This window comes from Orycteropus afer, unplaced genomic scaffold, assembly GCF_000298275.1.
Source record: "Orycteropus afer afer isolate SDZICR_OR568_19922 unplaced genomic scaffold, OryAfe1.0 scaffold00068, whole genome shotgun sequence".
Taxonomy (NCBI): Eukaryota; Metazoa; Chordata; class Mammalia; order Tubulidentata; family Orycteropodidae; genus Orycteropus; species Orycteropus afer.
In genome coordinates, this window is record NW_006921655.1 from 1452586 (window position 1) to 1524674 (window position 72089).

A 72089-nucleotide genomic window follows, 5' to 3' on the forward strand; every position below is an offset into this window, starting at 1 on the left:
GGCTTGAAGGGTAACTAGAGGCTTTAGTCTTAGGGGTCCTACCAGGTTCTATGAGACAAGTAAACTTGATCTTTTTAGAGTTTTGTTTCATATTGTTCTCCCACTTTATCCAGGATCTTCTGCACTGATCCCTTTCTGAGTGGTTGACAGCGGTAGCTGGGCACCATCTAGTTCTTCTACTATCATGTGACTCTTGCATTAAAAAGGAGATAAACACTGCTAAACATCATGAAGATATATATAAAGATTGACATTAATAAATTAATTTAGGGAGAACTGACTCTTCATGATGTTAAATCTTCTTATACAGGAACATAGTTTGTCTTCATTTGTTCAAATCTTCCTTTATGTCCTTCAGTAGTGTTTTACACTTTATATAACAACAAAAGAGAATACCATGGAGGAAAAAAATATTTCTTTTCTATCTGGTTGTTATTTTTATATATATATATATATATATATATATATATATATATATGAAATTTATTTACATATATTAATTTTATACCTTCCTACTTACTGTCCATGGTTGGGCAATCCTACTTCTGTAGTGATACTGCCTCGGAAACCCAAGGAGGGGTCGCTATGAGTCGGGGCCGACTCGACGGCACATAACAACAACAACCTATTGTCCATAGTATTTCAGTTGATGTTCTAATTTTCCTAATATATAAACGTTTTATCTACATAAGGTAAAAGATTTACTCCATCCTTTCTAATTTTTATAACTCTGATTTCTTTCTCTAGTTTATTCATGGTGGTTAGCACCTCCAGTACAATACTACATAACAGTGGTGATAGTAGACATCTTTGTTTTGTTCAACTTTAGTGGGAATGTTTTCAATGTTTAGTTTTAAGCAAAATGCTGAATAACAATCTTTTAAATAACAATTCTCTAATGTTTATCTAAATGAGACATAGATTATCCAATAGTACCAATATATTTGGTTTGATATATAAAAGATGTATTACCAGTAAATCTTAATTATTTCTTTCAACTTACTTTATAGTATCTGCAAAGCTGACTCGACGAGAGCTTTTCCTATTTCTCACAGCATTGGATTCCTAAGGGCAAAGAATATGCAGTATGATTCTTAATGAAACCACTGTGAATTAGGTTTAACTGTGAACAGAGATCAGGTCTTGATTAATTCTGAATTAATTTGATATGTGATTCTCCAAAATAGCCCAATGTTGAAGAACATAGCAAGCAATATGATTTTCAGTGTGAGTGATAATAAGCATACTGACACAAACAACACACATTGTTTCACATCAAGAAAGGTGATTACTCTTCTTACCTTTCTCACTCCTTTTAAATGAGTGGTTATTTTGCTATGAAGTTAAAGTAAGGCTGAAGACAAAGCAAGTGATATGCTCCTATTATGGTACTGTGGTGTAGTGAATTACTTAGTTTGGGTCTTCTAGCCGTGTTCTTTGTAATTCCCATCAGATTTCTGGGTGGAACCATGCAAATATAAGGTGCTGTTTGTGATCCACCAAGGGGATTGGATAGCTTCTAGTAACATAAATTAGGTACACAGCACTCCTGTAGAGGTCAAACTGTGCAAATACAGTATAACACCTTAATGTGGGGATTGGTCAGTTTTATCATTCCACTAGGCTTAAAATGAGCACTCCCAGAGGCAGAAGGGGGGATGGATATCACTACCATCAAGATAGAGATCAGCCACAAGTGGAGCATGTCTTTGGACCCAAGATCCTTGCACCGGACTTCCTTGGCAAAGAGACAGTAGCAGCAAAGGCAGCAGAACCAAGAGATTGGTACAAGACAGAGCTGTGGGCATCTTGGCTTGGCCCACAGAGCAAGAAAGCCGAGTGCCTTTGGACAGGAAGCTTGCTGGCAGAGTAAGATGCACACACTGGCAGAGCAAAAATGATGTTTATAACACTTGCCTGAGCAGGCCAGAGGCCAGGCCAAGAGGCCAAGGGCCAAAGAGAGGCAAGTTTTTGGGGATGGCAGAGAGGAAGCTGTCCTGATCAAAGAATTGTATCCTGAGGGTTGCTGATCCTGAAATGTAACTTGTTACTTCCCTAATGAGCTCTAGTAGTGCACTTGATTGCTAACCAGAAGGCTGGCGGTTCAAACCCACCAGCCACTCCTTGGAAGGAAGGTTGGGCAATCTACTTCCGTAGTGATACTGCCTCGGAAACCCAAGGAGGGGTCTCTATGAGTCGAGACTGACTCGACGGCACATAACAACAACAACTTCCCTAATAAGCCTTATAATCATGGGTATTGCCTGTGAGTTCTGTGTGGCCACTGCAATGAATTATCAAACCCAGCAGAGAAGTAGAGGGTTAGAGAGTGCCACAGGAATGACAGTTTGTGTAAGAATTGGTTAAAAAAAAAGTTGGAGGGTGGCAGCATGTCTGACCTCATAGGAATCAGCCTTAGGCTGATGCTGCTGATGGCAACTTTCTCTTCCCCCTTTCATGAAGTTAGAGGATGCTGCCCCAATGCCCTTTTTACAGGTACTTTTACTATAATATACTATTTTTATTTTCTCTCCCCATCTTTCTCCTTAATAAAAGCAAACATTTCTACTCATATAGTTAGCAAACACAAACAGACAAAAGAAACAAAATTGAATATTTTACTAGGCTATTACTGATTAATTCTGAATATCTGAACATAATTTTTATTATAATAAAGAATCAAGAATAGTTATTCTCTTTACAAAGGACCTCTTTAAAGTTCTGAAGAGCAAGGATGTCCCTTTAAAGATTAAGGTACACCTAACCCAAGCCATGGTATTTTCAATCACCTCATATGGATGTGAAAGCTGGACAATGAATGATTAAGGAAGACTAAGAAGAGCTGATGCTTATAAGTTGTGGTGTTGGTGAAGAATACTGAAAGTCCCAGGGACTACCAGAAGAACAAACAAATATGTCCTGGAAGAGGTGCAGCCAGAATGCTCCTTGGAAGCAAGAATGGTCAGACTGTCTCACCCACTTTGGTCATGTTGTCAGAAGTGACTATTCTCCGGGGAAGGATATCATGCTTGGTAAAGTGGAGGATCATCGAAAAAGGGGAAGGCCATCAACGAGATTGACTGACACAGTGGCTGCAACTATGGGCTCAGGTATAACAAGGATTGTGTGGCTGGCACAGGACTGGGCAGTGTTTTGTTCTGTTGTACACAGAGTTGCAATGAGTCAGTGCCAACTCAACAGCAACTAACAACAACAATTACATCCAGCAGTATATGGGGTTAAGGCCCTAGCAGACATTGTAAGTAAACTTGAGCCTAATAAGACAATGATAATACTGATGTAGTAAATACTAGGGCTAACAGAAATTAATATTTTTCTTACTAAAAAAAGACAAACTCTGTGGTATATTAGAGCACTAAGCTACAAAATTCAGAGCTCCAGTTTGTGGTCTGCCATCAACTAGCTGTGAGGACTTAGACAAAACACTTAACCTCTTTGGATCTCATATTTCTCAACTAGAAAATGAAGGATTCAAGATTACTGGTGAGGTGAATCTGTCATTTATTCACTCAACATTCATTCAGTTAAAAACATACACACACACTAGGCTCTATCCAATGTGATGGAAAGATAATGGTAAATGATACACTACTCTAGTGGGGATTAGATTAACAGCAAGTTAGACATTAAAAAAAATTCACACAAATATAAAATATAAGTGTGAAAAGTGCTTTGAAGGAGAGCTACATAAAAGATCTAATTTAGCTTAGGAATCAGGGAAGATTTCTTTGAGGCCGTATATTTAAATTGAGATCTGAAGGATTAGTTAGAAGTCAGCCAGATGAAGAATTTGTTAAGGGAAAGCTTTCTAAACCCAATGTGTACACTGGCCCTGAAGCAGGAAAAAGCTTGATGCATACGAGAAATAAAAAGATTAGAGGGGCCAAAGTAGAGTAAGTACTCAGAATTATATGGTCTCCAAAACTACATGCATTTCATTAATCAACAAAATATACTGAAAGCCAACTATGCACCCGGTAATTAAATACAAAAACACATGATAAAGTTCCAGTCTATGGTAGTTCAGTTTGTGTGTCAACTTGGCTGGGCCTGGTTGAGTGGTTGGGCAGCTGGATGTAGTATTCATCATGATGAGACTGGTAATCAACTCCATGGTAGAATCTACTGTGAGCAGCTGAGTAGCTGCCTTAGGGCTGTGGTCTGCATCCTGTATATAAGGAGAAGCCTGGGGAACAGTCTCTAACTTATGGTACACTTGAACCCTGCATGTAGCCATGTTGTTGTTCAGCAGCCTGCCATGCTCTGCAAACCTTGGGACTTTCAATGGACTTGAATTAATGGCCTGCCATGTAGTTTGGTAACATCAGGACTGTGCCATTTTATTTGTCAACCTTGGGCTTGTTAGCCTCAGCAGCCAGTAGCTGCCTGAGTGAAGAGATGCCTCTAGCTTCAGTGAGCTGGGAGCAAGAGGCAGAGCTGAAGTCAAAATCGAGGGGCTTTCACCCAGCCCCTAGAGCCTGGCACTTTGAACGTGGCCTTAAAGCCTCCAGATTGTGAGGGAATAAATTCCTGTTTGTTCAAGCCATCCCATTTGTGGTATATTTCTTGTCAGAGTGGCACTAGGTAAGCAGAACACAGTCCTCAAGGAGTTCAATTTAGCATGGACAGAAGTACAATAGGTGTTAAGAGATGACATTCTGAAAGAAGTGATATCAAAGTTGAATCTTGAAGGACAAGTAGAAATTAACTAAATAAAGAAGGGTTAGAGATTCATGATAGAGCAAATATGATAAAAAAGGGTGATTGTAGAATCTAGGTGATGAATATATGAGTTCAATGTAAAATTTACTTTTCTATAAGTTTGAAAAAATTTTTATAATGTATTTGATGAAGAATGAGGGACAGAGAGAATAGCATGTATAAATATTTGCAGGCTTAACAGCTCTCATATTATTTGGATAATAGTAAGCAATTCTAAACCACAGAATACATGTGTGAGAGAGGCAAGAAAAAAGACTGAAGAAGCAAACAGGGTTAACAATCATGAATCCCAAGCATGCTAGGGATTGAGGATTTTAACCTGAAAGACATTGGATGCTTACCTGCACATGTTCAATTGGGAATTACTTATGATGTTCTCTATTTATACAGTTAATAAAGTTCCTATTAAAAATATCACTGAAATAAATAAAACATTTGCAGTAGAGACTTACCTGAACTGTTTCATTCCCACCTCTGAGGTCCTGAAGAGGACTCCTTGGGGGTTTCAAAATCTAGAAGTAGAAGAATTATTCAAGAAAATCTGGCATTTCTATTGGTAATCAATTCAAGTTACACCATAAGTAGAAAGATAAGAGGTGCAAAAATTCTCATAGAAATTTCTAAAACTCCTCAAATTCGTACTGCTCTGTGCTACACCCTATGGCTAGTGACATTTTTTAAACACCCAGTCAGTAAGTTATACCTAAAACCATTCCTATCTTTGGATTTTCAGTTTCATAAGCCAATACACACATATTTTTTGCTTAAATCATTTTTAGTTAAAGATTTTTTTGTGTGTCTTGCAACAACTCTGAACAACATGTAAGTGTATTTTTAAACAACTTTACTGAGGTATAATTTACATACGTTAAAATTCACCCATTTCAAGTGAAAATCTAATGATTTTTCATTGTGGTGAAAATACAAATCACAAAACATGTGCCAAATCAACAATTTCTGTATGTACAATTCTCTGACATTGATTGCATTCTTCAAGTAGTAATAACCATTCTATCCTTTTCCAAATCATTCCACCACCATTAACAACTCAGTGCCACCCCATAAGCAAAAATTTTCCCCCTTTCCCCTTCCTTTCACTTCTGGTAATCACTAGTAATCTTTGGTATCTATATATTTGCTTATTTCATATAAGTGAGATAATACAGTGTTTATCCTTTTGTGACTGATGTTCCACTCAGCATGATGTTTTCAAGATTCACTCAATATTATAGCATATATGAGGACTTCATTTTTCTGTATGGCTGATTAGTATTCTATTATGTGTATATATATTTTATTTGTCCTTTCACCTGTGTATGGACATTTCAGTTGACGATACAATGGTTTTTCAAAAGATTTACAAAATTGTATAACCAGGTTAAATATTTGAGCCTTTATCCACAGAGAAATAGGAAGCCAGCGGAAGTGTGTGGGGAAGCTACAATCAAATTACTACAGTATATAGTCATCATTCAATAAAAGGTAACAGTTATTAGTTTAAAAAATGTTTCTTACTGAGGAATGACGTCTTCTAACAGTTCTCTCTATATTGTCACTGAAAGAGGAAAAAAACAAATATTTACCTACATATCAGAAAATGATGAAATTTTAAATAAAACTATCATCACAGCACCCCTATGTACTTTTAAATTGGCCAGCACTTCCATTTAGCACTCTGGGCTGCAATATTTATAAGATTTTAAATCCAGCATTTAAGAAGTCAGTGTTTTAAAACACATACTGTACATGTCTAAGTCTTAAACAACAGTGCAGTACAACATAATTTACCATATTTACAGAGATAATAGGGAGCTCTGGCGGCATAGTGCCTAAGGCACTTGACTGCTAACCAGAAGGTTGGTGGTTCAAACCCACCAGCCACTCTTCAGAAGGAAAATTGGGCAATCTACTTCTGTAATGATACTGCCTTGGAAACCATCCAAGGAGGGGTCGCTATGAGTTGGAGATGACTCAACGGCATATAACAACAACGACAACACAGAGATATAAAATAAATGGGCTCTAAATCAAGAGATGCTAGCTTTGGTTTTACTGCTGTGTGATTTTTAGACCAGGTTTTAAAATTTCAAAAGCCTATGGAGGCCAAGCAGATAATTTGGCAGAAAAAAAATAGGGAGTGTTGAGAATGTAGTGACCTGGAGAGTTGCTGCCTGGTCTAAAGGTCACACAGTCCACTCCAGTTAACTCTCCCCAGGTAAGAATATAAGCCCAATGTTGCCATGTTTGCTTTTCCAGAGGCTAAAAAATCTAATTATTATATAAAACCTTGAGAGTTTTAAATTCTGGCAACTAATTCAAAAATTGAAAGGAAAAAAATAAAAGATATTCTGAGGGGAAAAAAAAAAGTATGTCTGTAGGCTACAAACAGGCCACCAGTCTATGATGCCAACCGTAGACAACTCATTTCATCCCCGTGGGCCTCAATTTCCTCATCTTTAAATTGAACAGATGGGAGGTAGCCTCTAAAATGCCTCTTAGTTTGACACTAGATGAGTTTATACAAAGATAGAGTAAGGAAGGCTATGACTTTGTATTTCTTTCCCATGGAAAAGAGTGGAATATTTAGAAAATTTTCTGATAAAGAGTATGTATAACAGTTTTAGCCACACTGAATGAACTTACTTTTCTTCATTTGCGTCTGAACACACTCCATCCATTTTTGAAGAAAAATCTTTTCTGTAACAAATACACAATATTAGAAAAGGTAAAAAATGAGGAACAGAAACCACAATCTGTAAAGAGCTTAAGAACACATTATCACTTCAGGGTTACAATCTGAGGGAAGACCCAAAAAAAGAAAGAAAAAAGTTATATATACTATGAGAATATAAAACATAAGAAAGTCTAATTATATTATACCTCTCAGTTATAATTAATATCTCTGAAAAATTCTCATATTTGAGATAATCAGTGACTTAAGCTTTGATTGAGATTATATGAATGTTACTTTTCCAAATAAGTATGTAAGAGTTATGGATTATAAAATAATCCAATTCTAAAATGGAAGTCAATTAGATATCAAAATAGTGGATTTATAATATATGCATTTTTACCTTATAAAAATTCAGTATAAGCATAAAAACCAACCAAACTTAATTCACTGCTGTTAAGTCAGATCCAACTCATAGTGACCCCCCTTGGGTTTCCCAGGCAGTATCACTACACAAGTAGATTGATCAATCTTCCTTCCAAGGAATGACTGGTGGGTTCAAACTGCCAGCCTTCTGGTTAGCAATCAAATGCCTTAGGTCCTATGCCACCAGAGCTCCTACTACAACCACGTAAGTATACAGAAAAAAAAAAGTCATAAAAATAACATTATAAATAGTGCAGCTGATTATTCTAGTCAATGAGTATTTGAAGTTTCCTCAGTTGGTCTCAGTTCCTATCTACTTCTCAAAGTATGAACATATCAATCATAGAGTATAAATCTATTTAAAGATATATATTTTTTATAACCTGGTCCTCTTGGTACTAAATGTTTCATCTATAATTTAACAAAAGAAAGAGGGAAATGTTCTAATGCAGGTTGGCAGATGAGGAGGTAAAAGACTAGCTGGATTTATTGAGAGACAGTATTATCAAAGTTCAGTGTAATACCTACGAGGAAAAACAAAAAAAAAACCAAACTCACTGCCATCGAGTCATTTCTGACTCATAGCAACCCATCATTGGGTTTCCAAGGCTGTAAATCTTTACGGAAGTAGACTGCTCAATCTTCCTTCCATGGAGCAGCTGGTGGGTTTGAACCACTGACCTTCTGGTTAGTGTAAGGCCACAGTAAGGAGAAGAGGACACACAAAAGTGAGGTTAAAGAGAAGTTTTTATTCTGGGTTTGCTTTGGCCTAACAGTTAGTAGTCAAGTCCCTTATCCATTACACCACCAGAAGACACTATTGTTCATGTATGGCTTGAACTTGGAAGTAGGGAGAGCTAGATGTACTATAGTCATCTTAGAATCATAGGGACTGTTGAATAATGTAGATTACTCAGAGGAAGAAGAGTGAGAACAGAAAAAGAGAAAATGAAATCCTGGTGCTGGTGACATTGTTGGAACACCTGGTCATTAAGTTGGACCTAAAGCCGTTCCTATCTTTGGGGTTTTCAGTTTCATAAGCCAACAAATTACAATATATAACAAAGCAAAACAATGTTTTAAAGGTAAAAGTTTAACTATACTCTGTTTTCATTTTAGGCATTGACTTTAGAACCTCACTCTTAGGTAAGATAAAATTCTATTAAAAAAAAAAAAAAAAAAAACCAGAATAGCTAGAGATTTTGACAACTATAGGACTCCTGGTGGCACAGTAGTTAAATGCTTAACTTAAACCTCTAATAACTAAAAGGTCAGTGGTTCATAGCCACCAGCCACATTGCAAGGAAATAGGTGTAGCAGTCTGCTTCTGTAAATATTACAGCCTTATAAACCCTGTAGGGCACTCTACTCTATCCTGCAGTGTTGCTATGAGTGGAAATTAACTTGAAGACAGTGGGTTTTAGTGAGTCTGACAACTGTGTTAGCATGGCCACCACAACAATAAATTAATAACATATTATGACATAAACTTTTAGAATCAATGTTCTTACTTTTAGTAATAAGTTTAGGTACCTAAAAGATATTTTATGTGCTTTCATCTTACATAACAAAAGCCAAATAGGGGCACAATGCTTCATAATGAACCTGAACTTCAAACTGAAATAAAAGGCTGCTTATTTGTATCCATAATCAACACCCATGGAAGCAGCAGTCAAGCTGCAAAAGACCTCTTTTAAGTGTTAACTGCTGCAAAAGACCTCTTCAAAGGAGCAAATATTTTATTTTGAAGACTATGGTGTCTTCACGCTCTGGTGGCATAGTGCCTAAGGCATCTGACTGCTAACCAGAAGGCTGGTGGTTCAAACCCACCAGCCACTCCTCGGAAGGAAAGCTGGGCAATCTACTTCCGCAGTGATACTGCTTTGGAAACCCAAGGAGAGGTCACTATGAATCAAACCCGACTTGACGGCACTGCGTTTGGTATTGGTCTTGGCATGGTGTGCCTAAACCAAGCCAGGTTATTTTCAAGCTCCTATATGTATGAAATCTGAACAATGAATAAGGAAGACCAAAGAAGAGTTGATGCCTTTGAATTGTGGTGTTGGCAAAGAATACTGAAAATACCAGGGACTGCCAGAAGAACAAAAAAATCTGTCCTGGAAGAAATGCAGCTGGAATGCTCCTTAGAAGTGAGAATGGCTAGACTTCATCTCACCTACCTTGGTCATGCTGTCAGAAGGGAGAAGATATCATGTTTGGTAAAGTCAGTAAAAAAGGGGAAGACCCTCAATTGGACGGATTCACACAGAGGCTACAACAATGGGTTCAAGCATAGCAAGACTGTGAGGACGGTGCAGTACAGGCAGTGTTTCATTCTCTTGTACATAGGGTTGCTAAGACTTGGAGCTGACTTGATGGCACCTAACAACAACAACAAAATGCAAATAAGATGGTTGTGGCCCACCAAAGGGATTAGACAGCTTACTGCTAATGCAAATAAGGTGTTGTAAAAATGGCATGGAGACCCTGGCATCTGATCTCCTCTAATTTCACAAGCAGGGCGGAGGATCAATCAACATCAACAGCCCAAAGCTGATTCCTATGAATGGAAGTCGGACATGCTGTCACCTCCAACCATTTTACCAATTCTGACACCAATCACCCCTCCCATGGCACTCTCCACTTCTCTGCTAGGTTTGATAATTTGTTACAATACCACACAGAACTCACAGACAATATTCACAATTATGGGGTTTATTAGGAGCTCTGGTAGCATAGTGCCTAAGGCACTTGACTGCTAACCAGAAGGCTGGCAGTTCAAACCCACCCAGCCACTCCTCAGAAGGAAGGTTGGGCAATCCTACTTCCATAGTGATACTGCCTCGGAAACTCAAGGAGGGGTCGCTATGAGTCGGGGCCGACTCAACGGCATATAACAACAACAACATGGGGTTTATTAGGGAAGTAATAGTCCCTAGATTCTAAGATGATTGTAGTACATCTAGCTCTCCCTACTTCCAGGTTCAAGGCATACATGAATAATAGTATCAGAAACACTCAGCATACAGTTCTTCAATCCAGGCAGACTCTCCTTAGCCATGACTGAAGGCAGGTCTCCCTCTGGTTCTCAGCCACTCAGTCTGGTCTCTGTCCTGCTCAGGCAAGTGTTACAAAGCTCTTTAAGGGCTACTAGGTGCCCAGAGAGACACCCCACTCCACCAATAACCCTCCTGCCCAAAGGCACTCAGCTTTCTCACTCCATGGGCCACTCTATCTTGTGCCAATCTCTTGGTTTTGCTACCTCTGTTGCCACCATTTCTCTGCCACAACTTCTTGCTAACTCTGGCGTCACAACTCTGTTGTCTCCCGGATCAAGGAGGTTCAGTGCAAGGATCTCTCATTCAAAGAACATGCTCCACTCCTAGCTCTTCTTTCTTAATGGTAGTGAGACCCCCCTTTTCTGCCTCTAGGATGGTTCATTTTAAACCTAGTGAGATGGCAAAACTGACCAATCCCCACATTAGGGTTCCATACATCTCATTTGCTTGGTCCTACCCCCACCAGAGTGCTATGAAACTTATTTATTTACTTTATTAACAAGCTATCCAATCCCCTTAGTGTGCCACAAGCACCTCACAACTGCATAGTTCTGCCCAGTCATCTGGTAGGAGTCACAAAGACCAAGACTAGAAAGTGCATATTAAGTAATTCTCTGCACTGGAGGTACATGGCACCTTTGTAGGGATGAGACCATGCAAATAAGGGGTATGGAACCCTAACAACAGCATTGGTCAGTTTTGCCATCCTGCTAGACTTAAAATGAGCAATCCCAGAGGCAGACAAGGAGGACTCTACTATCACCAAGAAAAAGAGCCAAGAGTGTAATGTGTCCTTTGGACCTGGGGTCCCTACACTGAGAACCTCCTAGACTCAGGAGACAGAGAGATCTATAACACCAGAGGTGCAAGAAGTACAGCAGAGAAATAGCAGAAGCAGAATCAGGAAACCAGCACAAGATGGCACAGTGGGCTTCCTGGCCCACAGAACAAGGCAGTTACAATGGGTATGCTTATCCTCAAAGTGAGAAAGCTGAGCACCTTTGGGCTGAGGCTTTCTTGTAAAGTGGGGTGCTTCTGGGCACTTATCAGTGGAAATAAAAAGCTTTGTAAACTTGCCTGAGCAGGGCAGAGGTCAGTATGGTCCAAGAGACTGAGGAGCAGGGAGAGGCCCACCTATGGGCATGACCAAGAAACTGTCCTAACCAAAGAACTATATCCTGAGTGCTTTGTAATCCTAAATTGTAGCCTGTTACTTCCCCAACCAACTCCATAATCATATTGTCTGTGAGTTCTGTGAGGCCATTGCAACAAATTATCGAACCAGGTAGAGAAGTAGAGTACCACAGGATGAACGGCTGGCATTCAAATTGGTAAAAAAAGTTGAGAGAGAAGGTATGTCTGACCTCTGCTTCACAGAGGCTAATGCTGATGCTGATTCTCTCCCCCTGGTAAAGTTAGGGGAGCTCTGGTAGCATAGTGCCTAAGGCATTTGACTGCTAACCAGAAGGCTAGCAGTTCGAACCCACCAGCCACTCCTCGGTAGGAAGGTTGGGCAATCTACTTCTGTAGTGATACTGCCTCAGAAATCCAAGGATGGCTCGCTATGAGTCAGATCCAACTTGACAGCAGTGGGTTCGTGATGTTAGCAGTTAGATGCCCCACCCACCATTTTTATATCCTCCCACTCCAATTTCCTCCTTCACAAAGGCAATGACTTTCACCTGATTATTTTTGTATTTATCTTATTAATCTAGATAACTTGTCTGTATGCTAGTTTTTGATTTTTCTAGTTTGAGGCATGAAACTATCTTCCCATCTTGGCAGATGAAAATTAAGCTCTCTTTTCCTGTGACAATCTCCATCACACAAAAGCAGACAAATACAGTATAAGAAAGGAGAGATTACAGGCCAATCTAACTCACTACCATACATATAAAAATTCTAAACAAAATATTAGCAAGGAGAATCCAGCAATTTGTAAAAATGTTAATATATTATGGTCAAGTTAATTTTATTCCAGAAATACAAAATTGATTTAACATTAGAAAATCAACCTTGTAATTTACCACATAGATAAAAAGGGGAAAATTATATGATTATCTCAATAGAGGAAAAAAACAGTTTGATACACTTTAATATCCACTTGTGTTTAAAAATTTTTTTTTTGTAAACTAGGAATATAAGGTAAATTTCTTAATCTAACAATATGAAAAAAAAAACAGCAAAAATTCAATTTAATGGTGAAACTTTGAAAACAATCCCTTTGACATCAGAAAAAAGGGATGACCACTATTTCCACTTCTATTAAATCCATTAAGTCTCAGTAATATATATATTACTAAAATATATATATATATATATCTCCCAATATATATCCCAAATTCATTCACTTCTTTCTTTAGCATCACCTTCAAACTTTAAACCACCATCATCTATCTCTCATGTATAATACTGCAATATTCTCCTCAGTGGTGTCCCTGCTTTCATTCTTATCCTCTATAATCATTTATCCATGTAGCACCCAGTTATCTTCTTAAGATATAAAATACATATAAAACATTCCCTTTAATGACTTCCTGTTGTACTGAGAATAAACACTTCACTAGGACCTAACAAAGGAGCCCTGGCAGCATAATAGTTAAGCACTCAGCTGCGAATGGAAAGGTCAGCAAGGTCCAGCCCTCCAGTGCCTGGACCTGGACATCTGTTCCCTGTAAAGATTACAACCTATGTAAGCCTATGGGACAGTTTTACTCTATCCTACAGGATCACTATGAATCTGAATTGATTCAACCACATATAACAACAGGACCTACAAAGCCGTATTAAGATTTGGTCCCTACTTGTCTCTCAGAATTCATCTAATACTATTCTCTTTCACTTATTATGTTCGCCACATCCAGCCTTTCTACTCATGCCCACACAATGCTCTTTCGGAGTCAACGCATTTATATTTGCTATTCTCTCTTGGCAAGAAAACAAGAAAGTACTCTTTGTAGTGCTGTGTTTTATCTCTCCTTTGTAACATCACCACAACAGCAAATAAAAAGTCTGTACATAAATTAATTATTCCTGTTATTTCCACAAACTACCCTTGCCCAACAGAAAATTCTATGAGAATAGGGCCAGTGTCCATATTTATTGCTATATTCTAAGAGCCAACCTAGCCCAGTGATTTATAAATAGTAGGAGCTTAATAAATATTTATTGAATGAGTAATTAAGAAACAAATATTACTTTTATGATTACAGATTTGCATAATTTTTCTCCTTTTCAAAATGGATCAATTCTCCATTTAGAAATATTTTCAAACTTACTAAACATATTTAAAATTCACAAAAAATATTAAATAATATCAACTCAAAATCACTTAAATGTTTCTGCTGTTTGAGATATTAAGCATCATTCCTGTCTAACCTGCAAACCAGCTGGTAAATAATTGATGAGATTCAAAGTTTACTGAAGTCTTCTTCCTTTTTTGAAATATTCTATTATGGTTGAACTCTTGATTACTGCAACACAGTTTGGTTCCAAAATTGTATGCCTGGCACCCAGAGGTAGGGCAGCAAACTCCCAGAAGTGTCCTGGGATATTTTCATTTTTTGAGAAAAACAGCAATTCTTGGCATCTGTCTGGCAGTGTATGAACTACTAGCTCAAAACAGTACCCGTTCATGTTACATTCATTTTGATGACATCATTAAGAAGCTGAAATTTTGGCACTGTTGTGATAGGTGGCAGTGCCCAATCTGATTCCAATGTTTCGGAAGGTATGTAGTGTCCAACAGGCACACATCCCTTTAGTAACTATGATTATATGAAAATGAAATTAAAACATTCTTTTTTTTTCAACATATGTATATTATTTTTCAAATGGCCACTACTGATTAGGACATAAATACATATTACATCTTTGGACTTAACTACTTAATAAACAGAACTGTTAGGTATTTCTTTTGGCCTGAGGGAGTCATGACTCATGAAAGTTTGGGAACTTTTAGTTCAAATAATACAGAGATCTGCAAACTACTACCACTGGGCCAAATCTGTCTTTGAGCTAAGATTAGTTTTCACATTTTTAACAGGCTGAAAAAAACAAACAGCAACAATGACAAAAAGAATATGTGACAGAGACCATATAGCAGCAAAGTCTGAAATATTTACTACCTGGCTTTTTGTTTGCCCATTCCTACCTTTAGACTACAATATCTAGAGGCAATATTATCCATAGTGTTCACTGATAGAGGCTCTAGATCTGTGCTGCCCAATAAGACCAAAAAAAAAAAAAAAAACAACAACCACTGCCTGAATGGAACTGAACTGAACTGAATGGAATAGAGTCCATTCCAACTAATAACAACCTCCATTGGACTTCCAATACTGTAAATCATTATGGAAGTAGATTACTTGATCTTCCTCCCATGGAACAGCTAGAGAGGGCTTCAACTGCCAACCTTCTGATTACCAGCCAAATGCCTTACCCACTATGGCACCAGAGCTCCTGTCCAGTAAGAAGTTGTTGTTGTTATAGCTATTTTAATTTAATTAAAATGCAATAAAATTTAAAATTTAGTTCCTTGGTCACAATAGCCATATTTCAAATACTGAAGTAGTGACGTGTGGTTAATGAGTACCATGTTGTAAAGTGAAGACATAAACTATTTCCATTATCATACAAAGTCCTATTGGACAGCACTGTCCTACTGTTAATATTTAGAGTCAGGATCTTCCATAGTCTGTATCTTTCTCTCCTATTTTAAATTTTATTTTGTTATTGAGAATATATTCAAAATACATACAGCAAAATATTCACCAATTCTACAGCTTCTACATGTACAATTTAATGATATTGATTATATTCTTCAAGTTATACAACGATTACTACCTTCCTTTTCTGAACTGTTCCTCCTTCATTAACATAAATTTACTACCCCCTTAAGAGCTCTGGTAACATAGTGCCTAAGGCACTTGACTGCTAACTAGGAGGCTGGCAGTTCAAACCCACCAGCCACTCCTCGGAAGGAAGTTTGGGCAATATACTTCCACAGTGATGTTGTTGTTGTTATGTGCCGTCGAGTCGGCCCCAACTCATAGTGACCCCTCCTTGGGTTTCCAAGGCAGTATCACTACAGAAGTAGGATTGCCTAACCTACACATAACAACAACAACAAGGTTGCACATAACAACAACAACAACAATGCTCCTATCTAGGAGCTCTGGGAGCGTAGTGCCTAAGCCTAAGGCACTTGACTGCTAACCAGAAGGCTGGCGGTTCAAACTCACCAGCCACTCCTCAGAAGAAAGGTTGGGCAATCTACTTCCATAGTGACACTGCCTAGGAAACCCAAGGAGGGGTTGCTATGAGTTGGGTACAACTTGAGGGCACATAACAACAACAAGATTTCTATCTAATCTTTCAAGCTGCTGCTGTCAATTTGATCCCTTATAGATAAATCTTAAGAGAGCATATGCTCAAGAAAGACATTTTTTACTAGTTAAGCTAAACTATTGTCTGGTTTTAAGAAGACTTCAGGGGATATTTTTGGTTTAAGTTTTAAACATTATCACAGGACAATAGCTTCAGGGGTGTTCATCCAACTGCATGGCTCCAGGAAATCTGTTCTGCATTTTCCCCTTTCTGATCATGATACTTCTTTTTTCCTTTTCTTTTCTTTTTTTAATGCATTTTATTGACGTATAATTTATATACAGTCAAATACACATAACTAAAGTGACATGGGTCAATGCATTTTTTTTTTTCAGTATTCCCTCTCATCCCTCCCACCCCTGGCAACCAACAAAGAACGTTTCCCTCCATATATAAACCTTTCCTGGACCCTCCACAACATGAATTAATACCATTTGTCCTTCTGTGATTGACTTATTTCACTCAGCATAATGTCCTCCAAGTTCATCCATGTTATGTGGTGTTTTACAGACTCTACATCATTCTTTAGTGCTGCATAGCATTCCACTGTGTGTATGTACCACAGTTTGGTCATCCACTCTTCCACTGATGGGCATGTAGGTTGTTTCCATCTTTTTGCTATTGCAAACAGTGCTGTGATGAACATGGGTGTGCATATATCTGTTCCTGTCCTGGCTCTCACTTCTCTGGGATATATACCTAGTAATGGGATTGCTGGGTCAAATGGTATCTCCAATTCCAGCTTTTTAAGGAATCACCATACTGCTTTCCATAGTGGTTGTTATCACTTCACAATCCCACCAGCAGTGTATGAGAGTCCCAATCTCTCCACATCCCTGCCAGCATTTGTTATTTTCTATCTCGTTGAACCTTGTCATCAGTGCTGGGGTGAGATGGTATCTCATTGTTGCTTTGATTTGCATCTCTGATAGCCAATGATCATGAGCATCTCATCATGTACTTCTGGCCACCTGAATATCCTCCTAGTGCAGTGTCTATTCGTGTCTTCCGCCAATTTTTCAACTGGATTGTTAATTCCCTTGCTGTTGAGGCATTGAAATTGTCTATACATCTTAAAGATAAGTCCCTTGCCAGATATGTAACTATCGACAAGTATGAATTTGTTGCTGTCATTTTTGTTATGTGCTTTTTTGTGGTGTTGATTTCTTTGTTCCATGTAATTTTCTGTGCTGAGCTCATTTTATTCATGAATCATGTTATCACGTCCTTCATTGCTATTGTTTTAGTATTTGCTAAATATTTGTGTGGGTCCTCTTTTTTATTTTGATGTGAAGGTTTATCATTTTTCTTTGAGGTTCCTTGTGATTTATAGTTTTCTTCCCAAGTTTAGGAGTCTGTTCTATCTTGTACTTGTTTTGACTTCCCTACCAATTAGAAGTTCTGTAACTACACAATCTTTTCCCTCCTTCTGGTTTGCAGTTGTCCTCATTTGTCAATTGATGTCTCTGGTTTCCTGTTTACAATCTTGTAGGCTTATTTGCTTTGGATACTTCCTTAGCTGGGTTGGTCTCAGGGTTATGTCACCATGTGTATTAATGGTCAGTTGTTGGTTGTTGTTGCTTCTCTGTCCAAAGGACTCCCATTAGCATCTCTTGAAAGGTTGGTCTGGTTAACAAAGTCCCTTAATTTCTGCTTATATGGAAATGTCCTAATTTCACTGTCATATTTGAGGGACAATTTTGCTGGGTACATAATTCTTGGTTGGAAATTTTTCTCTTTAATAGTTTCATATATACCATTCTACTGTCTTCTCGCCTTCATCTGTGGGAGTTGGGAAAGCCTCCAGCTTGATGCTTGATGTAAGAACTTGGGACTTGCCAACTTCTATAAATGTGTGAGCCATTTTCCTAAGATGTATTTCTCTCTCTCTCTCTCTCTAAGCTTACAGGTTTTGCTTCTCTAGAGAATCCAATCTAACACATTTAATACCTAGAGTGGTTCTAGAAAGACAAAATCATAAGGATGGGCTTCCTAAATTGGTTCTCCAATTTGATTAATCATAAAGGCACTGGTAATGCTGCCTCTATTAGTAAAGAGGGCCCTGCTAATCAGTGGTGTGAGGTGGCAACATTAATATGCAAACTAGTATCACCAATAGATCAAGTACTTTTGAGAAGTGAGGCTCTGAGTGATTGCATATTTGATACTTTTCTGCAATTGTGTCAGCATAAAGCTGGTTGGTTGGTCCTACTTACACTAGACAAAGGGGTGAAAGAGCAAGATGAGTTCAGGGCTGCTGAGTCACAGCTTAACTGCGCATAAAGACCTGAATGTTTCCAGTTGTGCTCTGCAAGAAAGCCTTATTTCTTCTAGTAACAGAGCTGAGATTGCCAAAAATCAAACCCAGAGTCTTGTTGTAAAGGCGGCTGAATTACAACACCAATTAAACTGCCAACCCAGAACAGTGTCTGAAGTTAAAGTGAGAGCATTGATTGGGAAAAAATGGGATCCTGAAACCTAGAATGGGGACATATAGGCAGATAGTCAGGAAGATTAGGCTATGGAGCCTGTAAATCCTATTGAATTCCTTCCATCTGAAAGGATTACTGTAATATCATTATCCCCTCCACCTCAGTTTGATGGGATTAACCCAACTGTTCCTGTTAGGTCATTGCCTGAGGCAGAGTCCATGGAAGACATTGCTGAATGTTCTCAGGAACTTCCCCAACCACCCATTGTTGCTGCTAGACCTATAACTAAAGTTAAGTCCAAGCGAGCCCCAAAAGGTGAAATACAAAGTGTGACTGAGGAAGTGGTATGCTACATACGAAAAGACCTACTTGATTTTGCTAATATGCACAGACAGAAACCTGGAGAATATGTATGGGAATGGCTACTGAGGGTGTGGGGATAATGGTGCAAGGAATGTAACATTGGATCAGTCTGAGTTTATTGATTTAGGCCCACTGAGTACGGATTCTTTATTCAATGTTTCAGCTCGAGAGGTTAGGAAAGGATCTAATAGTTTATTTGGTTGGCTTACTGAAGCATGGATTATGCAGTGGCCTACCTTAAGTCAAGTTGAAGTACCAGACCTACCTTGGTGTAATGTAGAAGAAGGTATCCAGAGGCTTAAGAAAATTGGTCTGTTAGAATGGATTTATCAGATTAGATCCCTAGAGCCAGAAATGGAGAGTCCAGAAAACACACCTTTCACCAGCATGGTGAGGAATAAATTTGTGAAAGGAGCCCCAGCATCCTTGAAGACTGCTGTGATTGCTATTTTATATAAGCAAGATTTGATAGTGGGAACTGCCCTAACTGAACTAAGACACTTACATATGATGGGGCTGACTGGACCCTGTGGTAGTGGGGCTAAGTGGCAGCAGTCGACAAAGGCAAGGTAGGTGTGGTCACCATAATGGACAGCAGAGTCGGAACAGTAATCAGAATACTCTGACTCGTGTGGAATTATGGCATCAGCTACTTGCGCATGGTGCTCCTAGTAGTGAAGTAGATGGCAAACTTACTAAATATTTACTTGATCTGTATAGAATTCTAGGTCACGTGAACAGCAGCCTAGATTGAATCACCAGAATACAGAGTCACAGCCTCCCAATCAATTTCCAGACTTGAGTCAGTTTACAGACTCACAACCCCTTGAATGAGGGGAAGCCAGGTCCCTTTCAGGAAGGACCCCACTACATTGCCAAAAACCTATAATGTCAATCTTTCTCCCACCCTTCCCCAAAGGCATCTGAGTCCTTTTACAAGAGTGACTGTTCACCAGGGAATAGGAAACAATCAAATTTTCAGGGATTACAGGACACTGGCTCTGAACTGACACTAATTCCAGGAGACCCAAAGTGTCATTGTGGCTCCCTAGTCAGAGTGGGGGCATATGGAGGTCAAGTTATTGATGGAGTCTTAGCTAAGGTGCATCTCACAGTGGATCCAGTGGGTCCTCAAACCCATCCTGTAGTGATTTCCCCAGTTCTAGAATGTATAATTGGAATAGATATACTGAGCAATTGGCAGAATTCCCATATTGGGTCCCTGACATATGGAATAAGGGCTATTATGGTAGAAAAAGCCAAGTGGAAGCCATTAGAACTGCCTCTACCTACAAAAATAGTAAACCAAAAGCAATACCGCATCCCTGGAAAGGTTGCAGAGATTACTGCCACCATCAAAGACTTGAAGGATGCAGGGTTGGTGATTCCCACCACATCCCCATTTAATTTGCCTATTTGGCCTGTGCAAAAAACAGATGGATCTTGGAGAATGACAGTAGATTATTGTAAACTTAACCAAGTGGTGACTCCAATTTCAGCTGCTGTTCCTGATTTGTTCCTGATGTGGTTTCATTACTTGAGCAAATTAGTACATCTCCTGGTACTTGGTATGCAGCTATTGATCTGGCCAATGCCTTTTTCTCAATACCAATTTCAAAGGACCGTCAGAAGCAGTTTGCCTTCAGCTGGAAAGGCCAACAATCTACTTTCACAGTGCTTCCTCAGGAGTATATCAATTCCCCAGGACTATGTCATAATTTAGTCCGTAGGGATCTTGATCGCCTTTCCCTTCCATAAGACATCACACTGGTCTATTATATTGATGACATTATGCTGATTGGCCCTAGTAAGGAAGAAGTATTGATGACTCTAGACTTATTGGTGAAACATATGCGTGTTAGAGGTTGGGAAATTAACCCAACAAAAATTCAGGCACCTTCCACCTCAGTGAAATTTCTAGGGGTCCAATGGTGTGGGGCATGTTGAGATATTCCTACGAAAGTAAAGAATAAGTTATTGTATCTGGCTTCCCCTACAACCAAAAAGGAGGCACAATGTCTGGTGGGCCTCTTTGGATTTTGGAGGCAACATATCCCTCATTTGGGTGGGTTGTTGTGGCCTATTTATCAAGTGACTCAAAAAGCTGCTCATTTTGAGTGGGGCCCAGAACAACAGAAGGCTCTGCAACAGGTTTAGGCTGCCATGCAGGCTGCTCTACCACTTGGGCCATATGATCTGGTTGATCCAAAGGTGCTTGAAGTGTCTGTAGTAGATAGAGATGCTGTTTGGAGTTTTTGGCAGGTCCCTATTGGTGAATTGCAATGCAGACCCTTGGGATTTTGGAGCAAAGCCTTGCCATCCTCTGCAGATAACTACTCTCCTTTTGAGAAATAGCTTTTGGATTGTTACTGGGCTTTAGTAGAGACTGAACGCCCAACCACGGGCCACCAAGTCACCATGAGGCCTAAGTTGCCCATCATGAACTGACCCACAGAGTCGTAAAGTTGGATGTGCACAGCAGCACTCCATCATTAAATGCAAATGGTATATCAGAGATCGGGCTTGAGCAGGACCTGAAGGCACAAGTAAGTTGCATGAGGACGTGGCCCAAATGCCTATGGTCTCCACTCCAGTCACATTACTTTCCCTCTCCCAGTCTGCACCTATGGCCTCATGGGGAGTTCCTTATGATCAGTTGACTGAGGAAGAGAAAACTCGTGTCTGGTTTACAGACAGTTCTGCGTGATATGCAGGCACCACTCGAAAGTGGATAGCAGCAGCACTGCAGCTGCTTTCTGGGACTTCCTTGAAGGACAGTGGTGAAGGGCAATCCTCCCAATGGGCAGAACTTTGAGCCTGAATATGGCTGTTCGGTTTGCGTGGAATAAGAAATGGCCAGATGTGCGATTGTATATGGATTCATGGGATGTGGCTAATGACTTGGCCGGATGGTCTGGGACTTGGAAGGAGCATGATTGGAAAATTGGTGACAAGGATGTATGGGGAAGAGGTATATGGATAGATCTCTCTGACTGGGCCAAAGGAGTGTATGTGTGTCTCATATGAATGTCCATCAAAAGGTGACTTCAGCAGAGGAGGACTTTAACAAGCAGTGGACAGGATGACAAGTTCAGTGGAAACCAGCCACCCTTTTTCCCCAGTTACTCCTGTCATTGCCCATTGCCCAATGGGCTCAGGAACAAAGTGGCCATGGTGACAGGGATGGAGGTAATGCATGGGCTCAGCAACATGGACTCTCACTTACCAAGGCTGATTTGGCTACCACCACTGCTGAGTGCCCAATCTGCCAGCAGCAGAGACCAACACTGAGTCTGCAATATAGAACCATTCCTCGGGGTGATGAGCCAGCAACCTGGTGGCAGGTTGATTACATTGGACCACTTCCATCATGGAAAGGACAGCATTTTATTCTCAATGGAATACTTACTCTGGATATGGATTCACCTTCCCTGCATGCAATGCTTCTGCCAAAACTACCATCCGTGGACTTACAGAATGCCTTAACCACCGTCATGGTATCCCACACAGCATTGCTTCAGATCAAGGGACTCACTTCAGAGCAAATGAAGTGTGGCAATGGGCCTATGCTCATGGAATTCACTAGTCTTACCATGTTCCCCATCATCCTGAAGCAGCTGGCTTGATAGAACGATGGAATGGCCTACTGAAAACACAATTACGGTGCCAGCTAGGTGGCAATACCTTGAAAGGCTGGGGCAATGTTCTCCAGGAGGCTGTACATGCTCTAAACCAGAGTCCAATATATGGTGCTGTTTCTCCAATAGCCAAGGTTCATGGGTACAGCAACCAAGGGGTGGAAACAGGAGTGGTACCACTCACTATTACCCCTAGTGACCCACTCAAAAAATTTTTGCTTCCTGTCCCTGCTACCCTATGCTTTACAGGTCTAGAGATCTTAGTCCCAAAGGGAGGAACATTCCCACCTGGAAACACAATACTGACTGCACTGAACTGGAAATTAAGAATGCCACCCGGCCATTCTGGATTCCTCATGCCTCTGGATAAACAGACAAAGAAAGGCATTACTGTACTATCTGGTGTGATAGACCCTGATTACCAAGGAGAAATTGGATTGACATTACATAATAGAGGTAAAGAAGAATATGTCTGGAATACAGGAGATTCTTCAGGACATCTCTTAGTACTACCATGCCCTGTGGTTAAAGTCAATGGAAAACTACAGTAACCCAATTCTGATATGACTACTAATGGCCCAGACCCTTTAGGAATGAAGGTTTGGGCCACCCCACCAGGCAAAGCACCACGACCAGCTGAAGTGCTTGCTGAGGGCAAGGGAGATATAGAATGGGTGGTGAAGGTAGTTCTGAATATCAGCTACGACCACGTGACCCATTGCAGAAACAAGGACTGTGATTGTTATATTTCTTCATTGTATATGTGCATCAAATACTTTTGTTTCCTTCTGTTATGAACTGTGAAATGTAAATGAGGTTAATGCGTTTTGGTTGTACGCGTGTTAGCATATCATGTTAGGCGCAAATATGACTATAATTGTCCTTATTTAGAAATTATATATGGTTAAGAAGATGTGTACAACTGCCAAGTTAAGAAGGGATGGACTGTGATAGTTGGAGCTGTGTGTCAACTTGGCTAGACCACAATTCTGTATGGTTTAAGCAACTGTGATGTGGGTTGTTCCCATGATGGGATCAGACGTATATGTTCTGAACAGCCAATCCGTTGAAAGGGAGTTTCCCTAGGGGTGTGGCCTGCTTCCAGTATATTTATGGACATCCTGGCAAAAGAGACACTCTTCTGTGGTTGGGGATTCTGTTGTGCTGCGTACAACTGTCTGTGAGTGAACAATCCACCATTCGGCCTAGAGATCTTGGATTCGTCATTTTTTGGCGTCAACAGCCAGTATACTGCCTGCCAACCTTGAGCTCATCAGCCCCTGCAGCTGCGTAAGTTGGGAAAGCCTCCAGCTTGACGTTTGATCCAAGAACTTGGGACTTGCCAGCTTCTAAAAGTGTGAGTCATTTTCCTAAGATAAAATTCTCTTTCTCTCTCTCTCTCTCTATAACCTTACAGGTTTTGCTTCTCTAGAGAACCCAGTCTAACACAATGTGTATAAATATTCTCTGCCAAACCTATATATACTTATGGGTGTACTCTCATTTGCCTTCCCACATCTGTTCAGCTTGCATGCCTACCTATATATCTACTTGTAGATGCTGTTGGTCATTACTATTATTGCAGTATTGTGTGTACAGTAGTATTTACCTTTATTGCCTTTTACTTTTGTGCACAGCTCAGTGATTTCCTTTACCACTGGTATTAGTAAGCTGCCCTCTTCTTATTGTATATTGCCTTTCCCTTCACTCCCACTACTATATAGTGGCACAGTGCCTAGGGCATGTGCCTGCTAACCAGAAGGTTTGTGGTTCAAACCTACCAGTTGCTCTGGGGAAAGAAGATGGGGCACTCTACTTCCATAAGGATTTACCACCTTGGAAACCCAATGGGGGTCACTATGAGTCAGAATTGACTTGATGGCAGTGAGTTTAACTCTTGTTTGTGATTTACCCTCCCTTTACTCTTCTTCTCCCTGGTAATCATCAAAAAATATTTCTTTCTGCATGTAAAACTTTTCCCGACTTTTATAATAGATCTCATACAGTATTTGTCCTTTTGTGATTGACTTATTTCACTCAGCATAATGTTCTCTAGGTTCATCTATGTTATAAGGTGTTTTGTGGATCTTCAATAATTCTTAAATATTGCATAGCATTCCATTGTATGTGTGTACCTTAGTTTGTTTATCTATCCATCCAGTATGGACACCTAGGTTGTTTCCATCTTTTTGCTATTGTAAATAATGCTGAGATGAACACTGGTATGCATATATCTGTTCATGCCATGACTCATCTTTCTCTAGGATATATACTTCGTAGTGGGATTGCTGGATCATATGCTATTTCTACTTCCAACTTTTTAAAGACGAGTCATACCATTTTCCACAGTGACTGTATCATTTTACAGTCCCACTAGCAGAGTAAGAGAATTACAACCTCTCCACAACCTTGGCAGCATTTGTTCTTTTTTTTTTTTTTTTTTTTAACTTTGCTGTTATTGCTAGGGTGAGATGATATTTCATTGCTGTTTTTATTTCACTCTCTCTAATGGACAATGATGGCAAGCATTTCTTCATGTGTTTATTGGCCACCTGTATGTCTTCTTTGGTGAAGTGTCTGTTCATGTCCTCTGTCCATTTTTCAAATTGGATTCTTTCTTTTGTTAAGGTGTTAAAGTTTTCTATAAATTTTAAAGATTAGTCTCTTGATCAGGATCCTTCTACAGAATCTTTGCAACATGTTCAGTAATGGTAGCCAAGCACCATCCAGTTCTTCTGGTCTCATGGCAAAGAAGGCAGTTGTTCATGAAGGCGATTAGCCACACATTCTATGTCCTCCTCCTATTTCTGACTCTCTTTCTTCCTCTGCTGTTCCAGGCAAATAGAAACCAATGATTATGCCTTAGATGGCTATTTGCAAGTTTTTAAGACGCCAGGCACTACACCTCAAACTAAGAGACAGAAGCACTAAACATGTTATTAGGCTAATTAACTGTGATGTTCCATGAAACTATGACCCTGGACCTCCAACCCCCTGAGGTATTTAGCTGTACATAAACAGCCTCAGCAGATACTCTTTTTTTGGTCGTTGTTGTAAATATATCACATAACTTTTGCCAATTCAACTTTTTATAGGTGTACAACTTACTGACAGCAATTACAATAATAGGCTGTGCAATCCTACCCTTCATCAACACAGTATTTCCATCACTGTTAACATCACCATTCCCCCTCTCTCCTGCCCCGGCTGTTGTTGTTGTTATGTGCCGTCAAGTCAGACCCAACTCATAGCGACCCCTCCTTGAGTTTCCGAGGCAGTATCACTATGGAAGCAGATTGCCCCATCTTCCTTCCGAGTGGCTGGTGGATTTGAACCGCCAACCTTCTGGTTAGCAGTCAAGTGCCTTAGGCACTAGGCTACCAGAGCTGTCCTCCTGGCCCTGGTAACCACTAATAAATAAACTTTGTTCTCTATACATTTGCCTTTTCTCGTCTTTTTATATAAGTGAGTTCATCAATATTTGTCCTTCTGTGATTGACTTACTTCACATAGCATAATGTCTTCTAGCATCCTTATTGTAGCATGTATCAAGACTTCATTTCTCCTACTGGCTGAGTAGTATTCCACTGTATGAATGTCCACATTTTGTTTAACCATTCATCTGCAGATGGGCATTTAGGCTGTTCCCACCTTTTGGCTATTGTGAACAGTGCTACAATGAACATTGGCGTACAAGTCTCTGTTTGAGTCTCTGCTTTCAATTCTTTTGGATAGATACCTAAGATTGGAATTGTTGGGGCATATGGTAGTTCTATTTTTAGTTTTCAGAGAAACCGCCACACTGTTTTCCACAGTGACTGTGCATTCCTACCAGCAATGGATAAGGGTTTGGATTTTCCAACATCCTCAGCAACATGTTTTTTTTATTCCCTCCTAATGTTACCCATCTTATTGGGAGTGAAATGGTATCTCATCATGGTTTTGATTTGCATCTCTCTGATGGCTAATGATGCTGAGCACCTTTTCATGTGTTTGGTGGCTATTTGAATGTCTTCTTTGATGAAATATCTTTTTGAGTCCTTTGCCCATTTTATGATTGGGTTATGTGCCTTTTTGTTGTTAAGTTGTCAAAGTATTTATTTATCTATTTATCTATCTATCTATTTATCTATTTATTTATATTGGTTATTAGACTCTTGTTGGATTATGGTTTCTGAAGATATTTTCCCAGTCAGTAACTTGTCTTTTCACTTTTTTGGTAAAGCCTTTTGATGAAGAAAAGTTTTTAATTTTATGAGATCTCATTTATTTATTTTGTCTTTTGCTGTTTGTGCTTTTATTATTATATTAGATAATCCATTGTTAAAAGCTAGGCCTGAGAACATTGCCCCTGGTTTTTCTTCTAAGAATCGTATGATTTGAGTTTGCACATTTAAATCTTGAATCCATTTTGAATTTGTTTTTGTATGTGGTGTGAGATATGGAGAAAGTTCTGGTGCTGCTGTGGTTAAAAGCTTGGGGCTGTTAACCAATAGGTCTGTAGTTCAAACCTACCAGCCACTCAGCAGGAAAAAGACAAGGCAATCTGCTCCCATAAAGATGTACAGCCTGGGAAACACTATGGGGCAGTTCTGCCCTGTTCTTTAGGGTTGCTATGTGTCAGAATTGACTTGATGGCAGTGAGTAGGTAGGTGGGCGGCAGAGCCATGGCTCCTGTTTCACTTTTCTGCATGTAGAACTCCAATTTTCCCCATAGTCTCTTATTTAGGACCAAATACATCATTAATACTATACTTGAAACATTTTTACTAAAGTTAAGCCTATTTGTCATCTTGAAAACATTTCCAGCTATTCACATGATCAGGAAAAACTATACTGTTTTGAATTGAATTTATAATTAACAGAACCTTTGGTGTTGATATTAGCTGCCCTCAAGTTGCCTCTCCACCCCCTACTGAGATCCCATAAACAACTGAATGAAACACTGCTGAGACCTGCACCATTGCCATGACCCGTTGTGAAGTGGACAATTATGATCCACAGTTAATTGGATCATAGTGGACCATTATGATCATTAGATAATTTTCAGAAGTAAATTACCAGGCCTTTCTTCCTAGTCCACCTTAGTATGAAAGCTCTGCTGAGACGTGGTCAGCATCATAGCAACACACAAGCCTCCACTGCACATGAGGTGCCTTAATTCCCAGTTCCGCAAACCATCTCACCCTTCAACTCCACATCAGACCCCAGCTTCTCAATGAAGCCCCTTTAGTCTCCACTGCCAAAAACATCAAACAAGCTCTCCATTTTCTGTGCTCCCATACGACTTCAGAACGCACCATAATCCTTTATATTCTATCTTGTATGGCAGCCGTGCATATTATTTCCTTTTCTGGACTAGAAGCTCCTCTGAATTATTCTCTAATAGCCCTAGCATAAGTGAAAATCTGTGGAATTCTACTGATGCAATGAAAACTTCAATCTTAATGTGTACAGTTAGTTTCTGCTGTGGTCTTCATCCTATATCCTTTATCTCTGTTAAAGCCTAATAATCCTATCTTTAAAATTCCAACAGGAAATACATTTTCCCCTCAAACTCCAGTATTAAGATAAACAGCAACAAAGGGGATTTACATGGACAGAGGAAGAATTTCAAAAACTAATTTTGGCTTACCAACATTGGTGTTTGTTAAGTACTGCACAGCACTCCAATGAGAACATAAATAAACAATGACGAGCCGACAGATAAAATGACCTTTTGCTATTACTTCATTTACAGCTAAGGAAAGATTTAATCAGCATTACAAAGAACCATAACCCCATGGGAAGAGTGGCAGGGAAGCGACAATGAATGCCGGAGCCCTGACAGAAGATGGCAGGGCGCGGTGAGGGAGACAAACAATCCGAGATAGCTGGAGGAGCCCAGGTATGGGTAAAGTGCTAGGAAAGAGGGAGGCGGCCCAATGTGCAGGCCAAGGAAATATAGAGCCCAGCAGAGGCGCCTACTCAGGGCCCAATGCTTTCCGAGGCCGCCCGGCTAAGGGAGTGTCCCCCCAGTCCAGGAGGCCTTCGGATCGCTCAGACAAAACCCGAACCCCTCTCAGGAGCCCAGGAGTAAAGTGTTTTTCTCCTTACCTGCCACAGCCCACCTGCTCGACAAATTATCCTCAAACTTATTTGGGTTCCGCGCACTCCTCACAGGCAGCTCACAGCCGCTTCTCGACGTCACGTCACAAAGCCCAGACTTCCACAGAAACGAATTCAAATCTAACCGCCCAGCTGACGCACATGCGCAAAACCCCTCTGCGCGTCGGCTCCGCCCCTTAGAATTCAGACCAACCCCATTCCTAAGACTTCTTTAACCGAACTTTGCAGCCTCTGTGCCTATTTATTTCTTTCAAGTTTATCTTCTTTTCTACCTAATTTTCCTTTGCTTTTCCACATTGCAAACTCCCACGTTATGGGAGCGGCCATCTTCTTTTGATAGCCTACGATAGAAATGGTCGAACCTTAGCTTCCGTACAAAATGGCGACTTCCATAACATTGCGTCACATTACCGTGGTATTACTCCCTATAGCGACCAAGAAGAAGAAAGCTTCTGGGACGAGGTGGCCGAGTGGTTAAGGCGATGGACTGCTAATCCATTGTGCTCTGCACGCGTGGGTTCGAATCCCATCCTCGTCGAGGGTTTTTTTCAAACCTTAGATTTCAATAGATAAATATAAAACAATTTCTGGAGTAGAAACGATAATAAATTTATGCTTTAGTCCATTTAATCTAGTCAATCGTAGGTTTGAGAAAATTTAAAACCAGCTTTTGAAGCGTTCGTACCTCACAGGTAAGGAATAGGGAGTAAAGACTTTCTGGGAATCGGGAAATGCCTGTACTAGATTTAATTTATTTTCATATGAAGTAAATATCCACAGTTATTACCATTCCCGTATGTTGCAATGCTAGTCTGCTCTGACCTGAAGTAAAGTAGTTCCTGATTGAGGGGATTCAATTATTATGGGCTCCTACGCGGAAGTTTTAAAATACATGTCCTGATTAGACAATATCAGGTTTCACCTGAAAGCTACAGGGAGACACAAAGTGTTCAGGATTCTCTCTGAGATCTCAGCAAGCTGCAGGTGCTCAAGAAATGTATACAATGGGAAACGTTAAAAAAGATGTTGAAAATGCGTGGAACCTTAATAATATCTAGAAGCTTCAGTCTCTTAGATTGAAGACCTGAAGCATGGCTACCTTTTCTAACAGAAGGACAGTGTTTTCCTTCTGGTTAAATCCAGAGTCCCGAGGATTTAGCCAGAAAGTTAGGAGTAGGGGATCCGAAAAAGAACAGAGCCGATTTCCTTCTTGGAGGGTCATCAGACAGATTCATTCAACTCACACTTAACAACTTTTATTTATCCACACACCTTATATGAATTATATTGCTTTATCCTTGCCATAACCCAACCAGTTACTGGTGGCCATAGAGTCCATTCTGACTCATAGCAAGCTCATGTGTGTCAGAGTGGAACTGTTTTCTTTCTTTTATAATTTTTATTGTGTTTTTGGTGAAAGTTCACACAGCAAATTAGGTTCCCATTCAACAATTTCTACTCAAATTGTTCAGCGACATTAATTATGTTTTTCACACTGTGTCAACATTCTATTCAAATGCTTTCCGGTTGTTCCATTTCCAGTGCTCTAGTTATATCATCAGGAGCTCTGGTAGCGTAGTGCCTCAGGCACTTGACTACTAACCAGAAGGCTGGTGGGTTTCACCAGCCACTCCTTGGAAGGAAGATGAGGCAATCTACTTCCTACTGCCTTGGAAACCCAAGGAGGGGTCACTATGAGTCAGGTCTGACTCGATGGCATATAACAACAACAAAGTTCCACCATCACCACCCTTACCATCTCATCTTTGCTTTAGAGTAATTGTTGACTTTTTGATCTCATATAGATGGGTTTGTTGTTGTTGTTTTTAATATAGCACTATACTCATAGGTAATATCCTTTATGTTGTGTGCCAATCTGTTATTTCAGTAAAAGGTGACCTCAGGAGAGAGTTTTGGTTCAAGGTTTAAAGAACATCTCAGGATAATAGTCTCAGGGATTCCTCTAGTCTCAATTGGTTCAGTAAGTCTGAACTGTTTAAGACTTTGAGTTCAGTTTTCTCCCTTCCTATCAGGGTCCATCTGTTGTGACTCTGATCACAATGACCAGGCACCATCTAGTTCTTCTGTCTCAGGGTAGATGAGGCTGTGGCTCATGTAGGCTGTTAGCCATGTAGACTAGTTTCTTCTCTGAGACTTTGATTTCTTTCTTTTTCTTTTGCTCCTGATGAGTAGAGTCTAATAGGTATCTCTTAGATGGTTGATCACAAACTTTTAAGACCCTAGACACTACTCACCTCACTAGGATGCAAAACATTAACTTTATAAGCTATATTATGCCAAATAACTGAGTTGTCCCATGAGACTTAGTCTTCAAACCCAGAAAACCAATCTCACAAGGTGTTTGGTTGTATCTGAGACATAACTGTACCTGTGATGGTTAAGGTTATATCTGAGACATACCTGTCCTTGTGATGGTTAAGGTTGTAGGTCAACATGATTCTCAGTGGTTTAGCAGTTATGATGTAGTTGTCCCCCATGATGAGATCTGATGTAATGTAATCACTTCCATCCTGAGATGTGCTTCAAGCAGCCACTCAGTTGAAAAGAAATTTCCTTATGGATATACTTGCTTTTGATATACATATGGACATCCTGGGAAAGTTCACTGGCTTTCTGCTGGACCTGGATCCTGCACCTGGCTCATCATCATCTTTGGTTCCTAGAATTGTCGTATTGCCTGGTGATCTTGAGATTGTTGCCTTTGCAGCCTGTGAGCCAATAATCTGCCATTTTACCTGTTTTACCTGTCGATCTTGGATTCATCAGCTTCCAAAGCCAGCAGCCTACTATATTGCCTACTGATCTTGGATTCCTCAGCCCCTGCAGCTGCATGAGTCAAGAGAGGGCTCCAGCTTGATGTTTGACCCACAGATTGGGGACTTGTCAGGTTCTACAACTGCACGAGCCATTTCCTTAAGATAAATTTCCCTCTCTCTCTCTCTGCTTCATTGGTTTTGCTTCTCTAGAGAACCCACCCTAAAACAGTCCTGTAAGAATATATATGCATGCACACACATACCTGTATGTATATGTACACATAGATACTTCTATCTATACCCATATATGTACACACTTGTACCTACCTGACACTTATATGCCTATATACCTACATATGTGACTATATACTCTCATTTTTAAAAATTATTTTGCTGTTGTTGCCAAATTATATATGTCATATTCTTTAGCACAAATATCCTTTTCTCTTTTGCGCTTCTTAGTAGCATTGTTTACTTTGGTCAAGCTGTGCGAATTACATCCACATTTAGTGCTACGTTTCCCATCACCAACAATAACTGTTATCTATGGTCTGGAGAGTGATCCCCCCTCCTCCTAATCTCTAGTAACCACCAATGAACATTGGCCTCATATATATATCTATTCTTCTTATAAAAATGATTCCATTTTTAATGACTGCTTTTTCTAAAGTGGATCACCAGGGTTTTCTTCTGAAATGCCTCTGGATGCACTCAAGCATTTCAGTTAGAAGTTAAGCACACAAACCCTTTGCACCACCCAGTGATTCCTGTGATCCTAATAGATATTTTATTACTCCATTTTACAGATGAGGAAACTGAAAGATTAACTTGCCCAAGGTAATACAACTCCTAACTCAAGAACCCAAATCTGTTGGACTCTGGTGACTCTTAACTACCAGTCTATACATGCTAGAGATTAATAAACAGCTTCATCAATATTGATAAACAGCCTCATCAATCCCCTTACAGTAATGATTTACAAGTCCTCTCCCCCTCGAGGCTGTCCACATCTCATAGGCTCAGCCCCAGAAACCAGCACCTGACTCGTACTCAGGCAAGGTTTGCCACATTGAATGTGGAAGGTGTGGCCCTTGCTCTTCTTCTGGCTCTATTGGCTCTTAGATTCAGATCCCTTGGAAGTGTTAATATCAATGAGGGCTTTAGGTCTTGTTCTCCAGTCCATTCTCCACCCTGTTGCTAGGGAGGGTTTCTATCCAGATTTTACATGCTTTCAAGGGGTCTATGGGTGGAATTCAGTGGATTATTTGGTTGGGGAATTAAAAAAAAATCATCTTTATTTTCACTAATCTTTAATTGAAAATGAACATTTCCTTTAATAAAGTTAGCACGAACTAGAGTGATATTAACCTTACCTGTGATTTTGCCACCAATAAAAATGACAGACATTTTTATATCACATTAGTGTTTCATTCTGTTGCACATAGGGTGGCTGTGAGTTGAAACCAACTCAATGACACATAACAATGACATAGTCATTGCTTTATGCTCATCCAAACCAGGTGCATCAGGTGCTGTGCAGTCAGAGTCAGGCTGTGTGTGTCAGAGAACTGTGCTCCATAAGGTTTTCAATGGCTGATTTTTTGAAAGCAGATTGCCAGGTCTACTGATGCACGTCTGAGTGGACTCAAATCAGCAGCCTTTTGGTTAGCAGAACCTCCAATCTTTTGGTTAGCAGCTGAGTGCATTATCCATTTCTATTACCCAGGGACTCCATTATGCTCATTGGTACTTCAAAATTACGGTAGTTATTCGACTTACCATTAGATCTCATAATGTTATGCATTTATAAGAAGTAGAGAGTTTTAACATATTGTCAAGCTTTTATTTCAATATAATCAGTCACCTTTGTATTCTATTTAATTGTGTGCATTTAAAAACATTCTGAGAAGGGATAGAGAAGCTTCACTAGACTGCCATAGAACTTCATTTTCACACACACAAAAAAAAGGTTAACAGCCCCTGAGGGGCTTTTCTAAAACAATCTTGAGACGCTGGTTAGGCCTTGCTCTCACTTGTCTAGACCCTTGTAGATGCTGTCTGTACTCCCGCCCCTGGAATATGCCTCCACCAACCCCTTACCTCCTTCCATCCTGCGCCTCCCTGGCTGGCTCCCGCTTTTCCATCAGATCTTAGCTTAGATGCCATCCCCATCAACAAGCTTCCTCCAGCCCTCTGTACTTGCAGTTCCTTCTTGCATTTCCCTCAACGAGCTATCCTGAGCTCTCTCTTGCTTCTGAGCCTTGCTACCCCTCCCAGATGCTTCTGTAGTCCCCTGGGTTTCCCACAGGACTTGAAAGCAGTATTTAAATTGCCCATTAGTGCTGTGACCTCTGTAGATACTGGCACTTGCAGTTATTGTGGCTGAGGCTAGAAGGGGTGCATAATTTCTATGAATCTTGCCTGCTTCTTGCAGTTACGAATTTCTTTGGAAAATTGATAAGACCTAGGAGTATGCCCAGTCTAGAATGTGGGTGGATAATTTTCTCAAAGAAAAAAATTTCAGTTGTAGAAGTTTTGAAAATACTAAGCTAACTGAAAGTATTTAGAGAGAAAAAAAATAAGAGCTTGGGAGTTTGGAAGCTTACATTTCCATTCCTCAGTTTTCACGCTTAGTTGTTCACTAGTTGTTTCTTTCATGTGAAATGGCAGGAAGGCTTGTTGTAACAACCTCTGTCTTTTGCATTTATACTGATTTCCTAATATATAAGAACTAGTGTGCTTATGTTCCCTTTTTCTAAAAGAATCAACAACATACTGTTGTTGTTATGTGCCATCGAGTTGGACCCGACTCATAGCGACTCCTCCTTGAGTTTCCGGGGCAGTATCACTATGGAGGTAGATTGCCCAACAATGTACTAGATAATTTAAAAGTCCAGGGGGAAAAAAGAGTTTGTAATGGAAAAGGAATTTAGAAACTAAAGCAGTAAAAGAGTGAGAGGCGCCCTCTACTGGAGAAGCCGAAACGGTAGGACTTGGACAAGATAAGTAGGTTTATAGAAAAGGCTGTTACTTTGGGAAGGATCTCCAATACCCACATCCCCCACAGCCCTAAATTCGTCAACAAACCACAGCTCAAAGAAATAATTCTTAATCCACACTGGAGTTCTTCCTCACAAGTACCATCCTGGACTATGTGTCTTCATTCTCCTGGCCCAGCTCCAGGAAGATCCAATCTCTCCTGATAATGAGGTACTCTGGACAAAACTATCCAGTGTGTTAGTTGGTGATAGTTTGCATCCCAGACAGGCCTTTATGTGTCAACAACCCTTAAATGACATAGCTCTGAAGGTGGAATTTAAGTCTAATGCATTTTGGTGTGCCTGCAGGTGTTTGGTTTGTTTGTTTTCAACCCTTGGGGGGAAAAAAATCAAGACCCTAGGGAGCTCTGGTGGTATAATGCCCACGGCATTTGACTGCTAACCAGAAGACTGGAGATTCAAACCCACCAACCACTCCTCGGAAGGAAGGTTGGATGATCTACTTCCATAATGATACCAATACGACTCGACAGCAGTATTTTTTAGTCTAGGCTCAAAACTTTAAAAGATTGGTTTTGAGAAGCATGCAGTGATGGAAATAAGTTCAGTCTCTTCCTTGCCATTGGGAACTGAGACCCCAGTGGAGAACCTTCTCTGGGAAGATAGCCATGACAAGGTCTGTAGTAGCTCAGGAGTGAATCCAGGCTGTCTTAGAGTCTGAGTCTGCAACACCAACCCCAGACAGTTTTCTTTGCTCAAACCATGCCATGAGCCTTAGGCTATCATGTATGGACTTCTACTTGTTGTTACAGCTTCTGGGAATGTCCACTTAGCTGAAGATAAAATAACTTTTTCATATTAAAGACCAATAGAGCAAAAACTGAAAGCCACTTCTATGGTAAGGAGCTCTGGTGGTGTAGTGGTTAAGGCATTTGGCTGCTAACCAAAAGGCTCATGGTTGGAAGAATGAACTTGATAGCAGTGAGTTTGGTTTTTTGGTTTGAATTCTATAGTAACCTTGCTTGTTGTTGTTATGTGTCGTCCAGTCAGACCCGACTCATAGCGACCCCTCCTTGGGTTTCCGAGGCAGTATCACTACGGAAGTAGATTGCTCCATCTTCCTTCGAAGGAGTGGCTGGTGGGTTTGAACAGCCAGCCTTCTGGTTAGCAGTCAAGTGCCTTAGGCACTATGCTGCCAGAATAATCTTGCTTAGGAGAGATAAAAGGAATACGTAAATGCCAATAGAGTAGAGAAAACGGGGAATAACACTTGATGGTGTTTCCCATGTTTTATATCTTCTGCTCACAATAAAGAGAAGTAATGCCCAAGATAGTATCATGTTCCATTTAAAATCTCTACAATAAAGTAAAATGGGGTCAAACCCAACTCCAGTGGATGAAGTTAACCGGTGAAGGCAAGACCTGAGGCTATGACCTATGATTCCATTGCATTTGAAATGGAAGCAGTAATTCCTTTTTTGCTTGTGATACTATGCAGTAGTAAGGTTTTCATATCCTTCTTTTTTTTGTTGTTGTTGTTATGTGCCATCAAGTCGGACCCGACTCATAGCGACCCCTTCTTGGGTTGCCAAGGCAGTATCACTACGGAAGTAGATTGTCCCATCTTCCTTCCGAGGAGTGGCTGGTGGGTTTGAACTGCCAGCCTTCTGGTTAGCAGTCAAATGCCTTCTTTAGGCTAAATAAAAATAAATAAAAGAAAAGAAGTATACTTCTTTAGGCTAAATAAAAGGTCATTGACTCTGAGAAACACCCCCCCCCCACTGCGGCTTTCCCTAAGGCTCTTTCTCAAATATTCTTATCTGAACATTTTGATTTATATTTATCAGTTGTAGGTCAAATTCCTTCAATAAATGCCTAGAAATATTACTGATGGACAAACAAAGGCTGAATTTATTCTGAACTATGATAGCATACTCAGTGATTGACTCAGACCACTAAAAAAGTCCAAATCATCTCAATTACCAACTTCCTCTTGATAACTAATGTAGTTATGGATTTAGAATTTTGATTTTAAAATTTTGAAAGATACAGAAACTTGACATCTGAAGAAAAATTTAAATACTTGTTTGACAATAGTTTGCTAGTACTCACTGAAAGTGCCTAAGACATTTGACTGCTAACCAGAAGGCTGGCAGTTCAAACCCACCAGCCATTCCTCAAAAGGAAGGTTAGACAATCTACTTCCATAGTGATGCCGCCTTGCTATGAGTTGGATCCGACTCGAGGGCAATGAGGTTTTTTTTCGTTTTGTTTTCAATGATCATTTTGGATATAATCTAGCAGATAACAGAGGCAACCTTTATTTCAGTCTATGATGCAGGACTTTAAGATGCTTAATCCTTACAATTTTGCCTCAATTCTGATTCTGGATGGTTTAGCATTTAGAATGAGCTACAAAGCTTTTCTTCTTAAATTTTTAACATGCATTAACGACTATTATTCAAATATTACTTAACCACTAATGTCAAAGATGAAGAAATTGGAGAGTTTAACCAAATTCTACAGTATGAAATTGATCAAACATGCAATCAAGATATATTGATAATTACTGGTGATTGGAACGCAAAAGCTGGAAACAAAGAAGTATCAGTAATTGGAAAATATGGCCATGGTGATAGAATGATGAGGGAGATCACATGATGAAATTTTGCAAGGTCAACAACCTATTCATTGGAAGTGCATTTTTTCAACAGAAACCGTGGTTATGCACGTGGATATCACCAGATGGAATATACAGGAATCAAATCAACTACATCTGTGGAAAGAGATGATGGAGAACCTTAATATCATCAGCAACTCACTGCAGAACAGATCATCAATTGCTCATATGGAACTATGAGCAAAATGTGGAATTAAGCAGGTAGCACCAAAAGAAGATGGAAGGTCTACACAGAACCACTGAACCCAAAAGAATTGGTCAATGTTCAGCCATTTCAAGAGACAGCATATGAATAAGAACTGATGGTACTAAGGCAAGAAGTCCAAGCTGCACTAAAGACATTAGCAAAAAACAAGGCTCCTGGAATTGAAAGAACACCCAATGAGATGTTTCAACAAATGGATGCATTGCTGGGAGTGCTTAACTCATCTATATACCAAGAAATCTGGAAGACAGCCAACTGACTGGAAGAATTAGCAAAGATAATTCAATATAATTTGAAATTATCAAATAAAATCATTACTATTCCATGCAAGTAAAGTTTTTCTGGAGGTAATTCAAAACCGTTGCCAACAGTCTATTGACAGCAAACTGCTAGAAATTCAAGCTGAATTCAGAAGAGGATTGCAAAAACGACAAGGAGGCCACATGTTCTGACCTCCTCTAACCCTACAAGGGGAAGGCAGGATTACCAGCAGTAACCCAAGGCCTATTACTGCCAGGCCAGACATGTTGCCTCCCTCCAGTCCTTTCTCCAACCGTTCCTCCCAGAGCACCCACCACCTCTCTCCTGGGTTCGATAATTCACTGCAGTGGCCACACAGAACTCACGGATTACGGGGTTTATTAGGGAAGCACCAGGCTACAACTCAAGTTCAGGAAGAACACTCAGTCTCTCTCCCAGCCCACAATCCCTCAGCCAACAGTCTCTCACAGTCTCTTTCCCAGCAGTGCTGGTCCCTCGGTGTCTCACTCAGCGATGCATGTCTCTTGCGTCTCTTTCCCAGCAGTGCGTGTCTCTTTCAGGGGCACGTGTCTCTTTCAGCAGCACGTCTTCCTCCACCAGCAATCAGAGAGAGTTCTGCCTCTCGGAGGCCTCCTTTTGAGCCCGGCAGGATGGTCAAACTAGCGAATCACAGCATCAGAACTCTAAGCATGTGAGAGAGAGTGGGCACCTCCCAGAACATTGTTTTGTGCCACGCCCAACAGAAATAACCCAGGTGGATAACTTTAGCAATAAGGAGCTGCTCAGTTGCTCATAGAAAATCCCACCTTGGAGTTTACAAAGACTTATGGGTAGAAAAGCCACACTAAGTAATTTACTACACCGCAAGGATATAAAACAAAGGTCTGCTAATTCATCTGCTGAGGTCAGCTGGATCTTGGCTGAAAGCAGAGACCACCACAAAGATGTAAAATGGTGCTGCTACTATGAACAGTTTGGTGAGTTCTCAAAAAGCTAACTATAAAATTACCACATGACCCAGCAATTCGACTCCTAGGTATATTTCCAAAAGAATTAAAAACAGATATTTAAATAAACACTTGTGCATCAGAGTTCATAGAAGCATTGTTCATAATAGCTAAAAGGTGATTACAACCCAAATGTCCATCAACTGACCAATGGATATACAAAACAGTATATCCATACCATGGAATATTATCCCCGCCCCCCAAAAGAAGAGTATTATTCTACCATAATGAAGTACTGATGCATGCCACACCATGGATGAACCTCAAAAATATGCCAAATGAATGAAGTCACACAAAAGGCCACATATTGCATTATTCTGTTTATATGAACTGTTCAGAATAGGAAAATATAGAGAAACAGAAAGCAGATAAACGGTTGCCAGGGCACGGGGGAAAGGAAATGGTGAGTGAAAACTTGGCAGATATGGATTTCCTTTTGGGGTGATGAAAATGTTTTGGAACTAGATCGAGGTAGTGGTTGCATGACACTGTGAATGTACTATATGCCACTGACTTGTATGTTTTAAAATGATTAATTTTTGCCATATGAATTTTATTGCAATTAAAAAGAAAAAAAGAACAAGCAAGAAAACCAGACACGAGTTATTAAAAAGAGGAATGTATTTACAAACCAAAAAAGTCCCCAAACTCTAGCTAGAAGGAAGGAAGGAGGTAACTAGTATAAGCAAGTCTCTTTAGGGCCCAACCTCCCTCCTGCAGTGACCCTGAGTACCAGCCTATGGAGTCAGCCCCTGCCTCTGTGGCCCATCTCTGCCCCAACCCAAGAAGCCATCTTTTCATTGACCATAATTCTCAGTCTTCTTGCCAGTCATCCAGTGCCCAGGCAGGCATGGGTGAAAAGTACTCAAAGTCTGGCCCTTTATAGCGCAGGGCATGTAGGAACATCACCAGGTCCTGGGGCAAGGGGTCCTGCCGCACCAACCGGCACTCTGCACAGAGGGGGTCTGTCTCCTGATTCACAACATCTGCTTCAGCTGTGTTCCCTGTTGCCAAGGCCAGTGTGTCCAGATCTTGAGGGGTCACCTCAAGTGCTCTATCCATCTTCTGAGCAGCTGTAGCCAATTCTTCCAGGCTGTCCTTGCCCAGCTCTGAGGTGGGGACTGACGAATCTATGAGTCCTGAGGACAGGTCGCCCTCACAGAGCTCCAGTACATCCAGTCTCTGTTTGGTTTGATGTTCTGCTACCAGGTCCCGTAGCAGTTCCTCATCTGTCTTGGGAATGTGGCCACCTCGGCCACGGGAGGAGCCCCACGCATCTGAGTTATAGATAGGATCATTGAGGATGGGGTGGCCCAGGAACTGGAGATGGACTCGGATCTGGTGTGTGCGGCCTGTGAGTGGATGACACCGTACCACACTGGAGTGGCCATTGTAGCTCAGCCTCTGAAACACCGTCTCACAGGGCTTGCCCCGGGGATCCACACGACACACCCCAACCTTGTAAGACACCACGAGGATGGGTTCTTTGCAGGTCACTTTCTTGGTGGGGAATTCTCCCTCCACTCGACACACATACTCCTTCTCCAACTGCACAGGAAGGAATAGGGAGAAAGTTAGTATAAAGTCTAAACTCCTGGAGCCCAGCTCTCTGAAGAGTGATTAGGAATGCACCAGTGTCAGAAAGAAGAGGATTCAAACCCAGCACTACCATTTGCCCATTGTACGATCATTATTTAACCTCTTGAAATTGCATTCACTCATCTAGAAAATGTGAAGTTAGAAAAGGATTTATCTCACAGGGCTCTAGTAAGTATTGAGTAAGTTAGTCTCATATGTGCTTGGCACCAAGACTGGTAGACAATAAAAATTCAATGAATATATTACAATCCAGATTCTGAATTATGAGCCTTAAGACCTCAATCACTGCTATTAAATTCTCCTACCTCAGCCTCTTGAACTTCACCCAGAATTTCTTTACTAACCAGGTTCTCCCCACAATCTTACAAACCTTGCTCAGTCTGTCAGCATTTTAGAACTTTTACTTTCTCCAAACTACTAAGAGAGGCAGTGTATACCATTTCTAAAGATCTTTTGAAACATAGTAGATAATTAACCTGTCTTTGGCACTTTAGGTATTGACCTTCTGCACCCACTTCTAGAACTCAGAGATGTCCTTTTGACACAGCATTTGTGAGCACAGGAAGAAGGCTATAGTAGAAGAGCTTGGCTCACCTGCCGGTCCCGAACCTGCTCATGAATTCTCTCAGAGACAGCAGCAGTCTTGGCAAACATGAGCACCCCTGAGGTAAGTCGGTCGAGCCGATGCAATGGGTGTAGCCCTTTGAGTTGGTGCTCTTTGCCAAGGATGAAGATCACTGTATTATGTCGAAAGCGGCCACAGGGGTGGACAGGAATGGAGGAAGGCTTGTCCACAACTACCACATCTTCGTTCTCGGCTAGTACGCGAACAGGCTCTGCTGTGACTGGTGGCTCATGCCTGTGCACTGTGTTCCGCAAGAAGTCATTGTCCTGCCAAAGACACAGGCAATCAGTCAGTCCCAGAGCCAGCAGCTTGGATTCACACAGCATCACACCCAGCTTCCCCCATTCCTGGCTCAAACGTTAAAAGTATACACGAAGAGGTGGATGGAACACCATGCAGCTAAATGATGTCACAGAGATACACTTCTTGACATGAAACAATGTTCACAGTACATCCTTAAGCAGAAAAAGCCATGTGTGTAGTGTGATCTCACTTTGTAAAAATATAGACAGACATACAGACAGATAGCAGGCATTGAAAAGAGTTCTGGTGATAAGAATATTAATGGTGATATCTCTGGGTGATAGAATTATGGATTTTTTTAGATTTCTATATTCTCTACAATAAAATAAAATTTTAAAAGTCAAATTTTAAAAAAAGAAAAAAACTCCATAAATCACCACTTATTGTGACCTTGAACAATGAAAACAGAGCCATAAATCCACCAATCTGGACTCTAGACCTCGATTTGTCACAAGCTCACTGAATGCCCGAGACAAGTCTTTTAGGCCTCCGTTTCCTTATCTGTAAAACTTGAGGGTTAGAGCAACCTGTGTTCTCAAAACTGCGGTGGGAAAGGAGATTCAAACCATCCATTCCTCATATTCTGAAATCTGCTTGTTTCTCCTCACATCCATAGTGAGCCAGTATTACTGACAAGTATATCTTAGATGTGATAAAATTTAAAATAAAAAAGGGAAGACCAAAACACTGGGCTTGACCATTCTAGTCATTATCCCTGACACCTCACAATTCTATTACATACCAGGCTCTACAGTAGGTTGAGTAATAATTATAAGAACATAGGCTTTGGAGGTGTCACTATCTCTTTGACCTTGTTACCTTCCAGACAAAATGGGGTGCAATACCTACTCCACAAGGTTGTCATTAGAATGAAATGAGTTCATGTTTAACGTACATAACTCTTTATGCTTAACTCTTTGCCTAGCACAAGGTGAGGAGACATAAATGGTAGCCACTATATACTTCCGTAGTGATACCTCCTCGGAAACCCAAGGAGGATCCGACTCCACGGCAGTGAATTATCATTATTTGTATGGAGATCTTTACAATGCAAGGTAGAAAGTGAGCAGTACCGGTACCACAAGACAGTGCATAAAAGGAGCTATGAGAATTTCAACGGGGAACAATGACTGCTCTTCCTTGGAAAGAAGGAAGGCCACCTTGATGGAAGCGGAAAATGCACTGGGGTTTTGACGCAGAGAGGCTGTTTTTGCCAAGAGTGTTCCAAGTGAAAACGAGGCTACTTCATAATTCCCAGGGTTTTACTTCAGTACCGATGCCCTAATAAGCCCAGAAAAAAAACATATCCCCGTTTCTTCTCCGCTCCAAACCAACCCGGATCAGGACTCCACCTTGAGCACGATGCCGAGGTCCTGGACCCGCTCCTCGTTGAGGTGCAGGCGCCCGGCCCGGACCGCAGCTTCGTAGTAGGCCAGAGGCTGGGCTCGAAACTCGGTGCTGAAGACGTGCAGCAAACTGTGGCCCACCCATCGGCCTTTGCAGTACGTCCGGAAGTCGAAGTAATAGGGACGCACCTTGCGCAGGCCACCCTCAAAGTAATAGCTGGTCTCTGCAAAGTGCTCGTCGCCAAAGCTCACCCCAGCCCTCCGTTTCTTTGGGGGCGGCACGATACGCTCCCCAGTCGCCCCTCGCCGCTTTTTTCTTTTTCCTGGGCCTGGAACTGCTGCCAGGACTTGCTCTTCACTCCCCAGGGCGGGTTCTACTCCAGGGCCCGCCGCCTCCGGGCTCCCCGCATCTCCGTTCTGCTGAGCTGGAGCCTTCAGCCCATCCTCTACTTCGGCCCCAATCGTGAGTGTTTCTGCCATGGGGCCCTTACAACAACTCCAAGTCCTGGTAAACCAGAGACGACGAAGCGCAAAGCACCTATGCAAAAGAAAAGGCAGCGGCTGGCACTCAACCAGCCACATAACCTGCTCTGTCACCGCTCCTGGGTCGCGATATGAAGACGTCACTTGCCTCCAGCCAATCAATGGGGCTCAGCGCTGAGACTGGAACTGTGAGTTGTGTTGAGAAGCTGTAGGCGTGAATTACCAAAAGTTCATCCTTTCCTTTTCTGACAGTCTTAAGCAAATGTTCTCCTCCCCGGAAATTAGTATGCAGAGATCTATTTATGTAAGATTAGACCTTATTTCATAAAGGAAATCCTTGGGATTGCTCTGTAAAAACCGTAGCAAGAGTTGATCCTGTAGATCCCATAAAGGTATCCTCAAAATCTCTTGGATCTGGAGAATTTCTTGAAAGGAAATTTATTGAAAAGAAAACACTAGAGTGAAGATTGCACAACTCTGTGAATATACTAAAAAACACTGACTGTATGCTTTAAAAAGGGTAAATATTATGGTATATAAAGTATATTTCAGTAAAACTGTTATATATATTTAAAAAAAAAAAAAAACCAGAAGCTATATTGTCACACATACCCTTCCTCCTGACAGCATGAGAAGGATTAGAGACCTCCTGTTTACCTCCTATATGCTCCTATCCTAAGATGAAAACTGTTACGTAGACCAGAAGATGTACTTGTCAGGGATCATAAAGGAAAAATACTGAAACCAACTTTGTTTAACTTCATCAGAGAGAGAATTACTGAACGGATATTAGTACCTCACAGAGTTCACAAGAAGACTGGAGAACAGGCTGGAAAAAAGTTCCAAACCAAGGTAAGCCAAGGCCTCTGAGAACAGGCATCTGACACAGGGAAGAAAGAAAGAAAGCCTGCAAGGCTGACTCCACTGTTTTTGGCCTGAGCGACTAGAGTATGGAGTGTCTATTAACTGAAGAGGAGCTCTGGTGGCATAGTACCTGTGGTAGTTATGTTTTTGTGTCACCTTGGCTGGGCCTGACTGAGTGGCTGGGCAGCTGGTGGTAGTTAATCCTCATGAGGAGACTGGCAATCAGCTCCATGGTGGGATCTACCACAAGCAGCTGGGTAGCTGCCTTTGGGATGTGGTCTGCTTCTTGTATTTAAGGAGAAGCCTTTGGGAATGGTCTCCAGCCTATGGCATGCTTGGACCCTGCATGTAGCCGTGTCATTGCTCAGCAGCCTGCTATGCTGTGCCGACCTTGGGACTTAACAATGGACTTAAGTTAATGGCCTGCCGTGTGGTTTGATTACATCGGGACTGTGCCTTTTTACTTGTTAGCCTTGGGGCTTCTCAGCCTCAGCAGCCAGCTGCTGTCTTGAGTGAAGAAACGCATCTAGCTTCAGTGGACCAGGAGCTGGAGGCAGAGCTGGACCCCGACGTTGAGGGGCTTTCACCCAGCCCCTAGAGCCTGGCACTTTGAACTTGGACTCAAAGCCTCCAAATTATAAGAATAAACTATTGTTTACTAAGGCTATCCCATTTGTGGTATATTTCTTGTCAGAGCGGTACTAGGTAACCAGAACAGTGCCGAAGGCACTAGACTGCTAACCAGAAGGCTGGGGGTTCAAACCCACCAGCCACTCCTCCGAAGGAAGATTGGGCAATCTACTTCCTTAGTAATACTGCCTCGAAACCCAAGGAGGGGTTGCTATGAGTTGGATCCAACTGAACGGCAGTGAATTTGGTTTTTAGAGTTTGATTAACTGAAATGGGGATGACTGATGAGTGTAACAGGTTTGGAACATAAGATCAGGAGGTGGGTTTTGAATATAGTAAGTTCAAAATGTGTATTAGGCAACTAAGTGGAGAGTTGCTTAGGCAATTGGATGTACGAGTCTGAGATTCAGAGCTATAATGAGGTATGTTGTTTGAACTAAGACCTCTAGTTGATTAACTGTGGTAAGACTTTAAGTATTCTAATAGCAATGGGAAAGTGTGTGTGTGTGTGTGTGTGTGTGTGTGTGATCTGATCTCCATTCCATTCCAAAAGGATCACCCTGGTTACAGCATGAAGAACGGACAGGAGGATGAGTCACAAGGTTTAGCTCTAGTTCAGCATAGACCCTGGCTATGAGGTTCCTACTACAAACATTGATACACCATACATTTTTTTGAACATTACCAGACACTGCTTGGCTGTGGAGATACAGATGCCAGAAAGTCATGATCTCAATGAAGGACTAGACTGGTTGAGTATATATACTTTCCTTCAATGGCAGTGTGATTTTTACATATCTATATATCTATATCTATATATCAGGACCTCTAGTGGCTTAGTGCCTAAGGCATTTGACTGCCAACGAGAAGGCTGGCGGTTCAAACCCACCAGCCACTTGGAAGGAAGGTTGGGCAATCTACTTCTGTAGTGATACTGCCTCGGAAATGCAAGGAGGGGTTGCTATGAGTCAGATCCCACTCAAGGGTAGTGAGGTTTTTTTTTTTTTTTTTTTTTTTTTTGATGCATTTCATCACATGTCTCTGTGGTGGTAACCTGCCTTGGAAGTTGGGGGCAAGGGGAAGTGTCTGAGTCTCAGTGAATGTGGTGATATCCTCTGAGGGATATTAAAGTTCATTTCCTTTTAAAAAGCCTTTCTGACTCACATCTCCCATGACCACTCCTTTATGTAGTCTGCCCACACTTCCATCATGTCCTCTATAACTCTGCTGTTACATGAGTTACTTACCGTGGAGCCACTGCCTGCCTTGCACAGCTTTTCCAATTTTAAGTCACGAAGTATCCCCTTGTTCTGTTACAAGGACTGCCTTTTGTCTTAGGTACAGATTCTGAATGAACACGGTTAATTGTTCTGGAATTTCCATTCTTCACAATGTTTTCCATATTTTGTTGTGATCCCCACAATCAAATGTTGACTGTCACACAGTCAACATCAAGTCTATTTGTCTTGAATTCCTGCTTAAAACAATGTGTAGAACCTAGCAGGAGCTTGATAACCAATGTTGTTGTTATTGTTGTTTAGGTGCCATCTGTCCACACCATGTGACAGAGTAGAATTGCCCCACGGAGTTTTCTAGACTGTGATCTTTACAGGAGCAGATTGCCAGGTCTTGTCCTGCAGAACCACTGGCTGGTTCAAATACTAATCTTTCAATTAGGAGCTTAACCATAGTGCTTAACCGCTGTGCCACCAGGGCTCCTTATGTTGACCAACGACTGAGAGAAAATTTCCTAACTCCAAGAACTTGGGTCTTCTGAGAGAGTGGGACAGAAGTAGCTTCTTTACCCATCCAAGGCGCTTAAGTAACTTGGGTAGCGACAGGGTGAAATTTTCGGAGACAAACACCAGCCCAGAGAATTGCCGAGCAGATAAACTAAAGTTTAGGGGACCAAGAAATGTCAAAGTTTTCCTTATTCCAGCAGGGAGGTGTTGGGGTCCTTACCGGTATGAACGTAACCCAGCGATATTGTTGGTACTAGCCCAACCTCAGAGGGAAGGGACTCCGCCCCGTGACTACACCGTTTCCCGGCAACAATAGCCCCGCCCACCGCTGTCTCAGTTCTCAGCTCCTCACTTCCTCACCGAGCTCAGTTCCTTTCGGCCAATCCACGGACAATCATCGCCGATTCGGACGGTGATTGGAAGACTCTCGGGATCCGTCACTCTGAGACTCCACCCCTCCCCGTTGCGTTCCTTCTGCCAACGACAGAGCTGAGGCTGGTGTTTGCGGGCTGCTGGCAAACCCGCGATTTTGGTAGGTGAGGAGGGGCCCCGGTGTCTGCCGACTTGTATTCTCCACTACAGCCCGGCCCTCGGAGAGGTTTCAGGGCCTCATACCTCCTGGCCAGACCATGATGCCGGAATGACTAAGGCCCGGTGTCCGGGCGCTTGGGTTCTTTGCGCGGTTCCGGACGTCTGCGTGGGGGGAAAGGAGGTGCGAGTCCACTTGTGATTTGGATATATTCAAATGACTTCAAGAAGAGGGTGGGAGCTCGTTTTGACCCCTAGCTAAGTTCACCCAAGGCTGAGGTGACAAGTCTCTTTTACTTCCGGGCCCTTGCAGCTGGCTGAACTCCCCTGGAATTATTCAGACCTTGCCTCAGGCAGCTTTCCTGATTCTAAAGATCTCTTCTGAAAGAAGATGTCAACCCATCCCGTAAGCCTACATAGTTATAAAAACCCCTAGGCTGTGTGTATAGATGCTTGGGAAGGTTTCATTATATTTTCCACTCACACAGTTCTGTTGGGTAAAAGCATGGGTTTTGGAGTAGCACAGGTCTGATTTCCGTCCAAGGATTTATTATGTACCAGTAATGGGCCTTGGGCAAGGTACTCCTCTGAGCCTCAGTTTCTTGATCTGTAAATGGTGAAAATGCTCATTTTCAGTGTTTCTATTAAAACAAGAGCATAGGACATGTAGCCCAATTTCTGTATGTGATGAGCATATGGGCTGTTGCCTGATGACAGTTTTCTCTAACACACTTGTTACCAAGCAGCACTTGTACTATCCTCATGTGTTAGGAACTGTTCCAGACGTTTAGTCTGTACCCTGTTGAAGACAGAGAATTTAATTGGTTGAGAACAAAGCAGTTGCATTCTGGAAATCTTTGGAGAAAAGTGCAGACTTGTCCATACTGGAAATGTCCTAGAAATTCTGTTTTTAAAGACAGATTTCATTATAAAAATGATTTCAGAGCCAGAAGAGGAGCCAAACTCCCCTTTGGTCATCTTTTTATCTGTAACATATGAATCTATTGTGTAAAAAGAAACTTAAGAGCCAATTACCTTTCTTCAAGGGGTAAGCAAATAAATATCTGAATACCCCATACTTACACTGTACCTTTAAAGCTAGTCTTTGCTGACGTTAGCTTCTGTTTTTGAACTCAGATCCCTAATGAAAATGTTTGAGAGCATTGACTCTACAGCCACTAGATCTGGCCGGGATCTCTGGGCTGAAATCTGTTCCTGTCTGCCAAATCCTGACCAGGAGGATGGTGCCAACAACGCTTTCTCAGACTCCTTTGTGGATTCTTATCCTGCAGGCGAAGGCCAGAGGGAGGCAGCAGACTTTGCTGTCCAGCCATCTCCACAGCCTTGGGCCCCCTTGCGGGATTCAGAAGTATATTTAGCATCTCTAGGTAAGTTAGATTGCTAGAGAAAGATATGACAGTCTACATCTGTAAAGATGTTCAGCCTTGGAAACCCTATAAGGCAGTTCTATTCTGTCCTGTAGGGTCACTGAGAGTTGGAATCAACTCAATGGCACAAGTTTTTTTAGGTAAGTTAGGTGGCTTTTTTTTTTTTAATCAGAAATTGGTGGTTATAGGGAAGCATGATGACATTCTGTTACATCAAGCCTGGTTTTCTATTCTTAATATTTTTGTCCTGGCCACATATATTTTCAGATGTAATTTTAGGGGGTGTTTCAAATTAGGTTGTCGAGAAGAAGCTACTCTTTCATTGCACATTCCTTAAAACAGACGGTCATCTCTTGCCTCTGACTGTTTTATCTAAATTCTACTTTCTTTCTTTGTGTTTTATAGAACCTTCTTGCCTACTACTGGTGGCCCATTTATTTATTCAGATAACTCAAAAGTGTCAGACCTTATGCCATCCTGAAAGAAAATGTTATACCCTTAGAGCTACAATGAATTTCTGCTGCTACAGTTTGAAAGAGATTGATGTGAAATAGATTGTTTGAATTAGGAGCATGTTAAAATAAAATTCATCTTGCCTCTTTGTTAGCCATTTTATTTATTTAATATTTCCTGAACACATCTTCAGAGCTCTTTCCTGTGGCCTTAAGTTTAAGCATTTAGAGGGACTCCAGATACAAGAAAGATATTCAGATTGTCCTATGCTTGGGGAAAGAGACATGTCAGACTAGGACAGTGATGACCAATTCTTGTTAGCTGTTATTTGGAAAAAAAATCCTTTTATTGTTGAATATCCATGAACCTATCTAAGTGACCCAGGGAGTGTCACAAAACCAAACCTGGATTTGGTGAGTAGTGACTAGGGTCTTAAAAGCTTGCAAGTGGCCATCTAGATGCAACAATTGGTCTCTCCTCATCCAGAGCAAAGAACAATGAAGAAAACCAAAGAGGGCAGGGGGTAACCAAACCTGGGAATAATTATTTGCAGAAGTAACGGCAATTTAAGAACAAGGAGTTTTTGAGGAAGGACAGAAAGAAGTCAAGAGAGCTTCCATGATTGCTAAGAAATGTCTTGGAAAACAGTGTGGAATGTTGTTAATGATGTACTGGAGAAAAAAGATAGCAAAAAAAATACAGGTAGAATGATGAATAACCGAAAAGGTGAAGGTATAATGTGAAATTTGAGGATGTAATATGAAGACACCAAAGATAGGATGTACGAGTAATGCTTGCAGCTATGCCCACTCCTTGAAAATTCTGTTTTGTGGTAGCCAGAGCATCTGTTAATGATAAGGAGAAAAAGCAATACTCTGAGAAAGCTGAAGAACCATATCTTTTAGCTTGTTGGTGCTATGTACCCAGGGGTTATAGAAAACTTTTGTGAAGATAGTTTTTGACTGGTGAAGACTAGTTCTGAAGGTTAAAACTCTATTTCTCCTTTCTAAAATCAGTTACAATGATTAAAATCTCCTCTGAGAAAAATAAGAGGCAATTCTGTTGCCTATACCAGGGAATAGAAGACAGTGGCAGGCAGGTGTGGCATGTGTTATGGCTCCTATTTCTACCTGCTCTACTTATATCAGAGTTCATCAGAGACTCAATACACTCAGAGAGGGGAAGACCTTTTCCAGCCCAGAGTACTTTCTGCCTTGACAACTGAGGCCAGAAAGCAGGAAGATTATTTGTATTGCCAAATAAATCTGTTTCAAAGAGAATTTACTGGTAAGGGCAATAGCTAAGAACTAAGCCATTTAAATGGAGGCATGCATAACCCTTTTCACATCCTCAAGGAGAAAATAAAACTCCTCAAATATTTATCAACTATAGATTTTTTTACATGAGTGAGCTCCTGGTGGTAACTTATAGCAACAAAAGGTGTTTATTGTTTTGATCAGTGCATGCTAGCTCATGTGGCTTGTTCGAAATGAAAACAGTTTCTTTTGATTCTAGGCTTTGATGTCCAGCCTCCCCCCCCCCCCCCCCCAAAAAAAAGCCATCATTTACTTGTGAATTATAGTTGAGGGCAAGACTAAATTAAAGCAAAAGGTAAATGGTGAAACCCTTTCTTATGTTCTTCAGAAGTATTATGTATTATGGACTTGTATTCTCCAGTCCATAATACTTAAAATGCAAAGAGTAATTAAACATCTATCACCAGGAAGCCATATGGACCACTCTCACAGGAATTGCAAGACATTTGTTTTTATTAGGCTCCACCATCCTGGCCAGAAGTTGAACAACTTAAAAAAAAAAAAAAAGTGTTAGGAGATTCTTTTTCTTTAATCAAGAATTTAATCACACATAGAAATCTTAAAGGTCTCTTATTATTGCGTTATCATCAAGTCAGTTTTAGTGTCTAATAAGCCACTAGATCTCTCATCATTTTCTCTGGTTCTTTCTCGTAAGGTTTGGGAACTACTTCATATCACTGTAACAAAAAGAAAAATCATTTACTCCTCAGAGAGACTATTTTCAAGGAATTGGAAAAAGATGATAGTATACACATGTCAAGCCAGGGAAAACAAGCATTCCTTAGGGAGATACCTGCTGGGCTTCTGTGATTTCAAAGAAAACATGCCAGTGATTTATTTATGAGAACCTATGGCTTTTCCCTTTTCTGGGGTTAAACATTTATTTGATACACTATAGGGTGGAAACATTGTGAAGGAAAAAGAAAAATGTTCCCGTCTATATATCCCCATTTTAAAATGAGCTCTTTTGCGGAGAAAGTGGATATGCTTCATCAATGAGAAAATTTTAAGTTGGCATTTTGCATCTTAGATTGAAATTTTGTTTCCTATTTGCTTTCCCTATTAAGTTCTACTTCTCTCTTTAGAAAAGAAACTGAGAAGAATCAAAGGTTTAAATCAGGAAGTGACCTCCAAGGACATGCTTCGAACCCTATCCCAGGCCAAGAAGGAATGCTGGGATCGGTTCCTCCAAGAGAAGTTAGTGTCAGAGTTCTTTGTGGATGGACTTGATTCTGATGAGAGGTAATTGATTCCCAATCCAGTTCCAGGTGACAGTCTGTTTCACTGAGGGGACATTTCTCTTCTCTAAAGAATCCAAGGACAGTGACATCCTGATATCAGTTGATAGAAACATCAGCTCTTCTCTAAAACTCAGAAACCATCCTTTGTGAGGTTGCTATGTTATTTGCTCGCAGCTCAGCAGCAGATTTTGGAGAATTGGGTATTTTTGCCAAAATGGTACTACTCTGGGCTATATCTTGGTCATAGAGTGAATAGTGTTGAGGATGAACCATTGTCTTCATTTTTAAGTACATAATTCAGTTCAGAAAGTCGAAATCAATCAATAACTGGAACAGTGTGGTCTTACCTCAAATCTCCATTGCTTTACAGAGCTTCAATCATATTGTACCCCTTCAGAAAATATATATAGAATAAATGATTAGCTTTATTACGCATATATTGTGGGATACCATTGTGCTTGGTGCCATTGGAGAGGGGAGAATGTAAGGACGTTTTAGACCCTTTTTTTTTTTGCCCTCAGAACTAGTTAAGATATGTACGTGTGTGTGTGTCTAGTTAGATATAGATATACCTAATTATACAAGGCAGCATAAGTGAAGAGCCAGATAAGTAGCAGTGACAGAAAGGGCTTTAGGAATTATGAGGCCATTGAGTTCCCCATGGGCTCTGGTGTTCATGCCAGGGAAGGAGGCAGGACTTGAGTAGTACTTGCAGGTGGCTAGGATACAGAAAAGTGGAGAGGGCATTCTACAATGAGCAGGAGGTGCTTCAATACTCAGGAAAGTGGTTCTGCCACTTACTGTTGTGTGTTCTTGGGCAAGTAGCTTCTCTGTGCCTCATTTCCTTCTTTGTAAAATGGGGATACTAGCTCTTACTTTATAAGATGTGAGGCTTAAATGAGTTACTATGTATAAAGTGCTTAGAACAGTGTCTGGCACAAGTAAGCATTATATAAGTGTTAGCTATTATTAACATTATTCTTAACAGAATTTTAGAGGTCAGTAAGAAATTATTCAAAATAAAAAGCTGGTGTGGAGGAGGTAAGAATCTGAATTTTAACAAAAAGCCTTGGAGTAATATGACGTAGCCTAAGTTTGAAACATACAGTAAAATGTGCAAAAGCTGGAACTTGTGTAAGGTGGAAACTTGTCAGAGAAGGAAAACTCAAGTATTTTCCATTAAAATAGAGAGTGATAGGAAAGTGACTACACCCTATCAAAGGTGGAAAGCTGGTGAGACCCAGAAAAACAAGCCATTCCCATCGAGTTCCAACTCTCACAGGTTTCACTGCATTAACATTGATTTTGCTAGTCCCATGGTGTCAGTGGCCTCAAACATAGCAACAATTGTGAGGGTGTTGCAGGACCAGACATCATTTTGTTCTGTTGTACATGGGGTCGTTGTGAGTTGGAACGGACTCACTGGCATCTGACAAAAACAGCTCAGATGAAGATGCTACTGCAGAAGTCATGGACAATGTTTGAAGGAAACTTCATAGTTGCATTTTAATTTTTAATTTGCAAAGTACTTTCATTTACATTATCTTACATACTGGGTCAGCATCCCCAAGAGCCTTCAGAAGGCAGTATAAGATCAAAGATCAGGCAACCACCTTCTGAGAGTTCAAAAGATTGTATAAAATTTGCTCTTTTTTTTATATCTAAAGACTCAACCTAACTGAACCTCACACTGCCCCAGGCATAGGAGATTTGAAGCTGCACAGATTCCTGACTCACTAATAATTTAGTATTTACTTACATTCTCTTTCCCCTTGCATATTACCCTCCTCTCTAGTTTTGAGAAGAAAGGATCAAAGTTTCTCCTGCATAATTCTCAAGTAGGAATTCTTCTTGTCTGAAATAAGATCGACACCAAGACTCAGGTTAATGTTTCTATGTATTTACCAATACCTTGTGACACTTTTTCCAAAGAAGTAATATTATCGAGTCTGTGAAAGGTGTGCTAGGTGAAATGTTCTTGTCATACCTGATTCCCCTGAGCTGTGGGCATTAGTGTTAGTGGGCTGCCCTCACTGCCCTCTGTGTTTGGATTGTTTTCTTTAGCCTGCATCTGTGGAAATGCTTGTTTGTATCATTGTTCAGAGCAAGCATCAGGAAACAGTATATCTGCGTTTGTTTTCAAACTTCAAAGTTTGCATTTTAAACAAAGACCCCTTTGTGTTGGGAGTGTGTGGGTCTCCATATATTTGAAGGCTACGTTGGTGATCTGGTGATTTCCTTCATTGTATGCTTTTGGCAAGAAGAGTGGACTGAGCAATCCAGCTGTCCAGCACATAATCCCCCCAAAACAATGACTGGTGTCGAAAAATCTCTGTTGGCTTTGGCTTTATGTCTTGACTTAAGACTGACAAGCATAGAATGTCTAATCACCTTAGAGTGGAGGACCCTAGGTACTTAAGGAAGGCGGGAGGGAGACCTGAGCCTGACAATCACACTTGCCTTCTCCCCACAGATCCGGACATAAAGGGAGTCATTCCCTTGTAGGGAACATTTGCTGCTCAGGTGTTTCTATCTTGGAGACTTGGTATAGGATGAAACAAGCAAACAAACAAAAAACCCACAAGAAAAAAAAAAATTCAGACAGTGCAAGTTAGTGCTAAAAGTATAATTGAGCCCCAGCCTGCTTCAGGTATAAGAGTTTTAAAGATGTTCAGGTTTCTGCCTCACTAATGATTTGGTGGGGGAGCTCTGGTAGCGTAGTGCCTAAGGCACTTGACTGCTAACCAGAAGGCTGGAAGTTCAAACCCACCAGCCACTCCTCGGAAGGAAGGTTGGGCAATCTACATCCGTAGTGATACTGCCTCAGAAACCCAAGGAGGGTTTGCAATGAGTCAGGTCCGACTTGACGGTATATAACAACAACAACAACAATAATTTGGTATTTTTTTTAGTGTTTCCTCCCCTCGACAATTTCTTTCCTCTCTAGTTTTGAGGGGAAAAAAGATAGGACTGAGGCATTAGCTTTTCAGCTGTTATAGTCAAGCCTTGTGAGGCTCTGTATCTGAAGGGCGCCTGGTGCTGCTTATAGCCCAAGTGCCCAGTAGGGGGTAAATTATGCCGCAGAGCTGCCAGTATGCACAGCTGTCAGAGGACTATCGCTGTTCTCCCCATGTTCACAGAGAAACAATTGCAGGAAGAAATTGGTGGTGGGTGGGTAGATAGTATTTGAGTAACTGAGTTAATCATTAAGTAATTAATCAGTGGGGTCTGATGCAGCCACCCTTTTCTCCTGCTCTTTTGTAGCACCTTGGAACATTTCAAGAGGTGGCTCCAGCCAGATAAAGTAGCCATCAGCACAGAAGAGGTGCAGTATCTGATTCCTCCAGAGTCACAGGTTGAGAAGCCAGAGGCCGGGGACGAGCCAGCAGCAGCGGAACAGTAAATTACATGCACACAGTGGAGCAGCTGTCTTGGGCCCGCAGGGAATGGTGGCGAGCTTGGCTTCAGCAACCAGGAGAATCTGGGGAGGGAAAAAGCCCAAACTTCTCTCCACAGAGCAAACAGCTGCATGCCCCTGAGGACATGCTTGAGGCTGGCATGTGTGACTGTCTTGGATGAAGTGACTGACCCAGTGCATGCTGGATCAAAGAACTGCTTTCCTCTGTGCCTCACAGCTTGACTGAGCACTGATGCTGCAGGTTAGAAGTCTGCTGAGAACCTAGTGAAGGACCAAGTACTTGAAGTAACCATTGTCCTTGTGTTGAATGTATAAGTTAAGTGAGCCATGTATTTTCTTGCCTCTTGTGTATGTTCTGCCTGTGTCCAAAGCATTTGCTCAGTAAATTGTCAGCGGTGAGTAGTGCTAAGGGCAATAATAAAGTCTGCCTCCTTGAATCTAAGCCCACCTGTGGGCTTCTGTACTAAGTCCATAGTACATGTAGTGGCTGCACTTTTCCTTTGATTTGTTCCTTGTGGGGGGGGGGGGAACAGGCAAAAGATGCATGGGAATGTGGGAGTTTAAGTGTCCATATATCTTTTTTTTTTTTTTTTTTAATTTCATGCATGGTGTCTCCTCCAACCTCTTGCACTTAAAAAGGACCAGGTTCTGAATTAGAATTGTAAATATGGTGTTAATGTTTGACACCACTCCTGAATAGTTCCAAGTTTGTTCCTTGTAGTAGCTTTCCTGGCCGAGCCTGAGCTTCCTTCTTTGTTTATCGTGTTCTAATTCATTGTGTTTCCATATAAAGCTTTTCTCATCAGAATAGCTGTGTGTGTGGTGCTATTGACCTGATTCCTTCCAGAGAGAGATTCTCATGCAATGGGATGATAAAGACAAACTCATGCAAACCACATAGGAGCTAGTGACCTTTGCCAACCTCCTATTTCTAGAATGTGCTTTGTGGCAATCCATACCTTGGTGCTCTGAGAGTAGAATTCTGAGACCATGGTTCCATGGAGGGTCTTTCTAGATTGTAGGTTTTAAATCCCTAATGATGAGCAGGTTAATTATAAAAATCATCAGAGAAAATTTGCTCATTTCTCATTCAGGTATTTGCCATGTCTGAAAGGGTGGGAACCAACCAGGTGACTCAGTTTATTCACTTAATATTACGTAGATTTGTGTTGTATTTTCCAGATACACTTTCATCTTTTTTTTATTGGTTAATTGTGTTAGCTTTATTTATACTAATTTTTATTAGTAGGATACTCTGTCCTGCAGGGTTGAAATGGACTTGAAAGCACACAACAATAACTACAACGTGTGGCAGAGAGAGTGGCCCTCTGTGGCCCCTTGACACTTTAAGAAAGCTAGAACTCTGATGATCATCTGGCCCTGGACCCAGCTTGGAGCTGTCCTTTCCTTGGGGTTCAGATGCCAGACCTCACCCTCCCTACATAACTAACTGATGGCTTTCAGCTGGGTGGATGTTGTTGTTATGTGCTGTTGAGTCGGCCCCAACTCATAGCGACCCCTCCTTGGGTTTCCGAGGCAGTGTCACTACGGAAGTAGGATTGCCCAACCTTCCTTCCGAGGAGTGGCTGGTGGGTTTGAACTGCCAGCCGTCTGGTTAGCAGGCAAGTGTCTTAGCCACTATGCTACCAGAGCTCCCGCTGGGTGGATAGGTTTCTTTAAAAACAAACAAAAAGACTAGGATTTTTCTTTTCACTACAAGATTTAAAAAAAAAATTATTATTCTCCTTCAGTAACAAAAAGAAAAAATCAGTGAAGTCCCAAAACATTCTTTCAAAGAGCAGCTGGCCATAGGATGGTTAAGAGAATGTTTCTGTACCAGAAAATAGTGTTTCTATAGTTCAGGCAAGATTCGAGCCTTGCCTTTTCCCTACTTTCCATTTTCTACCTCAGAACAAGGAAATTTAGTATGAAAAGGTGGGAAGTTTATTTGGAGGAACTTAAAAGGTGTTGTAGGGCTGAAAAGCTTGGCCTCATATAAAAGCCTGAGTGAGATATGAGAGGAAGGCCCATGATCTCCAGCCACATTCTAACTTCACTCTTCAGTAGAGACAGGTCTCCAGAGAAGAGAGCCCAGTGAGTTGTAACTATCGTTTCTTAATTTGTTGAGAGGTGACAACTTAGGCGATGGCTCTAAAAAGGTAAAACTCCATGCAAAAATGTTGTGGGGTCCCTGTCTGAGCTCCTCTAACTTAACAAGGAGGAAGGGCAATCAAGATCAATAGCTCAGGGCTGATTCCTGTGAAGGTAAGGTCAGACATGCTGCCACCCCCCGACCTTTTTACCATTTCTGACAACAACTATCCCTACCATGGCACTCTCTACTTCTCTCCTGGATTTGGTAATTCATTGCAACAGTTACACAGAACTCACAGACAATACTCACAATTAATGGGGTTTATTGGGAAGTAACAGGTTACAATTCAGAATCAGGAATGTTCAGGATACAATTCTTTGATCAGGACATAATTCTTTGATCAGCCGCCCCTCGGCCATGCCTATAGGCATACTTCTTTCTTTGGCCCTTGGCCTCTGCCCTGCTCAGACAAGTGTTACAAAGCTCTTTTAGTTCTGCTGATAGGTGCCCAGAGAGACACCCCATTCTGCCAGCAAGCTCCTGCCCAAAGGCATTCAGCCTTCTCACTCCATGAGCTGAGAAGCCTACCATTCTGTCTCATGCCAGTCTCTTGTTTCTGCTGCCTGGTTATCTCTTGTGTCACAATTCTCTGTCTCCTGGATCAAAGTTCACTGCAGGCAGAAGGACAAATATTGTACTAGTCCATTATTGTAAAAATCAAGGAAAGGTTTATCTATGGAAGGAAATTTTTTTTTGTTTGTTACCAGGGGTGGGAGGGGAGGAGAGGGAACACTGTTAGATAGGTAGAGATAAGTATTGATTTGGATGAAGACAAGGGCAGTGTACCAAATGTGAGTGATCAACATGGTGGCATTGAGAAAGAGGAAGACAGAGAGAGGTACATGGGGGGTACAGACAACAAAGATGAACCATTTTGCACATACAGTACTGCGTTGTCAGTGAATGCAAACATGGGTAGATGGGTGGATAGATGGGTGGACAGACTGAACTATTAGGTATGTCTATGCAGTAGAGAGTATACCCAAGTCCATGTATAGGGTTGGCAGACAATGGTCCTATAAGTGTATTTGTATGATCTGAATTCCCAGGTGTATAGTAGAGCTGACAAGGGACAAGGTTGTAGTCACTTCTTGGCCACAGCCAGGTATCCAGAGTGACCGAGTAGTTGAACCTGTGGGCTTGGGATCATAGTAACGGGACATCAAGCTCAGTTGGCATAACATACTACATACACAAAACATTGTTCCACCTCCTACTTTGGTGAGTAGCAACTGGGATCTTAAAAGCTTGCAAGCAGCCATCTAGATGCAATGATGGATGCCTCCTCGTCTAGAGCAACGACGAATGAAGAAATCCAAAGATTCATGGAAACAATTAGTCCTAGCGACTGGTACACCATGCGATCTGTAACCTATATGACTATGAGACCAAAAGAACTAGATGGTGCCCAGCTACTACTGTCATCCACTCGGAGGGGGATCTATGTAGGAGATCCTGAATAGAGAAGGAGAACAATGTGGAACAAAACTCAAAATCATTTGGAAAAAAAAAGGGGACCAGGTTTGCTGGTCTGATAGAGCCTGGTGGAACCACTGAGACTATGGCCCCTAGCTGCCTTTTGGGTCTGGAATTGAACCCACACTGGTGGCTTCTAGCCAAGCAAAAGACAGGCATATGAGTTGAACATTTACTTGAGGTAGATACACTCCTTGGAGAGAACAGTTATGGGAGAAAGAAGGACTGTGTCTATGCACAGGGAGACACAGCTTGGGGCAGGAGTGCATGGAGGGATGGACATAGGGAAGAGGTGACTGTCAGGAGGTAGTGGGAGGGGAGCTGTTGCATTATGGTGAATTGTGGTCCATGTCATGAGACAAAGTATATGTGAACTGCTGTATGGAAAGTGAATTTGCCTTGTAAATTTTCACCCAAATCACAATAAAAGAAAAAATAAAGTTCAGTGGAGGGATATCAGGTCCAAAGGTCATGCTCCCACTCCTGTCTCTTCTATCTTTATGGTGGTGAGATCCCCCTTTTCGGCCTCTGAGATGCCTCATTTTAAGCCTAGCTGATGGCAAGACTGACCAATCCTCAAAGAAGGTTGGGTTCTGTTCACCTTATTTGCACAGTCCCACCTACACAAGGGTGCCATGCTCCTTATTCACATTATTAACAAGCTATCCAACCCCCTTGGTGTACCACAAGCACCTTATATTTGCATAGTCCCACCCAGTCATCTGATGGCGGTAACAAAGACCATGACTAGAAATGCCATATTAAGTAATTCACTGCACTGTGCTACATTTACCAAGTACAAACTTGATATTAGTTTACAAAACTAACTGATTAGTATAGACTCACTGCCATCGAGTCGATTCTACTCATAGCTACACCTCCTTGGGTTTCCAAGGCGGTATCTCTATGGAAGTAGATTGCCCAATCTTCCTTCTGAGGAGTGGCCGGTGGGTTTGAACCGCCAGCCTTCTGGTTAGCAGTTAGTCATTACGCCACCAGAGCCCCCTATTCATATAGATTCAACTTAAATTATTGAAGTGGCACTATATTTGAAACCAAGAGCCTTAGATGTTATCTTTATCTGTCTTGTGACTTACTGTGTGATTATAAATAAGTCAAATTACCTCTTTGTGTTCTAGTTCCTTTTCAGTAATTGGACTAACCATAGGAAAGACTGTATTGGCACAAAATTCTAATCTGCTTCCTTTGACCTTGTAAACTCTAAGAAACTCCACCGGGGACTTTGTAAAGTCAGTGAACTTTATGAGTTGAGAAAGTCTTCTTAATCATCCCTAATGTTCATCTTTCCTCAAGTCCTTAGTGAAACAAAAAGTTAAAGGAAATGGAGCAATATTTAGTGCTGAACCTTAGAGCCAGGGAAAGGTAACTACCAGCAGGAGCAAAGCAGAAATGACTTGAGACACCCAGAGAAGGTCAGGCTGGAGGCAGGGAGATAAGATAAGTGACTTCCACCATTCTCTACAAGCAGTCATACTCATCACTGCAGGGCTTGGCAAGACCATTGCTGGAATGGCATAGGCTTGCATCCAATACCTGCTCCAGAAATAGGTTCTGGATGTAGGAACAGCGAATAAACAAATATCCCACTGGCTATTGCCAATGTATTTCTCTCCCAGGCAGGCCTGCCCACCAGGGCTATTGCTGGAAAAGGGAAGGTGCTCTGGGGCTGCTCCCTGGCCCTGCTTTGGAGCGAGTCCCCCGAGACTGAGAACAGCCCCAGCCACATGAAATAGTATTTTATTAAAAATTCCAAACTTTCCCAGCTAACTGGCTCTCCTTCAGTTGTAAGTTTCAATACAAAACACTGCCAGAGCAATCTTAGGTTTGTGGAAGAACTTTTTACTTGAACCCAGAAGCAAGTTATTTAAGACACAAATTCATTCATCTAACCAGTATTTGTTGAGCCCCTGCCATGCCCCAGGCACTGTGCACAGTAGTGAATAAAACAATATCATATCTTCCTGCTTGGAATGATGGAGGGGGAGATATGGTCTAGCTGATGGGTACTGTGGCAGGTGTAAGCATATAAGAAGGCCCCCTAGGCCAGTTAGGTGGCAGGTAGGAGAAAGGCAATGTTGGAGCTGTGTGTCAACTTGGCTGGACCACAATTCTGTGTGGTGTAAGCTGTTGGATGTGGTTATTCCCATGATGGGATCAGATGATTATGTTTGAGCAGGCAATCTGTTGAAAGGGAGTTTCCCTAGGGGTGTGGTCTGCTTCCAGTATATCCAAGGACATCCTAGGAAAAGAGACATTATTCTGTGGACCGGGTTTCTGTTGTACTGCCTACAACTGCCCGTGAGTGAACAGTCCACCATTCGGCCTGGAGATCTTGGATTCGTCATTCGTTGGAGTCAACAGCCGGTGTATTGCCTGCCAGCCTTGAGCTCCACAGCCTCTGCAGTTGCAAGAGTCGGGAAAAGCCTCCAGCTTGACATTTGATCCAGGAACTTTGGACTTGCAGCTTCTATAAGTGTGTGAGCCATTTTGCTAAGATAAATTTCTATATATATGCATTTATATGTATGCTTTACTGGTTTTGTTTCTCTAGAGAACCCAGTGTGACACAGGCAATGTTAGGGAAGCTGAGTCAAGAACAATGAGTAGGAGTTAGATAAGAGGAGGATAAGGCTATGGGGATGGATGAGAGTTCCAAAATAGGAAAGCAGCATGTGCTGCCTAAAGGCAAAAGAAAGTTTGCTGAATGGAAAGTAGTTCAGTGTAGCTAGAGCATAAAGGGCAAAGGGGGAAGTGTCAAGAGATGAGGTTGGGAATTAATAAACAAGACCAGTTGTAAAGGATTTTATAAGTCAGGTTAAACAAAACAAAACAAAGCACACACAAAAAAACTTCACTGCCATCTGTTGTTGTGTGCCATCGAGTCGGACCCGACTCATAACAACCCCTCCTTGGGTTTCCATAGTGACCCCCATTGTGTTTCTCAGGTGGTAAATCTTTACAGAAGTAGATTGCCCCTTCTTTCATCCCTGGAGCAACTGGTGCCTTTGAACTGCCAACCTTCTGGTTAGCAGTCAAATGCCTTAGGCACCACACCACCAGAGTTTCTTCAAAAGGCAGGTAGTTGTTATGGGCCCTCGAGTCAGACTGACTCATAGTGACCTCTCCTTGGGTTTCTGAGGCAGTATCTCTACGGAAGTAGATTGCCCCATCTTCCTTCCGAGGAGTGGCTGGTGGGTTTGAACCGCCAGCCTTCTAGTTAGCAGTCAAATGCCTTAGGCACTACGCTACCAGAGCTCCCATAAGGCAGGTTAAGAAGTTTGAAATTTATTGTGGAGACAAAAGGGAGCTGTGAGGTCATTTTAAGAGAGGCAAGACAGGATCCAATTTGCATCTAGAAAGATGATAATGGCTGTCATGGGCCTGATATAGTTAAATTGATTATCATGCCAAAAAACCAAACCCATTGCCTGGGAGTTGATTCTGACTCACAGCGACCCTATAGAACAAAGTAGAACAACCCCAAAGGATTTCCAAGGCTGTAAATCTTTATAGAAGCAGATTGCCACATCTTTTTCCCACAGATCAGCCAGTGGGTTCAAACCCTAACCTTTCAGTTAGCAGCTGACCGCTTTAACTACTGTGCCACCAGGGCTTCCTTTAAATTGAGAAAGCACAATTGCTCATACTTCATAATGGTATATCTATAAGAAATAATGAAATTGGAGGCTCATTGTTTATTTTCCAGCTTGATATTTTGAAAGCTGTTTTTTCATCGTTACAGAACAAATAGAATCATATATGGCAGATTGTATTTTCCAAAGATTGTTATACCAATAAATCCCATCCCACACATTCATTTTACATTATGACATGGACACTCTTCCATTGAAATGTTGGCTCTATATTCCCTCCTTTTGAACCTGAACAGACCTTTATAATGGTCTCACCTTAAGAGAGTACGGCAGAAATGATGCAACTTCTGATGCTATATCATAAAAGGTAATACAGCTTCCATCTAACTAACTCTCTCTTTTTCTTCTCTTGTGCCTTGATACTTCTGAGCCAACATATGAGAAATATGGGAGCTCTGGTGGCATAGTGCCTAAGGCATTTGACTGCTAACCAGAAGGCTGATGGTTCAAACCCACCAGCCACTCCTTGGAAGGAAGATTGGGCAATCGACTTCCATAGAGATACCACCTCAGAAACCCAAGGAGGGGTCACTATGAGTCAGCTCCAACTCATTGGCAGTGATTTTTTTTGTTTTGTTTTGTAGTCGCCATACTGGAGAGGCTACAGAGAGAGAGAGAAATGCCCAGGTACAAAAAGGGCACGGGGTCGGCATCTTCTGACCTCCTATAACTTCACAAGAGGAAGACAGAATCACCATCAACAGCCCAAGGCTTATTCCTATGATACCAGTCATACCACCACCTTCCAGCCTTTTTACCAACTCTGACACCAACTGTCCCTCTCACGACACTCCTTCTCTGCTGGATTCAATAATTCATTGCAATGGCCACGCAGAACTCACAGAAAATACTTAGGATTATGGGGTTTATTAGGGAAGTAACAGGCTACAATTCAGGTTCAGGAATGTGCTCAGGATATAATTATTCGATCAGATAAGTCTCCCTTCTGCTGTGCCCTCAGACACTCCTCTCTGGCCCTTGGCCTCTTGGCCTGGCTCTTGCCCTACGCAGGCAAATGTTACAAAGCTCTTTTAGCTCTGCCGATAGGTACACCTAGGTCCACCACACTCTGCCAGCAAGGCTCCTGCCCAAGGGCACTGAGCTTTCTTGCTCCATGGGCCAGGTAAGCCCACTGCTCTGTCTCGTGATTCTTGGTTCCACTGCTGCCATCTCTCTGCCGGGGTGTCTCTCTGCTGGGGCATCTCTCTGCTGGGGTGTCTCTGCCAAGGAGTTCCAGCACAGGGATCTTGGGTCCAAGGACGTGCTCTACTTCACCTCCAGCTCTTCTCTCTTGATGGCAGTGAGATCCCCTCTCTGTCTCCAGGAAGGCTCATTTTAAGCCTGGCAGAGTAACAAAACTAACCAATCCCCACATCAGAGTTCTACACATCTTATTTGCATGGTCCCACCCAGTAATCTGGTGGTAGTTACAAAGACTATGTCTTGAAAAGCCATACCAAGTAATTCACTGCACTACACCAGGGAGTCTCAGCTATTCCAGCCCCAGTTGTTTGGAACTTTCTATCCCACACATTAGACATTTAAACCAGTGAGGCATCTTATAATTCCAGCCCCTAGCCTTCAAGCCATCCCGACTGACACCAAGTAGAACAGAGATGAGCTAGCTTTGTAAAGCCCTGCAGATTCATGAGCCAAATAAATGTCATGATTTAAGCCACTAAGTTTGGGTTGGTTTGCTAGCTATAGAGAACTAGTAGTACACCACAGCATAGGATTTAGATTTTAAGTAGTTAATTTCAAGTACTTTTATTTTACAATCCTCTCTAGTTTCAGATGGTTACAGAATTTTAATAATTATTCTGGCTACAGTATGGAGAGATAAAAAACTAGATGCAAGGGATCAGTTGTGAGATGGTTGCAATTGTTCAAGAAAGAGATGATAATGACTTGAGGACTTCTATTTCCACTGAGGATATAGAAAGCTGCAAGAAAATTCCACTCTCACCCTAACAATGAGAAAACGCTGTGGGACAGTTAAATGCTGTTCTATTGGGTCTCTATGAGTCGGAATTGACTAGATGGCAATGGGTTTGGTTTGTTATGGGTGGAGGTGTTTAAGCAGGTGTAGAGGGGATTCCTACATTGGATGGAAAATTGGATCATATGACCTTGAGATCCTTTCCAGTTATAAAAGTGTATAGTGGTCCACTGAAGAACTATGGGGGGCTCACTGCTAGTATGTCAACCTTGGCCTCCCCAACATCTGGAAAAGAGAGAAACTCTCCTTTTTCCTCCCTTGTTGTTGTTGTCAGGTGTTGTCAAGTCAATTCTGACTCACAGAGTCATACAATAGAATTTAACATATAGTGGTTAGTATGTTCCCCTCCCTCAATGTTAAATAATGACCCCTCACAAATACCTGACCACCTACCTACAAGCAGTCAGAGTAAGAGCTCTCTCACAGTTCTTAGCCCAGCCCTGTGTGATAGTCTCTTGGGCTTGGAAGACCACAGAAAGGTGAGTCCCCCATGAGCCTTTGTGCTATTTTGTGTTTTCTGAACATATGCCATGAGACAAGGACTTGTAGTAGGCAGTTTATTTTAAAAGGTGGCAGAAGTGAGGGAGCAAGGAGAATGAGACATGGGAGAGTGCTTTAAGTGGGTCCACTGTGCCTAATTAGGGCTCAATCCCTTTGGAATCACTTTATGGGGCTATAAAGATCACAGCTCAGAATCTCCCCACTGCGTGATGGTGTCATCTGGAGTATTAATCTGCTGATGCCCATCCCTCATTGGCTGAGATTTACTCCTTGTGGCTGTTAAGCCCCTGCCACTTCCAGACTGTCTTGAAGGGATTGAGAAAAACCCTCAGGCAGAGAAAGAGAGGCAGGAGGCCGACAACGTGTCCAGGAATTGTCCACTGCAGCTGCAGTTGGATGCAGGATCAATCATCCATGTCTTTGAGTTTCACTTTCCAGCCTCTGTGGCCCAGTGTGTGGAGTGGTTCTCCCCATTGGGCTAATTAATTCCAGCTTTGTCTGAGTGTCCACCTACAGCTCTCTTGGGCTCAAGTCTCCCCTCTGGGCCCAGTCCCTCACTGGGCTCTCTGGGTTGAGGACACCAGGGAAGTGGGCTCTCCAGGTTTGCACCTGTTCAACACCATACCTGAACTTGGATCGTGGTGACAGTAGTGGTCTTTCTCCATTGCTCCTTGTGTACTGTGGTCAAGTTCAGAACACATCAAATTCTTGATTAGCCTGTTTCCAGTGCTGATGACCTGATTTTTTGGCCCCCAGTTTAAAAATGCTAAGAAGAATGACCAGGAATCCAAAGACTCTGAGAGACCTCCCTCAAAGCCTTGAAGATGCTTCAAAGATGAGAAGTTGTAATACTAATGTTGGAGGCAGGGTTCCTGGTCAGGGTCAGAGAACTAATCCAAGCAGGCCCACCATCCCTGGCATGCCCTAGAGCTCTGAACCCATCTCTCTCTTCCTCCCTCCCTTCCTCTGATCCTCTTACCCCACACACACACTCTCCTGTCCGGTACTCACTGTCTGACAGCCTGTCTTTGCGCTTTCATATTAATTACAGATGATTGGGGGGAGCTATGTAAATGCAAGGTGCCTTGTGGCTCACCAAGCTTGTTAGTAAAATAGTCCCTAAGGAGTTACTGCTAACCAGAAGGCTGGTGGTTCAAACCCACCAGCCACCCCTTGGAAGGAAGTTTGGGCAATCTACTTCCATAGTGATACTGCCTCAGAAACCCAAGAAGGGTTTGAGTCAGATCTGACTTAGTGGCAGTGTGTTGCATTGTGCAGGTGGGACCATGCAAATAAGGTAGAACCCTAATGTGAGGATTGGTGAGTTTTGCCATCCCACTAGGCTTAAAATGAGCCATCCCAGAGGCAAAAAAGGGATATCTCACTACCATAAAGAGAGAAGAACCAGGAGTGGAGCACGTTCTTGGGCCTGAGGTCCCTGCCCTGAGACAACAGAGAGATAGTGGCAGCAGAGGCAGCAGAACCAAGAAAACAGCATGAGACAGTACAGCGGGTTTCCCAGCCCATGGAATGAGAAAGCTGAATGCCTTTGGTCAGGAGCCTTGCTGGCAGAGTGGGGTGACTTTGTGCACCTATTGGGAGGACAAGAAGAGCTTTGTAAGACTTGCCCAAGCGGGGCAGAGGTTGAGGCCAAAAAGAAGTCTATCTACAGCATGGCTGAGAAGGGGCCTGCTGTCCTGATTGAAGAACTATATCCTGAGTCGTTTCTGATTCTGACTTGTAACCTGTTACTTCCCTAATAAACCTCATAATCGTGAGTATTGTTTGTGAATTCTGTGTGTCCGTTGCAATGAATTATCAGACCCAGCAGAGAAGTAGGGTGCCATTGGTGGGAGGGCTGTTGTCAGAATCGGTAAAAGGATTGGAGGGTGGCAGTATGTCTGATCTCAGCCTCATAGGAATTAGCCTTGGGCTGCAGATGTTCATCTTGATTCTCTTTTCCCCTTGTGAAGTTAGAGGAGGTCAGAGGACACCTTCCCCATGCCCTTTTTGCTGGATCTGACCAAATAGCTGCCCCTAGGGCAAGGAGGTGTGTGTTTGTGTGTGTGTGTGTGTGTGTGTGTGTTTTGAAGTGGAGTTCAGTGTTACCATTGTTAGCTTAAGGCACAGCCCCTCCTAAAATGGCAAGTATTGTCCAGCCAGAGATAGAGCCTGGCCAGCAAATCAACTTAGACCCCTCCTGAACCTCAAAAAGGAAGAAGCAAAGAGAAACTTACTGGATCTGAGCCTTGCTCAGAAACAAGATGCTTTACTGAAACAGGGTGCAAGGGTGGTGAGAGCTGCACTTCCGCTTATTCCTCACTGGCTTCTGCCTCTCCTCTCTTCCCCCTTCTCTTCCTCCTTGTGGGCCCTCTTCTGTATTCTTTCAGTCTGAGGTGCACTCTCTATGTTGTCATGGGTTCCCTGTGCCTTTCCTTGTCTCTTTCCTATTTCCATCTCAGACTGTTTTGCTTTATTCGTTCCTCAGCCCTGCATTGCTGAGGCTCCCTCACCATCTTACTTCCTTGCATCTTCTCTGTGCCCCTCAATAGGATTGTTTCTCTTTGTCTCTGTCAGTGTGTGTGTGTGTTCTTTCTGTGTCTCTGTCTGTCTGTCTGTATTCCCAGAGGCCCTGTAACTCCAGAACCCCTGGCAGGAGTGCTTTTCTAATAATGGAGCCTGGGACAGCCACCCAACAAGCGGCTCAGAGGTGGCTAAGGACTTTTCCAGCCCAGCAGTCGTCATGGTAACAGCCAGGGCGGGCCAGGCAGGGGATGTGTGGAACCACGTGGGCTTGACCTTTCTGTGGGTGTCAGGTTTGAGCGGGAGCTGGGGAAAAACAGCAACAACTGCCTCCCTCTGCCCTAGCCCTCAGGGCTTCTGAGCTGGGCTGAAAGGAGAGAGGGAGAAACGGGAGAACTGGGACAGTTGACAATAGAGTGAAAAGGAGAGGCAGAGGTTAGCAATAGCGATCTAGAGAAAGAGGGACAGGAAGACGGGCGTGCGTGCATGCGCGCGCGCGCGCGCACACACACACACACCACAAACGCAGGCCCGCTCCCTGGGTCTTCATTCACCATTGTGAACGACCTGTGGAGGGCACTAGACATCATTCCTGGAGGCTCAGCTCACACTTCACCAGCCGGCAGCTCTGGGTGGGTGGTTATTAAAGGTCAGCTCCCCGCACTCAGAGCTCCCCTCCAGACTCCTTCAGATCAAATGTCACTTTTTCCATATTATAAAAGCCTTTATTGCTCTAAGGAAAATATGCTAAAATTGAAAAAGCTAAATGATTATTTTAAAATAGGAATATTATAAACGCAAAAGTCCGAGGAAAGACCGCACAAAATCAAAGGCATTTAAACCCTCCTTTCACTTCCCCCAGAGCTGGAGTTTCTCCCTCCTCTGATTCCCTTGCCTGTCAGGTCAGGGGAGAGATAAGGCTGGGCTCTGTGTCCACATCTCTAGCAAGGGCCCAAGAAGGGAAGTCCATTTGGTGTTGCCTGAGTATGAAGGCATTAAGAAAAGTTGTGCACAGGTGTCCTGCTAACTCTGTGACCCCTTGAAGGCAGCCTCAGGTTAGTTCCATGGAGAACACAACTCCCCTGTGGATTCCATTTCCAGATTTTCAAATCAAGATCATGTAAGAGTTTTCAAGCCTTCTGGGACACACTGTTATGGAAAAGAAGACCATAGTCTCAGATTGGAAAATAGGGTCTTATCATTTACTGGAAATATACATTTAGGAAAGAAATGAAGGGGGACACTCACCAGCCAAGAGCTAAGTGACTTAACCAACCCAGCAGCATTACAAGCTTCCTCTTATACAGGAGTACAACCAGAAGTTCCCTTGGAGAGCTAACTGCCTTTGGTCAGCAGGGGAGCGATGCCTTGTGCCACCCAGACGGAAAAGAGTTTTATGATGCTCTGTAGAAGGGATGGCAGACCCTGCGGTCGTAATTAGAGTACTTCGAAAAGGTTACTGGAAATGAGTCCTCATTACATATATATATAGTTTGTTTGTTAATTGTGATTTGGGTGAAACTTTACAGAGCAAATTCATTTTCCATACAACAGTTCATATACGTTTCATACACAATCATGACATTGATTGCAATCCCCATAATGTAACAGCTCTCTTCACTCTTCCTCCCTATAGTTACTCCCCGCCCCCTATCCTTCTTTCCTATGCATTCCTGCCCTCTGAGCTACCTCCCTGTGCAAATGCTGCCCTTCTGATCTCCCATGGTTGATTGTTCTAAGGAGTGTACCTACCTGATTTAAATGTTTACCTCATATACCTGTCCATTGCTTGGCTGTGAGAGTGCGTTCAATTTCAGGCCTGAAGGGTGACTAGGGGACATAGTCTCAGGGGTTTCATCACTCTCTATCAGACCAGTAACCCTGGTTGTTTTTATGACTTTGAGTTTTGTTCCACATTTTCCTCTCACTTTATCTGGGATCTCCTACTGTGATCCTTTTCCCAGGGGCTGACAGTGGTAGCCAGGCACCATGTAGTTCTTCTGGTCTCACAGTTGTGTAGGCTGAGGTTCACACGGTCCACTAGTCCCTTGGAGTAATTGTTTCCATTCATCTTTGGTTTTCTTCATTTGTCTTTGCTCCAGATGAGGAGAGACCAATTGTTGCATCTTAGGTGGTTGCTTGCAAGCTGTTAAGTTGCTACTCACCAAAGCAGAATGTAGAACGATGTTTTTGTGTAATTTGTTATATGAACTGAGCTTGATGTCCCCCATGACCATGGTCCAGAGCCCACGGGCCCAGCAACTCACTCCCTAAGGGGTGGTTGGCTGTGGCTAAGAAATTATCATAACTTTACCCCATTAGCTTTATTATATATATGGACTTTCTTATGTTATTTTTGTTATGTGCTGTCGAGTCAGACCTGACTCATAGCAACCCCTCCTTGGGTTTCCGAGGCAGTATCACTATGGAAGTAGATTGCCCAACCTTCCTTCCAAGGAGTGGCTTGTGGGTTTGAACTGCCAACTTTCTGATTAGCAGTCAAGTGCCTTAGACACTATGCTGTCAGAGCTCCTGGACATTCTTATAGTATATAGAAATACATGTCTAGAAATATTGTCTGCCAAACTTGTATACGGTCATGAGTATATTCCCTTTTGCTTAGACATACCTGATCATTCAGCCTGTCTACATATGTATCCACCTGTAGATTACTGTTCATTATTACTGATAATGCAGTATTATATATGATTCCACATGTTTTGAAAGTGGTCACGGTATTATAAAGATGCACCATTTCTGAGACTTTAACTTTTCTTTCTCTATCTCACAGCTTCTCTAACTCCTCTGTTTGGGAATGAGCAGCATCACCTTCCAGTTCTCCCCTAGAGAGACATCAGTGAACTCTCCTGTCCCTTCCCTGGGGACAGAGTAGATTCTGGGAAACTGCAGGTGCCTGCACCCTCAGAGCAGTGGGCAGTGCCTCAGGACACAGGTTCACATGTACCACGTTATTCTTCTCCTCGAGGTGTAGTTGTTTTCTTGAGTAGGATTTAGGAATGGACTTGAGCCCAATACTAAGTCTCCTTCCTTTTTGTTCTGCCTAAGCCCCTCCCTCCAACACTACCTTTTCTCTAACAGCCCCTCCACCTCAGCACCTGGGGCTGGGACAGCTCCCTAGGGATCCTGAGAAAGTCCCAGAGTATCTACCCAATGCCTGAGGTGGTGTGAGCTGGAGATTTGGGTCACCTGAGCAATTGCTCCTGCTAGGCCTGTGATACCTGATGGCTTCCCTCAAATCCATCCCTTGTCTTTCCATGTATCTCTGGGCTAGGCCCTCACATGTCCTTGCTGCTCACTGCGCTAGGGCAAGTCACCCACTTCATCATAACCATGCTTTTGCTCACTCTAGTCTCTTTGCCAAAACACCATTTCTTATATATCCCCATTTCCACTTCAAGGCTCAACTCAAATGTCACCGTCAAGTGAAGGTTTCCTCAGTCTACCCTAGGTTATCCTGTGGCCTGATACAGCTTCCTACTTACTGCCATCATTATACGCACACCTCATGGTATAGTCATGTCTCTGTTTTCACATCTGCCTTCCCACTGGAGGGTGAGCTTTCCGGAATGAATGAGGATGTATTCAACTCTGAATCTCTAACTCTTGCCTCAGTGTTGCTCCTTTAGTATTTGTTATTGTTGGCACTCACCCTGAGAGCACTCTTGACCTAGGGTATGAGCAGATGGTCCCAGGCTCCTCAGAGACAATGGGGATGTTGTTGTGTGCTATTGAACTCATTCTGACTTTCAGTGACCCCATAAGACAGAGTAGAACTGCCCTGTAGGGTTTCCTAGACTGTAATCTTTACGGGAGCAGATCACCACTGGTAGTTTCAAACCACCGACCTTTTTGGTTAGCAGCCGAGTGCTTAACCTTTGCACCACAAGGGAGGGGTCGGTCACCCGCATGGTGATGAGTAGTGAGTGGTAGCTGTCATGCCCCTCCCTTCCTTACCAGAGCACAGTCCCACCATGCTGCAGGTCCTGTAGGGCCAGGCTGGTTTTGAGGCAGGGGACTTCTTACATCTGAGACAATCCTGGCTTGGCCCATCAGTACCCACAGGATGAAACAGCAGCACCTGGATGGTGTCTGGATGCTCTTCTACAACCTTGGGCCATCTCCTGTTATTATTCCCTCATCCCATGGCTTCCCCATCCCCCTTACTGCACTAAAGAGGGCTCTGGAGAGTAGGCTCAGAGTGGGGAGGAGGGCTGGGGCGCATCCTTCCTGCTTTCTCTATCTCCCCTCCTCCTGGCTGACTGCAGCTGTGCTGCATGATGTGGAACTGAACACAGTCTTAATTACCACTCAGCCCTGCTCATTAGTGCCTCTGGAAGCTAGAGAAGCCTCAGGTTAGGAAGCCTTAAATGCACTAGAGGCCAAGGTCCCAGGCCTTCTGGGTGATCGCTAGTCCCACTTTGCTTGGAGTGAGTCTGTGTGACTTGGTATCCCTTTCTTGGCTTCCAGAGGGAAATGCCTTTTCTCTGGGGTTGGGAAGGGCTGGAGATGGGAAGAGGAAAGGACTGGAGCTGGAGGATGGGGAGGGAAGGGAAGGCCCCTCATAGGCTCTTGCTCTCACTCCTGGGTGCCAAGCGTCAGGGGGACAGCATATGAAACTCCACTGCAATCAAAGAAAGATGAATGAATGATTAAATAAACCACATGCAAATCCAGACACACTGATGACTTACCTGCCTGCGGAGGGACTTAAGCAGGAAGCTGGGTGCATTGTTTGGCCACTGTTTTTGTCTTTTTTTTTCTTTGTAGTGAAAAGGAATAAAGAACCATGAAGTGCCTGAAGACTGAACAAAGGAAGCCAAGTGGAGGAGAAGAGGAGGGGCAGACCCTGGAAATTACAAATCCATAGGTCTGATTTCAATATCTGGAAAAACTTTCTCACAAATATCAACTTGGAAACACCTAGAAGAGCAAATGAGATAATGTACATGAAAGGACCTTTTGAACTGTAAAGGGCTTTAGAAATACAAGGTGTTATTCAATGTTTCTGCTCAATGCAGACTATAAAACAGATGCTACCAGGAGGCTA

The 72089-nt window shown here is 42.1% G+C and overlaps 2 protein-coding genes and 1 non-coding gene across 3 annotated transcripts; 2 read left to right on the forward strand and 1 right to left on the reverse strand.

Annotated features, from left to right (window-relative positions):
- The first annotated feature begins 29284 nt into the window (after nucleotides 1–29284).
- Nucleotides 29285–29366, forward strand: TRNAS-GCU. Its single transcript has one exon. It is a non-coding gene; the product is annotated as a tRNA-Ser (tRNA).
- Nucleotides 29367–39570: 10204 nt separating this feature from the next.
- RPUSD2 (RNA pseudouridine synthase domain containing 2) lies at nucleotides 39571–43212 on the reverse strand. The gene is made up of 3 exons (XM_007940508.2): nucleotides 42637–43212; nucleotides 40951–41247; nucleotides 39571–40305 (listed from the first exon to the last, which is right to left on the reverse strand). Exons 1-3 carry the CDS (start codon nucleotides 43210–43212, stop codon nucleotides 39571–39573), a joined length of 1608 nt encoding a protein of 535 aa, XP_007938699.2.
- A 4809-nt stretch (nucleotides 43213–48021) lies between these two features.
- CCDC32 (coiled-coil domain containing 32) lies at nucleotides 48022–54678 on the forward strand. The gene is made up of 3 exons (XM_007940445.2): nucleotides 48022–48265; nucleotides 51120–51276; nucleotides 54540–54678. Exons 1-3 carry the CDS (start codon nucleotides 48022–48024, stop codon nucleotides 54676–54678), a joined length of 540 nt encoding a protein of 179 aa, XP_007938636.1.
- Nucleotides 54679–72089: the final 17411 nt, after the last annotated feature.

Coding starts and splice junctions, on each gene's coding strand:
- RPUSD2 (XM_007940508.2), bottom strand. CDS start 43,212: ATGTGGCTGGTTGAGTGCCAGCCGCTGCCTTTTCTTTTGCATAGGTGC. Junction 41,248..42,636: donor ACCTCGGCATCGTGCTCAAG/GTGGAGTCCTGA, acceptor TGTCTTTGGCAG/GACAATGACTTCTTGCGGAA. Junction 40,306..40,950: donor AGCAGGTTCGGGACCGGCAG/GTGAGCCAAGCT, acceptor CTTCCTGTGCAG/TTGGAGAAGGAGTATGTGTG.
- CCDC32 (XM_007940445.2), top strand. CDS start 48,022: ATGAAAATGTTTGAGAGCATTGACTCTACAGCCACTAGATCTGGCCGG. Junction 48,266..51,119: donor AGTATATTTAGCATCTCTAG/GTAAGTTAGATT, acceptor TTCTCTCTTTAG/AAAAGAAACTGAGAAGAATC. Junction 51,277..54,539: donor GGACTTGATTCTGATGAGAG/GTAATTGATTCC, acceptor GCTCTTTTGTAG/CACCTTGGAACATTTCAAGA.